The sequence below is a fragment of the Rutidosis leptorrhynchoides genome, chromosome 7, assembly GCF_046630445.1.
Source record: "Rutidosis leptorrhynchoides isolate AG116_Rl617_1_P2 chromosome 7, CSIRO_AGI_Rlap_v1, whole genome shotgun sequence".
NCBI classification, from domain to species: domain Eukaryota; kingdom Viridiplantae; phylum Streptophyta; class Magnoliopsida; order Asterales; family Asteraceae; genus Rutidosis; species Rutidosis leptorrhynchoides.
The window spans coordinates 200,594,328-200,666,416 of record NC_092339.1 but is presented as its reverse complement, the minus strand read 5'-3'; positions in this window follow the sequence as shown (position 1 = coordinate 200,666,416).

Sequence of the window (72,089 nt, the reverse complement as noted above, 5' to 3'; positions counted from 1 at the left end):
CATGTGGGAACCATTATTTGGCAACTAGCATGAAATATCTCATAAAATTACAAAAATATGAGTAATCATTCATGACTTATTTACATGAAAACAAAATTACATATCCTTTATATCTAATCCATACACCAACGACCAAAAACACCTACAAACACTTTCATTCTTCAATTTTCTTCATCTAATTGATCTCTCTCAAGTTCTATCTTCAAGTTCTAAGTGTTCTTCATATATTCTACAAGTTCTAGTTACATAAAATCAAGAATACTTTCAAGTTTATTAGCTCACTTCCAATCTTGTAAGGTGATCATCCAACCTCAAGAAATCTTTATTTCTTATAGTAGGTTATCATTCTAATACAAGGTAATAATCATATTCAAACTTTGGTTCAATTTCTATAACTATAACAATCTTATTTCAAGTGATGATCTTACTTGAACTTGTTTTCGTGTCATGATTCTGCTTCAAGAACTTCGAGCCATCCAAGAATCCGTTGAAGCTAGATCCATTTTTCTCTTTTCCAGTAGGTTTATCCAAGGAACTTAAGGTAGTAATGATGTTCATAACATCATTCGATTCATATATATAAAGCTATCTTATTCGAAGGTTTAAACTTGTAATCACTAGAACATAGTTTAGTTAATTCTAAACTTGTTCGCAAACAAAAGTTAATCCTTCTAACTTGACTTTTAAAATCAACTAAACACATGTTCTATATCTATATAATATGCTAACTTAATGATTTAAAACCTGGAAACACGAAAAACACCGTAAAATCGGATTTACGCCGTCGTAGTAACACCGCGGGCTGTTTTGGGTTAGTTAATTAAAAACTATGATAAACTTTGATTCAAAAGTTGTTATTCTGAGAAAATTATTTTTATTATGAACATGAAACTATATCCAAAAATTATGGTTAAACTCAAAGTGGAAGTATGTTTTCTAAAATGGTCATCTAGACGTCGTTCTTTCGACTGAAATGACTACCTTTACAAAAACGACTTGTAACTTATTTTTCCGACTATAAACCTATACTTTTTCTGTTTAGATTCATAAAATAGAGTTCAATATGAAACCGTAGCAATTTGATTCACTCAAAACGGATTTAAAATGAAGAAGTTATGGGTAAAACAAGATTGGATAATTTTTCTCATTTTAGCTACGTAAAAATTGGTAACAAATCTATTCCAACCATAACTTAATCAACTTGTATTGTATATTATGTAATCTTGAGATACCATAGACACGTATACAATGTTTCGACCTATCATGTCGACACATCTATATATATTTCGGAACAACCATAGACACTCTATATGTGAATGTTGGAGTTAGCTATACAAGGTTGAGGTTGATTCCAAAATATATATAGTTTGAGTTGTGATCAATACTGAGATACGTATACACTGGGTCGTGGATTGATTCAAGATAATATTTATCGATTTATTTCTGTACATCTAACTGTGGACAACTAGTTGTTGGTTACTAACGAGGACAGCTGACTTAATAAACTTAAAACATCAAAATATATTAAAAGTGTTGTAAATATATTTTGAATATACTTTGATATATATGTATATATTGTTATAGGTTAGTGAATCAACCAGTGGCCACGTCTTACTTCCCGACGAAGTAAAAATCTGTGAAAGTGAGTTATAGTCCCACTTTTAAAATCTAATATTTTTGGGATGAGAATACATGCAGGTTTTATAAATGATTTACAAAATAGACACAAGTACGTGAAACTACATTCTATGGTTGAATTATCGAAATCGAATATGCCCCTTTTTATTAAGTCTGGTAATTTAAGAATTAGGGAACAGACACCCTAATTGACGCGAATCCTAAAGATAGATCTATTGGGCCTAACAAACCCCATCCAAAAGTACCGGATGCTTTAGTACTTCGAAATTTATATCATATCCGAAGGGTGTCCCGGAATGATGGGGATTTTCTTATATATGCATCTTGTTAATGTCGGTTACCAGGTGTTCACCATATGAATGATTTTTATCTCTATGTATGGGATATGTATTGAAATATGAAATCTTGTGGTCTATTATTATGATTTGATATATATAGGTTAAACCTATAACTCACCAACATTTTTGTTGACGTTTTAAGCATGTTTATTCTCAGGTGATTATTAAGAGCTTTCGCTGTCGCATACTTAAATAAGGACGAGATTTGGAGTCCATTCTTGTATGATATTGTGTAAAAACTGCATTCAAGAAACTTATTTTGTTGTAACATATTTGTATTGTAAACCATTATGTAATGGTCGTGTGTAAACAGGATATTTTAGATTATCATTATTTGATAATCTACGTAAAGCTTTTTAAACCTTTATTGATGAAATAAAGGTTATGGTTTGTTTTAAAATGAATGCAGTCTTTGAAAAATGTCTCATATAGAGGTCAAAACCTCGCAACGAAATCAATTAATATGGAACGTTTTTAATCAATAAGAACGGGACATTTCAATATCGACACATCTATATATATTATTTGGAATCACCATAGACACTCTACATGCTATAATGCTATAGTTCGCTCTACAGGGTTGAGGTTGGTTCTATAATAATATATATACTTTATGTTGTGATCGAGTCTGAGACATGTACACGGGTCACGATACGTATTAATTAATTCGAATATTATATATTAAACTATATATGAATTATTGGATTACTAACTGTGGACTACCAACATTGGACAATTAAAATGAATTAAAATATTGATTATAACATATGAAACTAAACAATTCTTCAAGTTTGCCACTTGATTTTATCTTAAACCTCATTTATATCTTGACGATTCCAATCTGCGTTCAAACCTTTCATAATTCTTGAAAACACCTCAATCGAGAGATGAACCAACCGCACTTCATCTACGGAAGGAAAGATTTATGCATATAGTTATGCACCTGAAAAACTCTCAGCAACTGAGTAAACGTTTAACACGTATCTGTTCTAATTCCTTTAACGTTATTATTACCGAAAATAACTTTTCAACTCCTGTTCGAGATAGCCAGTTTTGTCACAGCTCCAGCAAGACAACTTTGACTTTTCGTTCGAATCAACCTTATTATAACTTTGATATATACGTTTGCCATCGTTATTGTTACCAGGAAACCTTTTATATTCTACAATATTACCAACAGACGTACTAGCAACCTCATTGCTCCTTGGCTTAAATCTCTCCGACAAATCACTATATTTATCTATTGAAGTCTTATCATGAACTCATCGACATCTTGTAACGATAATTACCATACCAAATACCGGGAGGCATCAATCGATAATCTCGAATTTGTTAGCGATTCTACGACAAAAATTATATATATATATATATATATATATATATATATATATATATATATATATATATATATATATATATATATATATATATATATATATATATATATATAACTTCTATCTCCTGGATTTACGAACTTCAATTCTGAATTTCTGAAAAGCGCTTTAGCCTATGAATCAGTTTTCTGAGTTTTGAAAAAGCTGATGAAATCTTTAGCGAATACCTTACTCCTTACTCTAAATCCTTGCGGACGAATTTCTTCATCATCTTCTGATCTTAAATATTTTAAATTCTAAGATATCATCGTATCTTTCATTATAAATATCTTAGATATTTCTGAAGATACCTTCATAAATATCTTTGTTCGAAATTATCTATCTCTTCATGATATCCGTGTTACGTCATAAAGGAAACTATTTTAGTTTCTAAATTTCTTTAAAAATTCGAGTTTGAATTATGAATGGTTTCTGGAGAAGTGTTGGGAATTGAAGCATGAGTTAGTATAATATAATGACGTCAGGCCAACGTGGTTATATTACAGTAAGTCATGCTGAATTTCTAATGGAATGTGATGATGGTTCACAGATCTTACCCTCATCATGTGCCATGTTACATAACTCTTTCATTCTACTTAACCTCTAAACATATCAAGAGATTATTTTCTTGATAGTTCTATCCTTACTGTGATTCCAACAGTTTGCTAATTAATCATGATATTACATTTTCTTTCTGATTAGAAGATTTCCTTAAATTCCTTGAATTTCGGAAATCCACTATGACTACGTCAAAAGTTAAGACGAAACTTTTCACTCTTTTGTGATAGCTTCACTCGTACGCTTCACATGATCGAATCATTTTATCTATATTAATCAATAATGATAAAACTCTAACTCATATTCGTCATGAAAACACTTTTATTGTTAGCCACGACGACCTCAATCAAATTTCGGGACGAAATTTCTTTAACGGGTAGGTACTGTAGTGACCCAGAAAATTTCGACTAATTTTGAACCAAACTCTCGATATGATTTAATATCTTTTGACAAATGATTGAGTCTCACAAATTTTGAACTGTTTCATATATTCATTTGACCTTCGACTACCCTCGACGATTCACGAACAGTAGTTTATAATTAAATGTGATTATATATATATATAATAACTTGCAAAAACATTAACAAAGTATTATTATCAAGTCTTATTACAATTATAATCATCATTAACATTAATATTATTATTATTAATATTAAAAGTATTATTACTATTAATATAATTATATTTATTAATTATTAATATTAATATAAATTATAACATCAGATATTTAGGATCCGTTAAACATCTCTATCAAACTGTCTCTTCCCTTATTCATTCTCGTGATTTAATGTGGCACCATGAATCATTGAAACTGCTTATTTTTTTTTTCTTTCATCAAACACATGTTTAAAACTTATTATTATTAATATACCTATATTTGTTTATAGTTAATATTAGATATAATATAATATATAAGAATAGATAATTATGTGTATAAGTTGTTAAACATTTCCATCAACTTTTCCGATCAATACTATTTTGCTTGTGATATAATGTCGACCATATCTCTCGATTAAACTAACCGTATTATTACGAACACATAATAATTCAATCTTTTCTTGTTTTGAGTCATCATTCACAACCACACTTGTCTCAATTTTTACCAAATAAAACACGTATCAATTACTATATTTGTTTTTTTCTTTTGTCAAAAGCTAATCAATAATTCTAGTCACAATAATTGTGGACAAAAGAGGTGGCCTCCAACTGGAAATTTGACTTATATAAAATTATTATTATTATCTTATTATTATTTTTATCTTTATATTATTAATATATATTTATATATATATCGATCACCATGTGATCATGCTTCTTTTTCTTCATGAACCCAACTGAACATCCTTTGTTACTCTTGTTTCAGCCCGAAACATCATCAACTCAAACCACTGAAGTATCATCAATCATCTATCTCTCTAGTGTAAACATATACATACTTACATAATGAATCCATCAATCTCCCTACCCGTTTCTGTTTAATAACCGAGGACACCTTCATGATCTATATCGAACACCACCATCATCATTGGATACTTCAGTCAAGCATTCATAACCACCATTAGAACTACCACCTAACAAAGCACCACCTCCTTCGAATCACCTTATTCTTATTCCTGCTTCGTAGATACTACTATAACGTCCATTTAATCATGAAAACACTATCCAAACAAACTACAATTGTTAGTGTTGTACCATTACAGCTGCTCAGCCCCAAACCGCCACCACTGAGACCTATTTAGGCTGCTACTTCGTGACTGTTCCTGTCGATGAGCTAAAACTAAAACCAAACCCCTTTAAACCTGCTACCTATGCAAACTATTTTTTTGTTGTTTTCGTTTAGTCACCCTCAACGACCATTACCTGATCAAAAATGATATCCGGAATTCAAATGCAAAAGACGATGCAAAATTAATAATTAAAAACTAAACCTCATGGACGTGCAGGTTCCTTTTTCTTTATTCTGTGGATTTTTGCTTTCTCTAGTAAGTTCAACAATTAGTTATTATAATATATAATTCAAGTTTTGATACCTGCTCAATGATGATTCATTTTGCTTTGACCACAGAGAAGCAGATTCATTGTACAGAAACCTTCAAGAACAACAAGCACCAAATATTCATAAATTCGAATTTGATGAGATTGAACTCCAAAACGGTTTCATAATCATACAAATGTAACGATTAATCTGTTTGTGAAGTATCATCAATCAAATAACAACAGACTTATCAAATTTAATATGAACAGTGACGGACTTCATTTTAGGAACTTCAAAATTAAAACTCAATTTCAAAGTGTTTTCAAACCTCGAATTCTTCATATAATATGTTACAAATCCCTGGAATAACCTTCGTTGATCATTGATTGCACTAGAAAACACTTACATCAATCCAATTGAAAATCTCACTTTTCGATCATAAACTCTAGATCCAAAAAAATTCATGAAATATTCGATGTTTTAAAACTGTTTGAAGCTTCAAATAATTGAAACAAACATTAATGAATATGAATTTACAAGAGAATTAACTTGCAATTTATGGATCGAACTAGAGATTGCTGCTAATTACCTCTGCTTGAACCGTAGCTTCGTGCTGCTTCTGCTCACTACCCTAAAACCATATACCTTTTAACTTGCAATTGCTAAATGGATAATTTAGTGGATAAATGATATTGGTTTGCTAGTGGATTGGATCACTTATATAAAATGGATTTAATTGCAAATTTGGGCCTTCTTGTTATTGGACTTCACTTCAACATATATTTACTTGTGAAAGGTATAATTACTATTATTATTTTTATTGTTATTATTCTATTAATACTAATATTAAAATTATGATTGTTAGTATTATTAACATTAGTATTATCATTAAGAATATTACTAGTATTATCATTATTAAAAAATTATTATTAAAAATATTATTAGTTATTAGTATAACTATTATTATTATCATTATCGCTATTATTATTTTTACCCATTATTATTATTATTATTATTATTATTATTATTATTATTATTATTATTATTATTATTATTATTATTATTATTATTATTATTATTGTTATTATTATTATTTTTATTATCAATATCAATATTATCATTATAACTATCATTATTATTATTAGTCTTACCCTTATTATAATTATTATCATTATTAAAAAAATTATCATTTTTATCAAAATTATTATTATTACTATTATTATTATTAATATTATTATTATTATTATTATTATTATTATTATTATTATTATTATTATTATTATTATTATTATTATTATTATTATTATTATTATTATTATTATTATTATTATTGTTATTATTATAATTATTGTTATTATTATCATCCTAAGTATTATTAATGACACAATTAGTATTAGAATAGGTATTATTAGTATTACGACTAAGATTATTGATATTAGTAATATTATTAGTATCATTATTTTAAGAATTAACACTTTTATTAAAACTATCATTTTATATAAAATTATCATTTCTAATAATATTATTATTATTATTACTAGTATAAAAGTTATCATTTTATCATTAATATTAAAAGTATCATTTTTAACTCTATTATCATTATTATTATTTTAATCATTTCTAATATTATTTTAATTTTAACAAAACAAAAGATATATATACATATACATACAAAAATGTATTAAATACATATAACATAACAAAACCCGGTAGCTACCTTTATAGACACTCTAAGAATTAGGGAACATCACTAATTTTGAGAATTAGTGCACGCCTAATTGACGCGAATCCTAAAGGTAGCTACCGGGTTTAACACCCCCACCCAGAATGTTTACTAGACGGAAGGGCTAGTGGGCATGGTGTTTAGTACTTCGAAGTTTATATGATTATTATACAGACGAGATGTTCTGTTTTGGGGATATTATTATGCGCATTATATGTTAAGGTCGGTTACCAAGCCAAGCTATGAAAGCAATGAAAAGTGAATGTTATGTATCGAGAGAATGATTTTATACACAGGTTATGTGTATGTTATTTTTGTGCACAAGATATGTGTACGGTTACTAAGATTTATGAAAGATGATTTCGTACACGAGAAAGGTGTACTGTATTTAAAAGATATCGCATGTACATTACAGGTGGGTATAGGATTCGGGCCCATTTGTACCATGCACATTTAAATCTTGTAGTCTATCAAAATTACAGAATTTTATTATTTTATGACAAACTTATGAACTCACCAACCTTTTGGTTGACACTTTAAAGCATGTTTATTCTCAGGTATGAAAGAAATCTTCCACTGTGCATTTGTTCATATTACATGGAGTCGTTCATGCCATATAGAGGTCAGAACCTCGCAATGGGACCAACTGTTGAAGAATTCATCCAGATGTATTAGGACGGGTCACTACAGAAAATTTCTTTCTTATCATCCTTAAAGTCTAGACACGTCTTGCTACCTCTATTGCATAGATAGTGTATAGATAAATTTGTATCTTAGCGTATCTGTTACGATAAACTTTGCCTGACAGCTTCCGAAAATTTCCTCCGTAATCTACGAGATCTTCTGTACTATATTTAGGTATTCTATGTAATTAGAATATCATCCGATATCCAAAAAATCATTTCATATCGAAAACTCTTTATCTAACCATACAAGACGGAACTCGCAAATAGTTCAAATTCCTTAGATTCCGACAGCTATTCCGATATGGATTTCCACTCCAGCTCCGAAAGCAGTGTAACCAGAATGGACCAACTAATCAGCCATCATCAATTCTGGATGAATTGGGGATGGGTTCTTAGTCGACTTAATCAATGGAGATGAGAAGAAGGTAATCCTTTCCATCAACCAAATTCACCTCTTGGCGAAGAACCTGAAGTACTTACCAGCGAACCAGTCCGAAACATCATTTTCACTCTCATTTCCAGGATATCCCTCAACGATTATATTCTATCTAAAATTCTACACCTTATTCATCCGCTCGTTCCGACCGACAATTATCCCGGAATAATAGAAGAAGTCAACGAACTTTGCGCTTGAATAATCAATTTGGAGAATATGGTGCAAACCTTACCAACTTCAGCAGCATCACCAGCACCAACAGTACCACCAACATCAACAACAGTACCATCAACAACCCAAGTTTTAACATCACATGCCTCAACATCTCATGCTGTACCTCGAGTATAATCTTTGTTCTACGAATCGTTCTACATCATTTATCTTCATTCGACATGGCGATTATGTAATCTCTAATGTTTTAGAGATTATATATTCTTATTCTAACGGTAAATCAAATGAGTTTAATATTATATTGACTCATTAAATCCATGATTACATCTGAAGACAATATATATGTATATATATTTTCATAAAGATTGTAATTAAAAGTTCTTTTGTACAAACCGTTAATGGTGAAAATATTTTAACGGGTAGGTAATACCCGAGGAATATTTAGATTTCACATTGATAAATTACACTGTATATTCTTCGAATCTGATTCAACTGTCATTTACTATCCTACTTACATCCACAAATATACGAATCCGTTCTCCACAGAATAACTATTTTCATTCAATTTCATATTTGGATTTTGACTTATCAAAATCCAACAAGTGGCATAATGAAGAAAACATTGGACAAAATAAAATTTGTTAGAAACAAACAAATTAACTATGAGAAATTTGGTTAAGAATCCACGCTAACAAAATCCTAGCTAACTGTTGATTCCATATTACATTTATTTATCGCAATTTATTATCGCAATTTGAATTCTCGCAATTTTATTTATCGTCATTTAATTTCTGTATTTATTTTACGCACTTTAAATATCGGGACACGTATACAAGGTTTTGACATATCATATCGACGCATCTATATATATTATTTGGAATAACCATAGACACTCTATATGCAGTAATGTTCGAGTTAGCTATACAGCGTTGAGGTTGATTCTACAATAATATATATACTTTGAGTTGTGATCGAGTCTGAGACATGTATACAATGGGTCACGATACATATTAATTAATTCGAATATTATATATTAAACTATATATGAATTATTGAATTGCTAACTGTGGACTACTAACTGTGGACTGCCAACATTGGACAATTAAAATGAATTAAAATATTGATTATAACATATGAAAGTAAACAATTCTTCAAGTTTGCCACTTGATTTCATCTTAAACCTCATTTATATCTTGACGATTACAATCTGCGTTCAAACCTTTCATGATTCTTGAAAACACCTCAATCGAGGGAATGAACCAACCACACGTCATCTACGGAAGAAAAGATTGATGCATATAGTTATGCACCAGAAAACACTTGGAACCTAAGTAAACGTTTAACACGTATCTGTGCTAGCTCCTTTGACGTTGTTATTACCGAAAATAACTTTGCAATCTCTTTCCAAAGTAGCCAAATTTGTCACAGCTTCAGCAAATCAATTTCGACTTTTCATTCGAATAAACTATATTATAACCTTGATATATAAGTTTCCTTTCGTCATCGTTACCAGGGAACTGTTTATATCCCACCACATTAGCAGTACACTTACCAGCAACTTCATTACTCATTGGCTTAAGTCTCTTCAAAAAACCAACATATTCATTGAAAGCCTATCAAATACTCATCCACATCTTATAACGAGAATTTCCATACGAATTACCGGGAAGTAGCAATCAGTATTTTGAATCTCGCAATGTTTGTACATCAACAGTTATATGAATACATATAACACTTATCTCTTAGAATTATGATCTTCCATTCTGAAATTCTGAAAAGCACCCAATCTATGAATCAGTACTCCAAATTTTGAAAAAGCTGAATGGAGCAGCAGAAACTGTAGACAACCTTAACTGTCAAAAGTTAGATGATAGTATGTTGGCAAAGCTCAGAAAAGTTGGAACTGGAAAATGAATTGAGCAAACTATGAAGGAGACTGTGGACAAATCACAAAGACCAAACATGCCTTCAAAGAATCCAAATGATTCAGTAGCTACTGAAGTCATTAACGAATACCTTGCTCCTGACTCTAAACCTTTACGAATAAATCTCTTTATCATCCATTGATATTAGAAATTCTAAAAATATCATCGTATCTTTCATTATAAATATCCTCGATATTTCTGAAGATACTTTCATAATTATACTTATCTGAAATCATTTATCTTTTCGCAATATCAGTGTTACATCAGAAAAGAAACTATTTTAGTTTCTAAATTCTGAAAAATTCGAATTAAAAATATGAATGTTTTTGAAGTAGTGTTGGGAACCGATGCATGAGTTAGTATAATATAATGACACTTGATCAACGTGATTATATTACAGTAAGTCATGCTGAGTTTCTAATGGAACGTGATGATTCACAGATCATAACGCCATCATGTGCCATGTTACATGACTCTTAGATTCTATCTAATCTGTAAACATATCAAGAACATATCTTCTTGATAGTTATATTTTCCGGATATTCTGGTAATTTGACAAATCAAATCGTGCGATTACGTTCTTTCTTGTTTAGAACATTAAGTTCATTCGAAACTCCATACTTACGAATTTTGGACAGTTACTCGCTTTACTAGAGGTCGAGAAGAGAATAAAAAGGCAAAGAGCTCCAAAATATAAGAGAAAATATTGTAGTGACCCAGAAATTTCCGACCAAATTTAAACTTAATCTTTATATAAGTTCGACACGATAAGCAAAGTCTATTATCTTGATTCTCAAAAATTTTGAACTACTTTCAAACATTTATTAAACCCTTGACTATTCTTGACGCTTCACGAACCTATAAACGCGAATAGAAATGTACATGTAATTAACTATACATATACAAAATTAGATATTGTAAAATTAATATAATAGAGAACTAATATGTGATTCTAGTCAATAAGAAATATAAATAACTAAAACTGTTATTAATTGATTTCAACCATAATTTGTCAAACGATTAACAAAGTATAAATTGTATAATGTCATACTTTGAATTTAAATTGTGTTGATATATGTAATTGATACATCTACCTAAGTAATGAATCTGGATATGTACAACATAATTATAGTAATTTGAATATACATATTACATATAAATATAATTATTACTATATGTATATTGATAAAATATATAAATGATATATATATTCAAATATGTGATTATACAAGATAAGTAATACATAATTAATAAATTGTAATATTAATACATTAAAAGTAATTACAAGTTAAAATATAGTTATTATATTATTATTACTTTCATCGTCATTATTAATACTAATATTAATATTAATATCAGTATTAGTAATATTATTATAATATAAAGATACAAAGTTTGATACATGTAAATTGTTGCATTGTGATTATTATCAATACTTTTATAATTATTATTACAATTATCATTAAAAATCATTATTATCATTATCTTAACTACTTTCATCATTATTCTTATTATTAGTATTATTGATAATATTACCATTATTACCATTATTATTATTATTATGACTATTATTAGTGTTTTAATTATTATTAATATGATTATAATTATTGATTCGTTATATATTAATATTATGTATACTTATATAAAAACCGTATAGATAGGGTTGAAGAGATCAGAATTTTGTTACATGTTATTATCACACTGTGTTAAATTGAAGATTCTTGTTCCCAAACCGTTACAAATCATAATCGTTGGTACAAATCAGATAATAATTGAATTCGTTTATTTTTGTTTTATTGTATTAAACTTTATGATCTAATTAGTTTGATTAGTAAATTGAGTACCCCACTATCTATATCATTGATCAAATCAGATAATGTGTAAATCCTTCAACTTACTACAACAACTATGAACACCCATTTTATGTTTATATTTCGAATTAGCAACCAACCTCATCGAAGGTCTACTGCAAGATACTTATATCTACTTCTGTCTACACCTGGTTACTTCGGTCAACACCCATTTATACCACCACTTCCGGTTACCACTATCAAAAGCAACCCACATCGAGCCACCTTCGAACCTACCTCACCATGTATATCACCAACTTCGTACACCACCACCATCAACCGGAACAACACCACCATCTCATCTCTCTCACTCTATATCTCTCTCCCTTTCCTTTTTCTGTTACACCACCGTAAATCATCACTGCAATCACCACTACCGTCACCATACACCACCATCTCTCTCCCTATCTAGCACTCTCTCTTCTCCTATTCAGTTATTATACGAAGATTTCCCAAATAAGAACTAAAATCCATCCAGTAAAACCCTAATCAACTTTCGAAGACCACCACATGTTTCTATTTGATCAACCATCAAACCCATTTAAATTTTCTGTTTCATTCGAACCAAAACTTCATCATAAAAGCTGCTGCAACCGTTGTTCTTTATCCTGTCGACCTGCAAAACAAACCAAACACTATTAAAATCGCTACTACGCTGCTAATAAGTATTACCACTTCTATATTGTTTTCGTTTTCAAATCATCATTAAAACCCTCCGAAAACCGTTGCAACACTTGCAAACCATTAACTGTTATGTTGCTATTCTCCATCTTCTTCTTATTTATTTATTTATTTATTTATTTATTTATTTATTTTTCTTTCTTCTCGAACACCATAAACCACTAGAAAACAGCCACGTTTAATGATTGTATGTTTCTGCTACTGTGTCTAATATAAACCAAAATCATCACCATGCTCAGCAGTTACTGTTGCACTTCCTGTTGCAGCCATCATCATGAGTCGTTTCTGTTCCTGCTACTCGTTATCCCTTCTGTTTTGCTACAACAGTTGCTGCTACATTGTTTATATATTTTTTTTACAAGATGATGGTGATATTTGAGGAAAGATAATGATGGCCGACAATAATGACATGGGGTAACATGTTGGGAATTTTTTTAAACAAACCGAGAGCTTTTCTTGTTATTGTTTTTGGATCGGGCTTCTTTTATTTAACTAATGGGATATAGATATTTTTTTGCACCGTTGTACATGTTGTTATGATTGGGCCGCGAACTATAAAATTCGGTTGGGCTTATGAGGTTGTTGTTGGGCCAAAGTAATTTGGACTATGGTTTGGATATGATGATGATACGGGTTATAATACTATGATTTGGTATTAAAACAGAAAAACTGAGAGGGACAAATGGTTTAGGTGTGTTGGGGTGTGACTAAGAGGTCTTGGGTTCGAGCCTAATGTAAGGCAAATGTTTTTTAGAAGCCCTTTTTCTTGAGGTAGTAACTTTTTATTATTATTATTATTATTATTATTATTATTATTATTATTATTATTATTATTATTATTATTATTATTAATTATTATTATTATTATTATTATTATTATTATTATTATTATTATTATTATTATTATTATTATTATTATTATTATTATTATTATTATTATTATTATGATTATTATTATTATTTTCATTATTAGTATTATTTTTATATAACAAATTATTGATTTACAATATAATGCTAGCTATATATATATATATATATATATATATATATATATATATATATATATATATATATATATATATATATATATATATATATATATATATATATATATATATTATAACTATATGTACAAATATTAATATACAAATTAAATATATATAAACGTTAAAATAACAAATATATTACTAAAGTAAATAAATAATATATATAAACTAGTTTGATGATTATTACATGTTCATTATATGTGTTAATTTATATAAATGATATAGGTTCGTGAATCCGAGGCCAACCCTGCATTGTTCAATACAGTCATATGTATTTTTACTACAAAATACATTAGGTGAGTTTCATTATTCCCTTTTTATATATATTTTTGGGCTGAGAATACATGCAATTTTTTAATAACTATTTTACAATATTTATATGAGTGAGTTTCATTTGACTCCCTTTTTACTCTTTACATTTTTGGGACTGAGAATACATGCGCTTTTATAAATGTTTGATGTAATAGACATAAGTACCTTAACTTCATTCTATGATAGAATTATCTGGGATTGGGGTTGATTATTATGACACGCATTAGCCCCCGGTTTCTGTTAGAGCGTAGGAGCTCCCGAGCCGGGTGGATGGTTTATTATTTACGACATTTTGGCACCGGTTGTCCTATATTTTATAAACATGTGTTCAGCCGTGGGGTGTAAAGACCGGCACAGAGGTTCTATATTTTGGAGGCACATGTATTTAGCCGTGGGGTGAAAGACCGGCACAGATGGTTACTATTATATTTTGAATCCTCACCAGGTGTTCTTCATATGAAAGATATTTTCTTTGTGCAGTTGGAATGGGACTTCTGCACGTTTTATAATATTTAAAATCTTGTGGTCTATTAAAATGATGAAAATGAAATGATTACTATAAACTAATGAACTCACCAACCTTTTGGTTGACACTTGAAAGCATGTTTATTCTCAGGTCTCAAGAACAATTGTTGACTTTTTTTAAACTAAACTTTGACTTCAAAATTCAAGATCGATATAAAGATTTGAGAGTTGAGATTTTGCAGATAGATTCAAAGAAAGATTTCTAACCTTTCTGCATTTTTAGATTTTGAAACTTTATTCGAAATTGAATTAAGAGAAAAAAAAAATTGGAGCGTGCAGAGAAGAAAAAAAAAATCGCTGTGCTCTTTAATCCCATTGGATTTCCTTTTTATTTGATTTGCAATTATACATAATCATGTTGTAATAATAGAGATCGGTTGATAAAAAATGGAGAAAATGTCAACACAGGTTCACGAGTTGGGAGCAGGAAAGAAACAAAAAAAATAATAATAATAGAGATAAAGGATACAGAGGTCACGCGTATAATATAGATCCCTACTATTTTTTTTAATTAATAATAATAATATATAATAACAATACTATTAATATCTAATAATATTAATAAAATTAATAATAATGATAAATATAATATTAATGATAATAATAATTGTAAAAATGATAATAATAATAATAATAATAATAATAATACCATACTAATTATGATAATATTAATATTTTATCGATAATAATAATATTAGTAATAATAATCTAATTTATACATCCAATTTCATCTTTATATGATATAAAGTGATATTATGAATACAAATATTGATATTTGACGATACAAATAACATTACTACAACAACTATATTTGTATTTAAATTTAATTTATTAATATCATCTATTATTATGTAATATTTAATAATTATGTAATATGTATTGTAACATATACTGAATATTATATATTTATGCATTTTAATATAAATATATTATAATATTTATTTACATACTAATTATATTATACTTATGTATGTAATTATGAAAAATATAAATGTTTTATATATGTAAGTATTATATATATTTATTAAAATAGTACATTATTTCATCATAGATATATTATAAATTTCTACATATACATAATATAATAATTATGTATAAAATCATATATATATATATATATAGTTATATTTATGTATATATGTATACTACCATATATATAAAATCATGTTTTAAATGTTGAGTAGATGATTAATTATGTATATTAAACAATTAACTACAAAGTATAACATTGTACATTTAATATTTTGATAACGTTGGTAAAATATGTTTGAATCATTTATATACAATATACTATATATATTCAAAATGAAAATCTTTAGTTATTAAATGTTATCTTTTATAATAACAAAATTACTTAATAGTTCATTATTACTAATATAATTAGTTTTATATATAATTATTTATATTTACATTCTTAGTTACAATAAAAGGTTCGTGAATCGTCGGAAATAGTTAAAGGTCAAATGTTATCATGAAATAGTTCAAACATAATGAGACTCGGTTTAATAGACTTTGCTTATCGAGTCGAATCATATAAGATTATGTTTAAATTTGGTCGGAAATTCCCGGGTCATCACACTTTGTTCCTATCAAACTGAGTAATTTCTTCTTGCATTGAACCAACCCAGCTAGGATCTTGAAGTGCTTCCTCAGGACACGTGGGCTCAATGGTAGACACAAAATTAACATGCATACAAAAGTCGATGGTTGCATGCCTCCGTATTTTAACACCACTCGCAAGATTACCAATAATCTGCTCAATCGGATGCTCCCTTGTCCATTTGGTGTTATGAACAGGTGAGCTGGTTGTAGAACACACAGCATCTTGATCATCAGCTGGTTCAGATGAGTGAGCAGCAACAGAAGGTTGCTGATCAATATCAGTAGAATCAGTACCAGCTTGTGATCTCTCAGAACCAGCAGACCTAGGCTCAAGTTGTAGCACTTCAGTAGAGCCAGTAGGTCCACTTGGTTTAGACACAGATGGAACAGAATGTTCCATTTCATCATCAGAGAACCCAGCAGCATAGATTGGTGAGGGTTGTGCTGCTGGCTCTTCATCATCAAGAGCTTGCTGAGTAGGCTCTTCAAACAGTAACACTTCATCTTCACGATCAGTAGACAAAGCAGAGGCAGTTTCATCGAATGTAACATTAATGGATTCTTCAAAACAACCCCTTCTTTTGTTGTAGACCCTATATGCCTTTGACATGTTGGAATATCCAAGGAATATACCTTCATCAGCTTTAGCATCGAATTTGCCCAGCTGGTCCCTATTATTTAGAATGTAACAGGGAGTGCCAAATACATGAAGAAATGAAATTGAGGGTCTTCTTCCTTTGAGAACTTCATAAGCAGTTTTCTGATGTCTTTTCACAATAAGAGATCTATTCTGGGTAAAACAGGCAGTATTCACAGATTCTGCCCAGTAGGAATTCTTCAACCCAGACTCAGCCAACATAGATCTTGCTGCTTCAATGAGAGTTCTGTTTCTTCTTTCTGCAACACCATTTTGCTGAGGTGTTCTTACAGCAGAGAAATTTTGGGAAATACCTTTGTCAGCACAAAATTCTTCTAATGTAGCATTTCTGAATTCTGTACCATGATCACTTCTTAGTTGCTTCACCAGTTGCCCATTCAAAAGCTCCATTCTTTTGATAAAATTGATGATTTCATCAGCAGCTTCACTCTTTTGCCTCAAAAAGAACACCCAAGTGTATCTCGAGTATTCATCAACAATAACCAGTGTATACTTCTTCCCACTACAGCTGGCCACATTCACTGGACCAAATAGATCCATATGAAGTAAGTGAAATGGTTTCTCAACAGATGAGATTTGCTTTGATTTGAACGAGGCATGGTGATGTTTCCCCTTTTCACAACCAGGACACAATCTGTCCTTCACATAAGATATTGTAGGTAGCCCAGACACCAAACTTCTACTGGATAATTTGTGCATATCTTTGAAGTTGAGATGTGAGAGTCTCTTGTGCCATAACCACTTCAGGTTGTCTGCTGCCTTCGAATAGAAACAAGTATCAGTTGTTCTGACTGCTGTGTTCATGTCAATTTGATACATGTTTTCATGACGTTTTGCAGTCAGCAGTGGCTTCCCTGTCTTATCAAAAATAGTACCAATTTTCTTTCTGAATTGGACTATCTTATTCTTGCTTGTCAGTTGGCTTATGCTGAGTAAGTTATGTTTAAGCCCAACTACATATGCAACATTTGAGAACGTGACATTCCCATTTGTCAAAGTACCAAAACCCTTTGTGTAACCCAACGAATTATCTACATACGAAACAACTGGACCATCCTTTTCCTGATAGTCCATCAGCAGGGACTTACTTCCGGTCATATGTCTCGAACAACCACTATCGAGATACCAGATTTGCTTGTTTTGAATGCCCTGCACAATAGCTTAGAGATTAGTTCTTTTTGGGAACCCATCCAAGGATGGGTTCTGAAGGAGTCACCTTTGATGACTTCTTCTTTTCTACTGGCTTGCTAGAAGAAGCAGCAGATGAGGTTTGGGTTTGAGTACACTGGTTAGCCAAGTGAGCTTTGCTGCCACATTTGTAGCATTTTCTCACTTTTGGCTTTTGTGGATGGTCATGCACAGATCTAATAGGGGCAGTAAGATCGGGTCAACTTTTGGTTACTGCCTCAATTAGCTGGTCAAGCTTGACTGTCATTATCTCAGTGATAGACAGCTCATCAGTCGAGTCAATTTTTGCTTTTCCCTTATGGGCAGCTTTCCTTTTGGAACCAGTACCATGACCATGGCGAACTGTCTTTCCTTTATCATTTGACAAGTTAGCGTGGGAAGTTGCTAGCTTGTCTTCTGATGCTGATGAACCAGTAGGTATCTTAACTGCTGCCTTAGATTTGCCAGTATTTCATTTCACTGGCTTGTCTGCAGCTACTGGGTGACCAGTAGATTGGTCATCAGCTGGCTTAGCACTGGTAGAACTCGAACACGAAGGGGAATCAGTTGGTTTAACTTTTCTCAAATTGTTTTCAGTGATTTCCCTTTTAATACGTCTTTCTTTCGGAGTCATGTAGTAGATGCTTCAGGGGTCAGTAGTCTCATCAATTGAGTTACTGGCTTCTCTTGCTCTAACTTCATCCTCCAAAATTTCTTTCATGGCAGGTGGTGGGGACACAGTAGGTCTAACAAATTTGTTTGTCACAACCTTTTTACCTTCAACTATCTTGGCAAAAGTATTTGGCAAGATAGCTTCAGGATCAGTTTCAAGAATCGGGTCCATGAAAGTAACTTCTGCAATAGCAGCAGCATCATAGTCATCAGCAAAGAAGGCTTCAACTTGGGCAGGCACCTGCTCGTTAACACATTTAGCTGTGCGTTGAGCAGATGTGCACCATGAAGCAACAACTCTTTTAAGATTTTCCAGCTGGGTCTTGACTTCTGCTGCCTCAACGTGAAGAGTTTCTAAAGCAAAGTTTTGTTTTTCAAGTTTGGAAATTGTATCTTTTAAGATCTTAATTTCATCATTTTTGCCTTTGAGTTTTTCATTTAAAGATTTGTTACTAGATTTCAAACTCTCTTCACGTTTGCAGCTTCTGCATAAGTCAATTCTTAGGTAGTCAAACATTTCAGCTTTTTCATCAGTATAAGTTCGAAAATTATCAACCTTATACATCATTTCAGTTTTCCATTGAGGAGAATCTCTGTTTTGATCAGCTTCCCTCATATCAGCCAAAAACGTACTACCACCATCATCCTCATCAGACTCCTCGACCTCTTTGGCCATCAAACACAGCTTTTTACCAGTAGCGTAACCAGCACCATCATTATCAGTATCACTATCAGAAGATGAAGACGTGCTGGCTTCATCCCAGTCATGATGTTCAGCAACTAGAACCTTTTCTGGCTGTTTACCCTTCTTGTCAGTCTTTGCACTTTCCTTCATCTGAGCTTTCATAGCTTTGTACTTGTTTTTGTACTTATCAGCTTTTGAGAAAGAGTTAGCATGTGACGTGGAAGGTTTCTTGGACATGCATTCAGCAGCAAAATGTCCAACCTTCCCACAATTAAAGCACTCAGATTTAGGACCCTTGACTGACTTGCTGTTGTACCTAGCACTTGGCTTTTTGCTCCCTTTGTATGACTTGCTGGTTCTACTACGATTGAACCTTTTGAACTGCCTAGCCAGCAGAGCCATACCTTCAGCAAACCCTTCTACATCACTTTCATCAGTACTGCTTTCTTCAGACCCAGTACCACTTTCCTCAACACTATCAGCTGACTCTTGTTCTGCCAGTAACTTTTGAACCAGTAAAGCTTTTTGAGCTTTCTTCCATTTAGCAGCAGCAATAAGAGCAGTATCATCATTTTTAGATGATTTTGAAGTGGTGGGGGCAGACCTAAAGTTTTCTTTCATGTTAAGTTCAAACTTGGCTTCTGCCTTCTCATGATTCCAAAGGGAACTGTAGAGAGAAGACAGGTTAAAGTTCTTTAGGGTCTGTGTGGTTCTTAATGGGTCAGTAATAGGTCTCCATTTACATGGCAGTGCATCAATGAATTTGTTCACTTGTTCAAATTCAGTGTAGGTCACATTTAAAGTGATCAGGTCTGCTATCAAAGAGTTAAACCTAATGAAGGTTTGCTTAAGGGTTTCATTCTTATAGGCAAAGAACATTTCATATTCTCTTTTAAGAGCAATCATCCTGTTCTGCCTAACTTCTCCCATACCCTCATAGGTGACATCTAGGTAGTCAAGCATAAGCTTAGCATTTTCTTTTCCCTTGATCAGTTTGAACAGTGGGTTAGGCAAAGTTATGGCTAACAGGGTTCTGATTTTAGGGTCAAGACCAACTCGACGTTTATCCTCATCATCCCATCTAGAGGGAGTGAGAATAACCTCTCTGCCAGGGATGGCAAGAGTGTCAGCTGTTGCTGGTGCACTACCAACTGTCTCAGTGGGAATAAAAGGGCCATCTTTGGCAATTCCAGGCATGAGTGGATCCACAGACTCAAGATGGAGAATGAACCTTGCCTTCCAGGTTTCATACTCATCTTCATCAAACTTAGGTGGTCTGTTAGACGAGCCATTCTCAAGGTAAGCTTAGTTTGAATACGAAGCCATAAGAGAATTCAGATCCAAGATATTAATTATCAAGACTGAAGCTCTGATACCAGTTGTTGGTCCCTAAATAACAACAGGAGTATTGTAGAGGGGGGGGGGGGTGAATACAATTCTTTTCTTAATTAACTAGTCAGTTAAACACGTTTAGTATTCTGTAGTAAATAAGATAGAGTCACAGGTAATTTTCAACGGTTATTCTTTATTGATTAAATCAGAAAGAATCACAACTATCCTTGGCGGAAATGATAGTTGGTTGATACAGATTACCTAGATTATAGCTAAGAGATAAACTAAAGCTATTACACGGTTTGGACTCTAACAGATAAACCCACACCCCTAGTTTTTACAATAGTGGATACAACAATATATATAGTAGTTCTATTAACCGTGTAATTGATCTATTGTCCACTGGTACATAGGATGTCTGTACTTGAGGGGACAATTGTGTAAGGAGGCGTGCTCCCTTTCTTTCCTCTTTAGTAGCTATTTGCAGGAACACCCCAATTCGGTTTGGCACCACTATTTGATTAAACAAATAGAATGTTGTGTTCCCTAGGTGTTGACAACGGTTAACTTATGTCTGCACATAAGTTAAACTTCTGCATTCCTATGCGGTCTTGTAAGGTCACTTGTCAGCCGCCGACGCGTGTCCTTCTCTGTTCAACTTTGTCTTCGACTTCTGTTGAATAGTACATTTGATGTAGACCACTCAGGGAAACTTATCATGCTTGTAATGGAGCATGGATGTCTTGTGTTGTATGCTGATATCCAGACTTACTGGTCCTTCATATGCTGAGTCACTTGATATTCTTGATTTGCTGGGTGCACATCCTGTGCTGATTCGAAGAATACATTTCTACCTTGTGCTGATAGACTAGGCAACATACTAAACACTCGACACAGCTATATTAGCTGACTATACATAAACAAACTTGTGCTGGCTGCACATAACACTTTAGTGCAAATAAATATTGTTTTGTCATAATTAAATCCTTAATTATTTTACTCAACAAAGCCCAATAACAACACGGAGGTTACAAACCGTGGATATTAATACAAATAGCAATATAAAGACACGGTAGAATTAAGAATAGTATCACCCCAAGGTAATAGTAGAAGTAAACAGATTTTTCTGGTGGAAGATTGAAAAGAAGGATGACATAAATGATAACTAAAAAAATATTAAGGATTAGAACAGGATTAAGCATTTTCACAATCTTTTGGATGTATGAACTAAGAAAGAAAGTATAGGAATGGTGAGAATAATGGAATGGAAGAGTTTAATTTATAATGGAAATATCAGACAGAGTAATCGAGGCAAATCACTGATCATATACATAGCATTGTATATGTATACTTTGTTTGCTACAGGCCAAAAGCAGAATTGCGCGGACTTTAAAGTCAAGATATGCAATATTCGCTGAAAATAAGAATAGAAGCTATATATCCGCACAAATAAAGCACTGCGGTTTAATCCGCTTAGTTTCCACGGACGGTTAGTAAATCCGCAGACCGCGGATATCTCGAATACTATAAATAGAGAGCTTGGCCTCTCATTTATGGGTTGTTGATTCTCTGCCATTTTTCCTAAGCCTTTGTAATTTCCACTTGTGATTTAGCCCAAGGGATTTTGACATTGCGAAAAGGTGAATTAAGCTAATAAACAATCAAGACCGGGTCGGGGTGGTTGATCACTTGATAGTTAAAGTGAAAACGATCATCGGGGCCCAAAATAATCATCAAACATTCCATCCTCCATTACAATCTTATTGCACTCAATCCGTAATTAAGTAACATCGCTAATTAAGGATTGATCAATTGGCGCCATCCGTGGGACACGTTTTACAAATTAAACTGAAAAAAAATTTGTTTTACGCCGTTAAGCAATTAATTCGACGGTTTAATTTCAATCGTGTTTTTGTTATGATGATTTGCAGGTGCTTTTGGAATAAGCAATTAGTCAATCTGTTAGTCAATCACGATGACAAATACAAAGCAAACTGGCATTTCTGCGAATGCTGATGCACTGCCTGGTGATTCGCAGAATGTTATAATATTTCCGTTGCAAACAAATGCTAATATAACCGCGGGAAAATCGGTTCAAGAGCCGATCGTTAAAACATCTGCTGAAAACAATGTTAATGACTCGAAGCCAGAAGTTGCTGCTGAAAAAATAACTGCGCGAAGAAATTTGCTGCGAAATCGCAGTGAAATAATCGCTGATGGGAAGCGACCAAAAGCTTTGGCTGGAAAATCTAGTTTGCGAACTGGCAAAATTGTCAGCACTGCAATCGAGCAAGCTAAGCGAGATGCTAAGCGTAATTGCGAATCTCGCATACCGCGCACTTACTTATGGCCATTAAATGATTCAGGATCACAAGTTGATCGTCTAGTTATCGAGCATAATGATAGCGATAGCGATAACGAAGAAGATCGCATTCATTTGAACTCTGCATATAAATCAAAAATGGCAAAAGCGCCAAGAGAAGAGTGCGAATTTTCTGATGATTCGGATAGTGTAGAAGAGTTTGTTAAAAATCCACAAATTAAGCGAAAGCTACCTCCAACACCTTTCCCTCGCTATGGGGAAGAGGGCGACATATCTGACGATGCTCGCAGAGAAAATGCGCAGAATTTTTTGGCAGATGCTTTCAGAAGCATTGCGCCAAAGTCAATGCAACATAAGTTTGATCAGCCAAACTTTTTGCAAGACATGCTTACGAAGTTTTGTGTGGAGAATGCAGATACTCGCACAAAAAAGGCAACAGAAATCACTACTGCTGCAGACAAGTTTGCCCAGCATATTTCTGACTATCCAATTGTTTCTCCGCCGATCGTGCCGGCAACTCTGGGAGTCTATTCTGGTCTAACCGATCCTTTGGATTTTCTACAATGCTTCGAAGGCGTAGTAAGCACTTATAACTGGGATGAACCAGTCGCCTGTAGAGTATTCCCCATGGCCTTGCAAGGGTCAGCAAGGGAATGGTTTCATAGTTTGCAATCTCACAGTATCGTTGGCTTTGTAGACTTGCGCAAAATTTTTTTGCTACAGTTTCAAAATCTGTTACCGCAGAAAAAGACGCACATAGAATGTCACGATATTAAGCAAGGCAACAAAGAGACTTTGAACGCATTACTTACGCTGTACATCTATGAATGTCAAAAGATTCCAAGCCTGCATGAGGATCAAAAAATCTCAGGATTTTTGCATGCTATTAATCCGCAGAGACATCCAACTCTGGTGCGAAGACTGCGAAGAGATGTCCCGCACACTTTTGCTAAAGTTCAACAGGAAACATATGATTACCTCCGTGGGGGAGAGGATAGCACTATAACCCCTGCGTGTGGGTGGGGTAGAGACAAAAGTTGGAGAGATGTTAATGACTCTTTTCGTGATGATAACAGTGATAATTACCGCGGGTCAGGTTTTCCGCGAAGAAATGGCGGCGGTGGATACCCGCGAAATGACAGGTTTCAAAGCCAAAATGATAACCATGGATACGGCTGCCGTGATCGCTATTCTACGCGAAAGTGGAGCAATGAATCATTCAACATCATTCAGATGCTAACAAAAACGCCCAAGGAAATTTTGTTGCAAGAAAGAGTTGCTAAGTCTTTTCCTGATCCGCAGCCTTTGGGAGAAAATAGCAGGCGCGATAGATCAAAATTTTGTGTTTTCCATGATGATTACGGTCATGACACCAATCGTTGCAGAGATTTGGCGGAATTCATTGTAGAAGCGTACGAGTAAGGTAAGCTGGACCATTTAATCTCACAACACACCATGAATGCGGTTATAATGCCTACAGAAGCCAATACCTCGAATGCGTCAGGCGCGGTTGAGCGAAAGGCTCCCACAGTAAAAAATCTGGGAGTAAAAATGGTGAGCAAAAAAGAAAATCAGCGTGGAATTCAGGTGATCAACGTGGTAGAAGTGCAGGGCGAAACGTCAGTAATGCAAATTTCAGAACAGATTGTCAGTTGGAAATGTCCTTCTATCTCGTTTTTTCCTGCTAGTTTGACCGCTGATGTTGATAAACCTGTAGTGGTTTCATGTCGCGTTGCAAATACTGGAATAATAATAATGAAGGTTCATGTGGACACTGGTAGCAGTGTCGACGTCATGTATGAATAATGCTTTAGCAAGTTGCCTGCGAATATTCAAGCTTTGATGAAACCTACTACGGTTTCACTTGCCGGGTTCTCAGGAGAGTCATCCTGGCCTGTTGGACTGTTGGAGTTACAAATGGAGTTAGTTGATGACAGCGATGAGTCGCTAAGGCACCAAGCTTTATTGAATCTGTACATAATGCAAAATCAATCGCGATTCAATATGATACTTGGGCGCACAGCTTTGAGCATGTTTGGCGCTATACCATCTACCATACATGGTATGCTAAAATTTTCTGCCAACAAGGGCATTGGTACGCTAATTTCTGCGGAAGATTAGCCATTCCACGTTACGATTATGGCAAATACAAATTTGAGTATTGAAGGACGTTCAGTTAATCCTGTGTAGTGCGAAAATTTAAAAAGTTGTAATAAGATGCTAAGGCAATATTCATAAATGCATGATATTGATATGCGAATTTGATAGTTGTGTTTATGTTTCGAATGCGAAATATTACTGAATAAAACAAAGTTAATTTCAGTGTTAGTAATTGTTTCTTTACAAAGCAAAAACACTGCGTGTGGCCACGCGTAGTGCTTATTTCGCAGAATGCAATTACTTGTCTATTACAAACACTAAGTTAATGTTTGTTCTGCGGATAATTTAAGTAAGGTGGCATGATTTTCGCAAAACATAGCCTACTTAAATGTTATAATAATGCAGGAATGCATTGCGAAATAATTTGTTAAAAACAAAGTGATGAAATTGCCCACTTGTGTTAATTTGAAAATAATTGCGAAAGGATAACACTTCCTAAGTATTTGATCTTGCCAATACTTAGATGCTTCGCAATGCTAAATTTGCCTAAGGATCGTTACGGCGGACTTAGAAGATTCATAACGTATAAGTATATACGTATACAGATTGTTTCGCTAAAGTACACATTTATTATGTGCACAATAATAAAAGTTGGAAATTGCAAAGGACAAGTTCGTGTTATGAATATTGATAATAAAGCACTATAAAAATAAAAGAAGTTGCAACTGCGAACTGTGAAAAAAGTTGTTAATATTAAACGCGTACGCAACGCGGATTTTTACAATAATCGCAATTCATAATTGCGAAAATACATTCAAAAGCAAATTAGTTAAGGCAAAGCTAAAGTTCTAAAGCTTTGATATCTGCAAATGTAATGCCTTCTCGCTGACTGAGCTCTTCAAGAGCAGGTATGCTAATCTTCTCAATCTCCTTTTTCGCACTCTCCAATATTTCGCGAGCATCATCGGTGGCGCATATTTCTTTTGCCATATCAGAAGGAAGAGGTTGCGAAAGATCGCCAAGTTTGCATAATAAATCATGCCACTCGCAGCGAGTGGCGAGCCTTGATGCTTGAGAATATGTTTGAAATTTTTCAGTGACTGGCTCGGAGTCCATCACTTTATCTGCGAATGTTGGAAGATACTTAACTAGCTGGGCGAACTCATATTCTGCGACTTCTGCCCTTCTTTTAAGTCTGGCGTTCTCTTCCATCACCTTTTCAAGACGCGATTCAGCCTTTCGCGCCCTTCTTTCTTGTGCGATGGCAGCCTTCGTTGCTTTCTCATACTCGTCTGACATCTCAGTAAAACGCTCCATGCTGTCGACTGTCAGATAAATTGCATTGTAGCAATTATGCAGTCGTTGCCTGGCCACCTTGGGATAAGACAGTTTGCGGTATTGCTCCCTTGTTTCTTCAGGAACAAATTTATAAAGCCTTTGGTACAGCTTAAGCGCCCGATCTGCTGCGGCAGTTTCTTCCGCAGTGGCTTCTCCTTCCTCTTCCTGGTTGGACGCTTCCGTGTCAGATGGAAGTGATAGATCTTCATTCCCGAGTTTATTAAGAACATCTGTAGGGATTCTCCCTCTGATGTTGTAAAGAGGTGTAGCTTCAGCGGATGACCCTGGAAGAATAGCTATAAACAGATAAGCAAATATAACATTTTTATGCTAAAACAGACAATGCGTAATCAAATAAATACTGCGAAATAGCATTTGCTTACTTGCTTCTTGTTCAGAATGAGTGCGCAGACGTTTCTTGCGTGGAGTGGGGGTAGTTTCTGCAACCTTACGCTTATCGCGGTCCTCGCCTCCAGCGATGTAGCATGTATTGATGATCGGTTCATCAATAAGAATAATGTCACCGTCGCCATTCTTTAGGCGACGGGCAGGGCTAATCCTGCTTATATCAGCGGACCTCATGACAAGGTCAAGTGCAACCGCTGAAAAAATAAAAACGCATAGAGTTATGCAAAGCAAAATTATTGCGAAAAATGTAAGTACGTTAATACACTGCGATAAATTTAAGCGGCAAACCATTTTTTGATTGATCAACCAAAAGTGCATCATGGTCGCTCCACGGCCATTGAATCGACACTCTACCAATGTACAGTGGTACATTCGAGTAAGGTCGCAGAAATATGCCCGCGTTCTTTAGTGTCTTGAGAGTGTCATTCTCAAGATCATCGAGTACAGGCCTCTCATTGAGGTCGGGATTAAGCTCTGTACACCACATTTTTGGTATGTTGCTGTTCACATACGCGGTATCGTTAATATAAAAGAAGGAACTGCGCCAATTCCCAATTGAATCTTTTGGTGAAGTCATTACGCCAAGTTTACTGTTGAAAGAAAACCACCCCACATCATATATCACCAGGCTATTGCACATACGAAAAACGTTCAGCAACAGTGGTTGGTTGGTGGCATTGCAATACATCTCGAATAGCACAATTTTGTTAATCGCGTTGGGATGCAACTGTGCCATAGCGATATTATAGTATTCGCAAACGCTGCGAAAAAAGCGGGTAAGTGGAAATCGAAGGTTGCCTTGAGAAATGGCAACCTCGTAAACAGAAATCATCCCTTTAGGGGGAGTATCGGCTCGCTGTTCTGCCGCAGGCGCGGTAGGAACAAATTGGGTAAGTGGCGGATACCATTCTTGCAGGGTATGAAGTTTTGCTTCCGTCATATAGGAAACATAGCCTCCGGGGGTATGCATAGATGAAGACGACGCCATTTGCAATAAGGAAAATAAATTAGATGATAAGAAAAGCTAAATCGGAGGTTGAATTGATGAAATTGAAAGTTCGATTGGCTAATTGCAAAGTACGATTGTGATTCAACGAATTTGATTGCAGATGAAATTGAAAGCGAAAGAGTAAAGTTTTTATGCGGATTATTGTGTTATTTATAATCGAGATTAGGGCGAGCAAGTTGAAAAGATAATCATTGCATTTAAATGGCTGAAATTACCGCAACGTGGTAAAACGTGTAAACCGTAATTTTTTAGCCGTTACAGCGTGTTGATTTGACAGATTGGCGAAAGTTACCGTTGTAATTACGCGTTGAGCTTAATTAAAACAACGGTAATAAATGGGAGGTAAGAAATATTAAAATATTGTTTGCAAAATATTTTAAGAAAGACTTCTTTATTTTTAGAGTTTATCATGATGAATTGGCTTCGCGAAAATGTATCATAATAAACTGGGGGGACTTGATCATATACATAGCATTGTATATGTATATTTTGTTTGCTACAGGCCAAAAGCAGAATTGCGCGGACTTTAAAGTCAAGATATGCAATATTCACTGAAAATAAGAATAGCAGCTATATATCCGCACAAATAAAGGACTGCGGTTTAATCCGCTGAGTTTCCGCGGATAGTTAGTAAATCCGCAGACCGCGGATATCTTGAATACTATAAATAGAGAGCTTGACCTCTCATTTATGGGTTGTTAATTCTCTGCCATTTTGCCTAAGCCTTTGTAATTTCCACTTGTGATTTAGCCCAAGGGATTTTAACATTGCGAAAAGGTGAATTAAGCTAATTAACAATCAGGACCGGGTCGGGGTGGTTGATCACTTGATAGTTAAAGTAAAAGACGATCATCGGGGCCCAAAATAATCATCAAACATTCCATCCTCCATTACAATCTTATTGCACTCAATCCGTAATTAAGTAACATCGCTAATTAAGGATTGATCAATCACCGAATTTAATTATAGAGATCTTAATTTCCTTACTCGCCGAAGAATCAAATCTTTTAGATTTCGAAAATTTTCTTTAAATCCCTTGAATTCCGGAATTCAACCAAGACAACGTCAAAAGTTAAGACGCACCTTATTTTATAAATTCAACCATGACTACGTCATCGATTAAGACGAATATGCAATTACTCATTTCACTCATTTGTGATAACTTCACTCATACACTTCGAATAATCAAATTATTTATCCATATTACTCAATGATGATAAAACTCTATTTATCAACTCATATTCGTCAAGAAAACATTCTTATTGTTAACCATGATGATCCCTCTCAAATTTCGGGACGAAATTTCTTTAACGGGTAGGTACTGTGACGACCCGAAAATTTCCAACCAAATTTAAACTTAATCTTTATATGATTTTGACACGATAAGCAAAGTCTGTAATGACGAGTCTCAACAAATTTTGAACTGTTTCATATATATTCAATTGACCTTTGACTGTGTCCGACGATTCATGAACAACAATTTGTAAATAGATATGTGTGTGTGTGTGTGTGTGTGTGTGTATATATATATATATATATATATATATATATATAATAATTGGAAATATAATTTGAAATATTATATGTTGTTGTTATTAAATGAAATTATATGATATTATGAAAATTATGATTATATAAATAAAGTATATTAAATATATATATTTTGTGAATTCGAACCTATTTAGTAAATGACAGTAACACTCAAATGTCATTCGATTGATATTAAGAAAGTTCAAATTCAAACTTATATGATTTTAAAATAAACGGTGATTCAAAAATGAGTTCTATAAACTTTAGGCTTACTAAAAATGTATTTAGGACCTTGTTTAACTTTTTATATTTTACTTGGGGTTGGAAGTGAATAATTAATGTAATTTTTATTTAATAGTTAATGACTGAATTTTTTACTATAATGACTGAAATAAATAAATATAATTATTATAAAAATTTCAGATTTTTCTGTAGACTTTTATCCGTCACTAATTAACAACGGAGCACGAGGTCTAGTCCGTGATATAATAGTTGAAGGTGGCTAAGAATTGTGAACGTTTTAAATTATTGTTTGATTATTAATAATATTATTTGGATTTTACTGTTTCAGTTTTGTTTTTACTTTCATTATCTGAATTATATATAATCATATGTATACAAGTAATATAGGGATATATCCCACTATTTCATCAATCACTTCTTTCCTCCAATTGCTAGAACCACCACACGCCATCCCAAACCTCCATAGCAACCTACCTCCTGCCGCCACCATCACCCTCTTCTTCATGAAGTCATCCCCACCATGAACAACCTTTCTTATTCGAACCATTCACTTCACCTTCGAAAAACACTACAAACCATCACCACCAAATAGGTCCCTTTCTTTTTTATATTATGATCAAGGAAAGACCACTTAAAAGCCCGCTATTGCTATTTCATTCTTTGTTCGAACCACAATCTATCATCAATCAAACACTATGCAAACCACCACTGCTATTGTTCGATCATTTTCTTTTTTACCATCCTTCACTCCATCCACCCATCAACCACCGTAGCAAAAGCACCACCAAGAACCCAAAACACACACGAAAACCACCAGGGTTTACTGCTAATTACGCTGCTACTATTACAGATCGTTGAAACCGTCTATCTTTCTATTTTCTTGATTAAAGATCTTGTTCCTCTTTTGCAAATAAAACCGTCTATTGACAGCTAATGTTGCTGTTTAAAATTGACAACCAACACAAGCGATTTGGACTGCTTTAATATCCCTGTTAGAATTAAAACGTGATTAGTTAAGCATGTTGGTGATAATGAAAAATGATGTACGATGATGTTGAAGATGATGATGAACATGGATCGTGATAATGGTGAAAGATGATGACAAAGATGATGAGTGAAGGTGATATTGTTACAACGATGATAATTATTGATCAACCTAACCTATCCGGGTGTGTGTGTGCGTCCTATATAAAAAAAAAGAAACCAATGATCCATCGATCAATGTTGCTGTACAGATTGCAACTTGGGCTCTTTTTGTAGTAAACCATATACCACTAGTTTATTAATGGGGCGATGAGTTAGGATTATTTTAGGCCAAGAATAATGGTGATAAGGATTAGTGAATGAGTATGTGATTAGGATTATGAAAACAATAAACGAAGATGAACGATGAATAATGATTCGAAAAGGTGATGATCTCGTGATTAGTTGATGAAGATAAATGATTGTTATGATATTAGAACTGTGATGGTTATGAAGGATAAGATAGATAATGATGATTGTGATTAAAGTCTTGATGATTAAGAAGAAGACAGGAAAAATGAAATGGAGCAGTTGGTTTATGTGTGTGTCGTATTATCAAGAGGTCGCGAGTTCGAGCCTGGGCTCAGGCATTTTTTTTTAGAAAAAGAAGAAAAAGGATACAGAAGTAAAGGTTAAAAACAATTCAAGTTGGGTGTTATTTCAGAATTTAAACACATAGCGTAATAGTTAAGGATGTTATCGGGTTAGCGGGACGTTGCGACTTCAAACCCAGATTTGGACATTTTTTTAAGGAATACTTCTTTGAGGTAGTTTACTTATTATTATTATTATTATTATTATTATTATTATTATTATTATTATTATTATTATTATTATTATTATTATTATTATTATTATTATTATTATTATTATTATTATTATTATTATTATTATTATTATTAATATTATTATTGTTATTATTATTATTGTTATTGTTATTACTAAATATTATCATTAAGTATTAAGAGTATTATTAATATTATTATTATTAACATAGGTATTATGATCATTATTATGATTATGATTATTATTATTATTTTGAAAACAATACAAATTATTATTATTTTCATTAACATTAGTATTAGTATCATTTTTATTATTATTAGTATTATTATTATTATTACTATTAACATAAGTATCATTATTAACAATATCATTTTTATTATTATTTTTATCATTATTAATAAAGTTATTATTATTATTATTATTATTATTATTATTATTATTATTATTATTATTATTATTATTATTAGTAAATCATTTTTTTCAAAACTATCATTTTAACAAATAAATATTTTGTATATAAAAATATACTTATTACATATACTATAACTATATTAATATTACATATACATTATATTAAACATAATAACATTGTTTACATAAATATTTACATATAACAAAATTTTGATTTAACAATATAATAATAATTATATAGATATATATGTATTAGTACAACCATATGTAAAAATATTAATATACAATATATATATATATATATATATATATATATATATATATATATATATATATATATATATATATATATATATATATATATATATAACCTTTGAAATAAAAAAAATATTACTAAATTAAATAACTAATATACATAAACTAGTTGATTATTATTACATGTTAATTTTATATGTTAATATATATACCTGATATAGTTTCGTGAATCCGAGGCCAACCTTGCATTGTTCAGTTCCGTCGTATGAATATTTTTACTACAAAATATTGGATAGTGAGTTTCATTTGCTCCCCTTTTAAATGCTTTTGCAATATATATTTTTGGGACTAAGAATACATGCGCTGATTTTATAAATATTTTACAAAATAGACACAAGTAATCGAAACTACATTCTATGGTTGAATTATTAAACCGAATATGCCCCTTTTTAGTCTGGTAATCTAAGAATTAGGTAACAGACACCCTAATTGACGCAAATCCTAAAGATAGATCTATTGGGCCCAACAAGCCCCATCCAAAGTACCGGATGCTTTAGTAATTCGAATTTATCATGTCCGAAGGGAGTCCCGGAATGATGGAGATATTCTATATGCATCTTGTTACGGTCGGTTACCAGGTGTTCACCATATGAATGATTTTTATCTCTATGCAGTTTGCGAAATGCCTAATATGAGATGATGTTTATGAGAAACGAAATGAAAATCTTGTGGTCTATTAAATTAATGGAAATGATTGTTTATGATAAACTAATGAAATCACCAACCTTTTGGTTGACACTTGAAAGCATGTTTATTCTCAGGTATTAAAGAAATCTACCGCTGTGCATTTGCTCATTTTAGAGATATTACTTGGAGTCATTCATGATATATTTCAAAAGATGTTGCATTCGAGTTGTTGAATTCATCAAGATTATTATTAAGTCAATTATAGTGAATATATTACGAAATGGTATGCATGCCGTCAACTTTCGATGTAATGAAAGTTTGTCTTTTGAAAACGAATGCAATGTTTGTAAAATGTATCATATAGAGGTCAAGTACGTCACGATGTAACTAAATGTAATGTATTCGTCCAGATGGATTAGGACGGGTCTTTACACAATGAGATGTTTGATGATTGTTTTGGGTCCTGATGATCGTCTTTCACTTTATCAAACAAGTAATCAACTACCCCTACCCGGTCTTGATCATTGATTAGCATAATTCACCTTAACACAATGTAAAAGTTCCTTGGGCAAAGTCACAAGTGAAAATTACAAAGGCTAGAGCAAATTAGAGGCCAAACTCCCTATTTATAGTTTTCAGAATATTCGCGGTGTGCGGATTATCTTATCATCCGCAATGACTTAGCGGAAAGAATCCGCAATCTTTATTAATGCGCAATCTGATCCGCTAACTTAACTTTCAGCGGTTCTCCCAAATCCTTTAAGCATACATCGTGTAAATTCTGTTTTCAGTCTTTAGCACTTAAAATATGCATATACAACACTATTTATATGATCAATTTCCACACAATAAGACCAAATCACACACACTTAATGCATGTAGTACTTATATAGGATATTGGGTTTCTTTTGCAGGTGCTAGATGAGGTAAAGATTCCAAAATGTAGTGTTTAAAGCTGAGTTAAATGGCTATATAACGGATACATATTTTAGACTGGGGCACGCACGATCGAACCATGGTCGACCGTGCCTGTGACCGTGTGACAACTGCTAGTTTTTGAATCCCACTATAAATAGCAAGCATTAGAGAGCGTTTGACGCTGACCCTCTTGAACATTCAAAAGGCTTATTTTTAAAGATCACAAGGGCTTTAATTACTACTCAAATGTGATCAAGCAAGAGAAGATTCTATGATCTTATATATATAGAATTTGGTTGTTGTAAAATTACTAATCAAAATTGTTTATCTTGTGAGTATACTTAGTATGATGTATGTCCTGGAATTATCTTAGGATCATCATTACTAAGGAAGTAGATTAATCTTATTTGGAGATTAATACTTGTCCAAGTTGAAGACAAGTTGAGCTAAGTTGGAGTTGGTCTTTCAAAAGGATAGAAAGATTAGGTTTGTTGTCTACCAAAGAAGTTAAAGACTTGTAAATCGGATCTCTACCGGGTTTGGAGAAAAGTGCTTAGTGAAGAAAGAAATCCTGATTAGTGTAATCAGGGAGTGGATTAAGGTGGATTTGTTAATATCCACCCGAACCACTATAAATCCTTGTATCTATGTTCTCTACATTACTTTACTTATCATTTTGAACATAAATACCACACACATCAAGTTTGAGTTGAATTGGTTGATCATAGTTAATCACATTTGGCGATCAATCGAAAAATTGTTAAAAACGTATTAAGTAACTATTCACATCCATAGTTACTTACAATGATGTTTTTGTGTTTCCTAAGTGGGAATTTTGGACGTTGAGTGTATGAGATACTGTTGATTGAGGTGATGCACGCTAGTGATTATTAGCGTGTGGTGAAATGTTCGGAGTAATAGAAGATAATCTGGATGTCGAGCTTGGTTGTGTTTCGTAGGATCGTAGGGCGTGGTTCCTAGTGTATGTAAGGGTCAATGCATTGAAGTACTTTCCTCTTGGTAAATGATAAGGATCACAGGGACGTGATCCATTATAAGTGTGAGAGAGTTGTAAGAGCTTGAATTTTATAGATAAGAAAGTGCTACCAGAAAGTGTCACCAGAGAGTGTTCTTAGAAAGTTTCAGGAAAAGTCTACTTATACTTATGTATTTTCAGAATTTACATCAGGATCAGAATCAGACAACTTCAGTCCCTGAAGAAGCTGCTATTCTAGATTTACACTATAAGGCACGTCGTCCCTCTATGGGGCAGCGCCGCGGTTCCTGCCAGGTGGAAGTTCGTTGTTTTTATTTTAAATGATGGGCATTTTGGTCAATTCACATGGGGAAGGGATAAAGAGTGGGGAGCAGATTCTTATCCTCATTTTATCTCCTTTCTCATCCACAAAACTCTCTCATCCTATCCTAGTGAGAGAAACCCATTTTTAGAGAGAGAGAGCTCAATCGAGGAAGAAGAAGCTCGAATCGGGTGATAGCGCAAGAATTAAAGTTGTTCCTCTTGCTCTTAGCTACATTTGGGTAGTGGTGGTAAGTCTTAACTCCGATTTTATTTACTTTAATTTTGATTTGGGGTTAGGGTTTGAGTTAGTGTTGGGTTTAGGGGTGGTCAGTATTTGGTTTGAAACCGTGGAACCCAAAAACCAAACCGAAACGAAACCGGAAAAAAACCAAACCGAATTTGAAAAACGGTTTTCGGATCGAGTCAAACTGAAACCGAATTTGAAGTTGGTTTTCGGTTCAGTTTTTGGTTTTGAAAATTCTGAATTCGGTTTAACCAAAAACCGAATTCAAAACCGAATTCAAATTTTTTAAATATTTAATTTGTATATTTATGTTTTAATGTCATTATAATTTGGGATCCAATCAATAAAATATGTTCTCATCCATATGACGATTTGGTATCTCACATTATAATTATGTTACTCAAATTATTAAGTTCTTCTTCTTAATAACAGAAGCAGTAAACGTTATAATTCAGCTGTAAATATTAATAAATCATCGAATTCTTTATAATTTAATAGTATGCCATTGTTTTAGAGTACAAATAATCAAGACATCAGTAACGCCACAAAATAAACTAACATCGTTCTCAGTTTTTTCATAATATTCGGTTTTAACCAAAAACCGAACCGAATCCGAATTCGAATTCGGTTTTCGGTTCGGTTTTAACTTTGAATTCGGTTTTCGGTTCGGTTTTTAGTTTTGCCCAAAAAAATTTCAAAACCGAATACACCAAACTGAATAAACCGAACAAATCAAAAACCGAACCGATGAACACCTCTAGTTGGGTTATAAACCCCATTTCCCATGAAATTAAGGGTTTTGTTGTATGTATTGTGTAAGTAGACCCGATTATTGTCGGTTTAGGGTTTGATGATGAATTTGGAAGTATTTTTCATAGTTTGGGTGCTAAATCACTAGGTTGTAAGTGTGTTAGTGTTTTTATGTTCTTAGGAACAAGTATTGGTCAAAATGGGTGTTGACTTTGATTTAGCGTCAAACTAAGTTTTGAGTCAAGTTTTGGTAAATCAAGTATGTAAATACTTGGTTTAGGTGTTAATTGATGTTTTGGAAATATAATCACTAGCCGTTAGTGATTATGGGCGTTTTTGTGACTTGTGTCAAAATGGGTAAATTGAATTGGGTCAAATTTAATGATGACACTAGTTTTGGTCAATGGATGTTTAAACACTTGTGTTAAGTGTTAAATGGAGTTTTAGGTAGTAATCGCACATGAGAGGTGATTTTGAGTCAAAGTGATGTTTTAATAAGTCAAACGTGGTCAAACACAAGATGGGTCAATATTGCACGTGTGTGGTTTTGGTGTAAATGACGGTTTGAAATGATCACTACCTAAGTTGTAATCTAGTGTCGGGACCTAGGTTGGTCAATTAATGTCAAGAATAATTTGGGTTAAATTGTACTTTGTAGAGTGGGTTTGAATTACCACCCAAAGTGGTAATTGGTTTGTGTCCATTAGGTGTTAAATGGGCGGGTTTTTAGCGAGCAAGGTATGATCCCTCAGCTAAGGGATGATTGTGTCGGATTCTCTTTTAGAGAATGTATATTTATGTGTATTTTGTGCCTATTGAAGTGACCCGTCCTAATCTATAAGGACGAATACAATAACATATGATTTCATTGCGAGGTATTTGACCTCTAAATGATACATTTTACAAACATTGCAATCGTTTTTAAAATACAAACTTTCATTTCATCGAAAGTTGACAGGCATGCATACCATTTCATAATATATCAAAACTATAAATGACTTAATAATAATCATATTGAATTCAACGACTCGAATGCAACGTCTTTTGAAATATGCCATGAATGACACCCAGTAATATCTCTAAAATGAGCAAATGCACAGCGATAGATTTCATTTATACCTGAGAATAAACATGCTTTCAAGTGTCAACTAAAAGGTTGGTGAGTTCATAGGTTTATCATAACAATCATTTTAATAATTTTGATAGACCACAAGATTTATTTTTCATAGTTAACTGCAGGAACACTCATCTACAAAAATCATCATACAAGAACACTCATCAGTATAAAATCTATTCATATGGTGAACACCTGATAACCGACATTAACAAAATGCATGTAGAATATCCCCAAACCTGGATGGGATTTGTTAGGCCAATAGATCTATCTTCAGGATTCGCGTCAATTTGGGGGTCTGTTCCCAAATTCTTAGGCTACCTAGCTAAAAGGGGTAATATTCGATTTTGATAATCCAACCATAGAATGTAATTTTCGAGTACTTGTGTCTATTTTATCAAACATTTATAAAAGCAGTGCATGTATTCTCAGTCCCAAAAATATATATTGCAAAAGCATTTAAAAGGGGAGCAAATGAAACTCACGCAAAATCAGTTTTAGTATTTGTATTCATTTCATAAAACAGTTATAAAACAGCGCATGTATTCTCAGCCCAAAAATCTAAATTGCAAAGCAATTAAAGAGGGAGCAAATGAAAATCACAATACTGTATTTCGTAGCAATAATGCAAATGACGGCACTGAAAAAGTGCAGGGTTGGCCTCGGATTCACGAACCTATATTAGTTATATATATAATATATGTTGGTCAAAATCTGTCTAACAATTTAGGTCAGGTCATAGTGTATCACAATCCTAATGCTCGATATTATCATGCAGAAATTAACAAAAGTCTTTTAATCCAAAAATGACTTCCAAAATCTATACATGTTTAATATATAACTTAAATATAGTCATTTTATAAGTTTAAATATATTTATCAAATTTTATTAGAGTAAATAATATAAGTCATTTATTAATAAAAATGTATATTAAACTTTATATATGATAAAAATATACTTTTATATATTTCAAATAATAAAATTTATATAGTTCACTTAATATCATAAAAATATAGTGGTATGTATTATTAATGTAATTATGTTATGTGTGGTAAAAATATCTTTGTATCACGTATTTATTTGATAAAATAATATTTTTAATAATAATAAGTAAAAGTTGTATTATTTTGTAAAAATTATAATAGTTATTATTATTCTACTAATAATAACAATAACAATATTTATATTTACTAATAATGATATTAATTATAATAAAATGATTATTCTAATCATGATAATTTTAATAATAATGATACTTTTTATTATTAACTACAATAATAATAATATTTTATAAAAATAATAATTATATTCAAAATGATAATTTTTCATAATAATAATAATACTAAAATGATAATAATAATGATATTTTATAATAACAATGATGTTTCTATTAAAATCATAATTTTAATAAAAATTATAGTTTTAATATTAATGATACTTTTAATAATAATAATAACGATAAAAATAATAAAATGATAGTTTTGATAAAAAAAATTAATTATTTTAATAATAATAATAATAATAATAATAATAATAATAATAATAATAATAATAATAATAATAATAATAATAATAATAATATTGATAATATTAATAATAACCTTAATAATAATAATGATAATAATAACAATAACAATAACAATTTTTAATGATAATACTTATATTAATAACGATAATGATAATAATAATATTAATTATTAGATAATAATAATAATAATGACGATAATAACGTCGATAACGATAACGATAACGATAACGATAACGATAACGATAACGATAACGACAACGACAACAATAACGACGATAACAATAACGATAACGACGATTGTAATAATAATAATAATCATTTTAATAATAATACTAAAATTAATGATAATTCAGTTGACTATATCTTTTAATCCGTTCATCGAAACCATACGCTTTTTAAATGAAAAGTTATTAATTTTTCGCCAGCTTTCCAACGACATGCATATCATACACCTTATCTCAGTAACATATGTACTAAATTCATGATTTATCATAAACTATTTAACGACGAAACTAAGCATACAAGCATGCATAATCATATATATTCGAGCACTAGTCAGGGATACACTATTAATATATAAAAGATAAGACATGAATGCTCACCTATCAATATTATGATTCAATATTGCAGGAAAGTAAGTAGACGCGACGGAGATGATAAACACTAGATTAACCTCACGAGCATGCCCCCGAACATTACCCATAACTTCCATAGCTATAACCCATAATTTCCTTAGCTTTATCCCGCTCGAAAAACCCGTTTGGAAATAACTCGAACATACCCTCATCGTAATATTTTATGTATATGGATAATACTAATAATAATATAACTTAATAATAATACTAATCTTAATAATAATAATAATAATAATAATAATAATAATAATAATAATAATAATAATAATAATAATAATAATAATAATAATAATAATTATTATTATTATTATTATTATTATTATTATTATTATTATTATTATTATTATTATTATTATTATTATTATTATTATTATTATTATTATTTATACATAGAGAGATAGAGTCGAGAGATTGAATGCATCACACTGGAACCAAATCAATCAATTTATAGAACCTGAGCTCTCCCACCCTGCCATGCGGTCGCATGGATCAGAGGTGCAATGGCCATGCGATCGCATGGCCTAGCTGGACTGCACTCAATCGCTTAACTTTTAGTTGTCTACGGTTTTTATTAATATTTATATATAATATATTTAATTTATATAATTATTTATATATTATATAATATTTACATGCATAGATAATTTGTAATTTTTGTTCCGATGACTCGTACGTTGTCACTTGACTTATGTTCCAGTTCCGGTTTCTCGAACGTTGTTTCGTACGCTTAGAAAACTAGTACTTTTCGTTTCGCGACGCGTACTCTTAACAATAATTAGACTTATATCCCAATAATTTATATTATAAGAAATATAATCTATACCTTTGAGTATTATGATCATTTGCTTCTATGAATCGACGCCTCATTATATATACATGTGATAATATTAATTTAAATCCAAAAGGTTTTGTATCTAGTTAAAATTATAATTAATCACTTTGTAATATATATATATATATATATATATATATATATATATATATATATATATATATATATATATATATATATATATATATATATATATATATATATATATATATATATATTTCTCAATATAAATTTGTACATATAGAATTGAAATATTTTAATAATGTTATATTTTAGTTTTTCAAAAGTAATTATATTTCAAAGTTCATTTATAATCGTGTAAATAATAGAAAAATATTATGTCGTAGCATGTTTACATTTTTGAAACACTATATATATACTTGTAATTTATAATATAAGCTGTAATTAAATCCATCAAAATTCATAAAAAAATTATCTTATAAAACGTTTTAATAATAAAGTTCTTTTTAAACTGAAAACGTTTTAGTACGTTTGAAACAAAATCAAATAAATATTATAATTTTTTTTTCAAAGCTAAATATATTTAGGAATCATTTTGTTTAAAGGTTAAACTAAAGGTTAAATTCATAACAGGTTTTCAAGTTTTTAAATTACCGGTTGCTGATGAAGCGTAAGGTGTAACGACCCGACAAAATCGTCATTGTCGGCGCCGTTAACTTAGGTCCCGTTACGTGGTCATAGTCCCTAAATGAGACACTTTTGACCAAAATTATGTCGCATTCATTTGAAACGTGAAGACTTGAAAAGTTTAAGTTACCAAACGGTTCGACAACAAGTTTAAGTTCACAAAACTTGTAAAGTATAAATGAAATAACTTGCGACATAATAAGTTGAAAAAATTCATGGTTGCTATAAATAGCGTAAGTATGTAAACATTATGTTTGAATCCAAATGTGCTATCACTAGCGTATGCATGTATGCTTGACCCCAAGCAAGTAAACAAAGTGTGCAGAAGCATGTATCAAGTAGCCAAGTGTGAACCTGAGAAACATATAGAAAACTGTCAACGAAAAACGTTGGTGAAATCATAGGTGTATTTGTAAACGTTGTTTTTGAACCACAAGACTTAGTATAAATCAATTATCAAACGTATACATCTCAAAAGATGTTGTTTGTATCACGAGCACCCAATTACCAAAGCTTAACTGAATCTTACCTCTTCATAATAGTGTTAGAACCTACACTATATCCCGAAAATATGTTTCATTCATCCAAATGAGGGTTCGTCAAACCCGTATGGCCACACAACATAAGTTCTCGCTTACACCCTATAAGTGTAACTAATGATAATTGGACTTGAGGATTTTTGATCTAACTCGTATGTATCTTTGGTTTCGTATATGTGTTCAAAGTATAAATGTATGAAAGTATAAAATGTATACAATGTATATGTTTCTCAGCCCACGGTTTAAAAGTATAGAAGTTACCGAAAAGGTGGGACTATGATCTCACCTCGGGTGCACAAGTATAAATGTACTTCACAAAGTAAACGTGTTCATTAAAGTTGCTTAGTCTTAACCTAAACAAGTAAGTTGTATCAATTAACCGGTTACGACACAAGGTCGGGCAAAACATGTTCAATTAGTCCTATGGCTCGTTACGACTCGATTAAATAGAATGTGAGTCACGTTGTTAAGTTTCATGCAAGAATCAAGTATAAAAGAAGATTAGAACGATTGCATAAGTATTTGTTAAGTTTGAATAAAAGTCAACTTTGGTCAAAGTCAACGAAAAAGTTAACGGGGTTGGATCGGGTATCCGACAATTTTTATATGAAAGATAAGCATATATAAGTATGTTGGCCAAGTTTCATGTTGATCGGGGGTGCGTAGCATAGTTAGCATTAAACAAAAATGTGCATTTTTGGACAGCCGGTGCCCGGAGCGGCGCTCAAAATGTCTGTTCAGCAAGTCTGGGCAGTTTTTGAACATTCAAGCACGAATCCAACTTCAAACAACCATAACTAATGAACCGTAAACATTCAAAACACGTATCTTATATCGTTGGAAAGGTATTTTGACGAGGAATATAACTAAACACATTTCATTTACCAAAAACATCATTTACAAAAATCAAAATCCTCGTCGAATGATATTTATATAACGTTTCAAGCTCAAAAATGCAAACGGTGATTCGGGAATCCAATTTACGCATACGATATGCCGTTTCAAAGGTAATTAAACATACAATACAACTAAACACTTATAAATAACATCTCATAGCATTCAATTCATCAAAATTTGATTTTAAGTCTATCAAACCCTAACCAAAATTCACGAAATCAACAATCATGTTAATGAAGTTTTTCTAAATCAACCTACGTACCAAAACGAAGCTAATGATGCTAGTAAAATATTTAATACATGAACTTTAACATTTAAACAACATTTAATCATCCAAAATCAAAGATTAAACTAACCCATTTCAAGTGTTCATGCTAGTTACTCCAAAACAACAAATCGAGCAAATAAATCACATATTCATGTTAGACTTGAGTCATAGACACTAACTAACACCATTTCAAGTTCATAAATCGAATTAGAGAAATCTAGAGTTTTTAGAAACTTTACCCTAAGTAGTGAAATTGGTACCAAAACATAGAGGATGAAGAGAGGATTCCAAAAGTACGATTCGTTTTGTTGTAAACTTCCTTGAAATGATTTAGATGATGATTTTGTGATGAAGTTAAAAAGAATGCAAGTTTGGAAGAGATAATAGAAAGAAAATGAAAAAGAAAAGGAAATGAGGAAAATGGTGGGAGGTGGGTGACTCTTTGTCCAAGTTTGGTCAAGTGACGAGATTAGTCCCTCAAGTTTGTAGTCAGGTGCGAGAATTAACCAAACGAATCATTTAAAAAAAACGCAAATTAACGAGAGATGTTATAATCAAATAACGGAAATATTAAGAACGTTAGTTAACGAAAGATACGAATTTTGGTAACGAAAGATATTATCAAAAAAAAAGACGGCGTTAAAATAAATTTAACGGAAAAAATGCGGGATGTTACATTACCCACACCTTAAAATAAATTTCGTCCCGAAATTTAGTTGGAAGTAGTAGTCATTGTTTCTCCCTCGAATTATTGCGTTACCAATTCTACGATTAAGTGAGGGTACTTCCTTGGGCATTTCAACGAACTTTGACAGTCAGGATTTTACGTTGTTTTAAAGTTTGGTTTCACGATTCAATACTTCAACCGGTTCTCCCAGGAAGGGAAGTTTATCATCGATAGTATGTTCATCAAAAGGAATAACAAGTTCTTGTTCGGAAAGACACTTCTTTAATTTTGATACATGGTACGTAGAATGAACGGAAATTGACCGAGTTGGAAGTTCGAAACGGTAAGCAACGGGTCCAACACACCCCAAGATTTCAAAAGGATTAATGTATCGCGGATTTATCTTTCTGCATTTCCCGAAATGGATTACACCTTTCCAAGGTGCGACTTTTAATGTTACGCGGTTATCCATTTGGAATTCGAAAGGTTTACGTCTAACATCGGCATAGCTCCTTTGGCAATACGGGCCGTCTTGAGCCTTTCCTGGATTTGAACGATCTTAACGGTTATTTCATGAATGAGTTCGGGTACGGTGGTTTGCTTGTCACCTACTTTGGTTCAACAATTAAGAAAACGACAATTGCGGCTATATGAGTTTTCAAAAGGTGTGGCGTCAATACTCGTGTGATAACGATCATTGTAAGAGAATTCGGTTAAAGGCAAAGACTTTCCCCAAGTAAATTTGAAATTCGATAACACAAATTCATTTTATGGCTTCTGAGGTTTGAATCGTACATTTACTTGGTCCGTTGGTTTGTGGTAGATATGCCGTACTCATGTCTAAACGTGGTTCCGAGGCTTTTTGTAAGTCTAGAAGTGAAACGAGCATCTCGATCCGAAACAAGGTACATTCCTTCAAGATATATTTGAACAAGTTTTCGTTTCTCAAGAATTCGCGCCGCGGAAGATTTATCGGTTTCTAAAAACGTTTGTTAGAGCAAGTTTCTTATCGGGTTCTGAAAACGTTCGTTAGGACTATTCACCCTCGTGGTGAATACTAGTATAACGTGAAGAGTCTCTCTCTCCATTGAGAATTTAGATAAAAGATTTCCTTAAACGGAAGTACGAGTGTAATGCGAGAGAAGTTTCCGCTTCGATGTGAGCGTAACAAGCATATGTGTAGTTCGTCGATAAAACTATGCGAAAATGAGATAGTATACACGTGTAACATATGTTTGAAGTTGAAAGAATTGGTCGTTCATTTGGAAGCGTAAATATGATTCTGCAATAATCGAAGGTGTGTCCCTGGTATGGTTGTTATCGATACTCTCGGAGTTTTCGAATATCCAACAAGAAAAATGAAGTCATGTACATGGCACATGGTGGTGATTAGGTTGATCGAGTCCAACCACCATCACGTGTCATTAGAACTTTGGTATGACTTACTGTAATATAACCGCGTTGATCGAGTGTCGTTATATTACGCTAACTCATACTTTCATTTCTACATCACTCCATAGATTCAAGTTCGTGTAATCATGAAGATTTAGATTGAACAAAGTATAGCGACATCACTAACGTGACTCGTATTTAATCAAAAGAATTTGTGCAATTCTGAAGAAGCGTTTCCTGAGGAAAGTGTATTAAATGATTGTTCACGTCAATACGGTTCAAATCAAACAATAATGTCTTTAGGCACGAAAAGAGTAACGAATTATGATAATGAGTAGTACACAACCATAGTGATAAGTAATGATGACGATACTCACCTAGAGTAGTGGTGGTAGTAACAGGAAGTAGTAGATAGTGAGGAATGTTGGTGTAACATCGGTAGTGGTTAGTGATTGCCATAGTGGTGGAAACTGTATAGTACCTGTGGATAGTAAGCTGAGACGGTGGTGAATAACAACGTGGGAGACAGAGTTCCCAAACTAGTATAACTAATGAATTCATCGTCCTCCTTACGCGTATGAATCTTGAATTCACGTGTGTTACCAGAAAGTGGCAGAATACGGGTTCGTCTGATGAAAGCTTGGTACCAGTAAGAAGTTTGTCTAAGAATGATTCAAGTATAATGCACAAGTAGTCAAGTAAGTGCTATCTATAGCAAATGTATGTCAGAATACAATGGCTAACTATACGGTTGTAGGTTAGATTCACTAATGCGTCCAAATGACTCTGTCAGACATACTAATGCACATCCTAGATCCCTACAACCAACGCTCTGATACCATCTGTAACAACCCGACAAAATTGTCATTGTCGGCGCCGTTAACTTAGGTCCCGTTACATGATCATAGTCCCTAAATAGACACGTTTGACCAAAATTATGTCGCATTCATTTGAAACGTGAAGACTTGCAAAGTTTAAGTTACCAAACGGTTCGACAGCAAGTTTAAGTTCACAAAAGTTGTAAAGTATAAATGAAATAACTTGCGATATAATAAGTTGAAAAAAATCATGGTTGCTATAAATAGTGTAAGTATGTAAACATTATGTGTGAATCCAAATGTGCTATCACTAGCGTATGCATGTATGCTTGACCCCAAGCAAGTAATCAAAGTGTGCGGAAGCATGTATCAAGTAGCCAAGTATGAACCTGAGAAACATATAGAAAACTGTCAACGAAAAACGTTTGTGAAATCATAGGTGTATTTGTAAACGTCGTTTTTGAACCACAAGGCTTAGTATAAATCGATTATCAAGCTTATACATCTCAAAAGATGTTATTTGTATCACGAGCACCCAATTACCAAAGATTAACTGAATCTTACCTCTGCATAATAGTGTTAGAACCTACATTATATCCCGAAAATACGTTTCATTCATCCGAATGAGGGTTCGTCAAACCCGTATGGCCACACAACATAAGTTCTCGCTTACACCCTACAAGTGTAACTAATGATAATTGGACTTGAGGATTTTTATTCTAACTCGTATGTATCTTTGCTTTCGTATTTGTGTCGAAAGTATAAAAGTATGAAAGTATAAAATGTATACAATGTATATGTTTCTCAGCCCACGGTTTAAAAGTGTAGAAGTTATCGAAAAGGTGCGACTATGATCTCACCTCGGGTGCACGAGTATAAATGTACTTCACAAAGTAAACGTGTTCATGAAAGTTGCTTAGTCTTGACCTAAACAAGTAAGTTGTATCAATTAACCGGTTACGACACAAGGTCGGGAGAAATGTGTTCAATTAGTCCTATGGCTCGTTACGACTCGATTAAATAGCATGTGAGTCACGTTGTCAAGTTTCATGCAAGAATTAAGTATAAAAGAAGATTAGAACGATTGCATAAGTATTTGTTAAGTTTGAATAAAAGTCAAATTTGGTCAAAGTCAACGAAAAGTCAACGGGGTCGGGTCAGGTATCCAACAATTTTTCTATGAAAGATAAGCATATATAAGTATGTTGGCCAAGTTTCATGTTGATCGGGGGTGCGTAGTATAGTTAGAATTAAACGTAAATGTGTATTTTTGGACAGCCGGGGCCCGGAGCGATGCTCCAAGACCCTGAATGGCGCTCAGAATGTCTTTTCAGCAAGTCTGGGCAGTTTTTGAACACTCAAGCACGAATCCAACTTCAAACAACCATAACTAATGAACCGTAAATATTCAAAACACGTATCTTATATTGTTGGAAAGGTATTTTGACGAGGAATACAACTAAGTACATTTCATTTACCAAAAACATCATTTACAAAAATAAAAATCCTCGTCGAATGATCGTTATTTAACGTTTCAAGCTCAAAAATGCAAACGATGATTCGGGAATCCAATTTACGCATACGATATGCCGTTTCGATGGTAATTAAACATACAATACAACTAAACACTTACAAATAACATCTCATAGCATTCAATTCATCAAAAGTTCGTTTTAAGTCTATCAAACCCTAACCAAAAATCATAAAATCAACAATCATGTTAATGAAGTTTTTCTAAATCAACCTACATACCAAAATGAAGCTAATGATGCTAGTAACATATTTAATACATGAACTTTAATATTTAAACAACATTTAATCATCCAAAATCAAAGATTAAACTAACTCATTTCAAGTGTTCATGCTAGTTACTTCAAAACAACAAATCGAGCAAACAAATCACATATTCATGTTAGACTTGAGCCATAGACACTAACTAACACCATTTCAAGTTCATAAATCGAATTAGAGAAATCTATAGTTTTTAGAAACTTTACCCCAAGTAGTGAAATTGGTACCAAAACGTAGAGGATGAAGAGAGGATTCCAAAAGTACGATTCGTTTTGTTGTAAACTTCTTTGAAATGATTTAGATGATGATTTTGTGATGAAGTTGAAAAGAATGCAAGTTTGGAAGAGATAAAAGAAAGAAAATGAAAAAGAAAAGGAAATGAGGAAAATGGTGGGAGGTGGGTGACTAGTTGTCCAAGTTTGGTCAAGTGACGAGATTAGTCCCTCAAGTTTATAGTCGGGTGCGGGAATTAACCAAACAAATCATTTTAAAAAAAACGCAAATTAACGAGAGATGTTATAATCGAATAACGGAAATATTAAGAACATTAATTAACGAAAGATACGAATTTAGATAACGAAAGATATTATCAGAAAAAAAGACTGCGTTAAAATAAATTTAACGAAAAAAATGAGGGATGTTACATAAAGTAAGGTCCGAAGATTAGATAAACGTATGAAATTATTTTAATGAAAAATGTCATTTTTCTTAACTTGTTGATATCCATTTTCTAAGTTATATATATTCCCAATATTTCAATTTCACCCTAAATAATATGAAAGTTAACTAGTTAATACCTATATAGAAATCGAACAAGAAACTCTACTAACCCTTGTCTAGTTCCCGTTAATTGACACTTTTGTTCTTATTTGTAAGTCACCTTACCAATTATTCTGAATACCGTTAAAAAGGAAAGGTTTCCTAAATTAAAGTGGACCTCTCAATAGAGACTCGTAATCATATCATAATGTATCTGATAAATCAATCATTTGATATTATCTTCTAATTCATCGATAAACATATTGAAACAAATACATTCATGTAAAGTATTATACATTTAATACTTTGTTAATATTTTCATATTATAATATATATATACATATATACATATAATCATATTCATTTATATAATGGTTCGTGAATCGTCAGAATTTGGTCGAGGTTGAATGAATGTATGAACAAAGTTTAAAATTTTTAAAATTCAACTTAACAAACTTTGCTTATCGTGTCGGAATATTATAAAGATAAAGTTTAAATTTGGTTGGAAATTTCCGGGTTGTCACACCTATGTGTGCTATAGGTGGTTACTTGCTCGGATTTGAGGATGGAGATCATGTTATACATGACTTGTGCAGGCATTCCAAGGTGAGTAGAATAATTATATGTGTATGTATATGGTGTATTTACTTGTGTGAAGTGCGATGTGGGTTAAAGTTTACGTGTTCGATACCACATCGTATTGGCATGTGGTATGGGTTTAAAGTTCACGTGTTCGACACCATATCATTATGTGTACGTGGGCGTGAAGTGTGGGTTTAAAGTTCGAGTGTACGATTCCACATTTCACGTGACGAGTGGGTTTAAAGTTCGCGTGTACGATACCACTCGGGGGTAAGTGATATATGTCATTGTACACTAATGGTTGTTGTGAACACCGATGGTCATTCATGAGTACCATTCCCTTGTACTTATGGTTAACCATGGTTATGTGTTTAATTATTACTAGCATATTATATTGTATTGGGTATATGCTATTGAACATGCTAGCTTGTGGTATTGGAGACTTTAGCTTGATACTTTGTGATGGTATGCTAATTAGATTGCTAGCATGTATGCGGTATTTGTGTAAGTGTTTGTGAGTAAGTAGATTATATATGTATATGTATAATTATTGCATTTACTAAGCTTTATGCTTACCCCTCTCGTTGTTACCTTTTTATTGGTATCGTTCATACGGAGTTACCTAGTTGCTAGACTAGGGTTGATAGACGTTTCTTAAGCTTGGAGGATTAGCTTTTGGATATTTGGACGTGGATTGGGAATTTGGTATTCCCCAGAATTATGCTCGTGGTATCGGGTTGGGTTGTTGAGTATTAACCCGTATTTTGTATAATGGGTCATTCGTGTACCAAGGGTTGCGAATAAATGTTTAATGTGTTGATATGACATTGCGTATTTAAGTAAAGCTTGTATTGTTTAAAGTTGGGATTTTAATTTAACTTTAAGTCAGCATCAGGTCAGGTTATAAGCCGCACCGCGGCAAGTAGGGCCACGCCGCGCATCATATTATATTTTGGAAACATAAGTTTAACTCTTGTTGACCATCTGTTTCAGTTGTGGGCCGCGCCGAGCATGTCTGGCCGCACCACGCCTTATACCTGAAACAATGATCAGGCCTTTAAAAGAAATGCGTCGATTTTGGTTAAATGGTTTTTGGGACATTACATTGTACTAGAAACTTAAACACTAAAGTGCGTAAATGCAAGTTCAAAACCAGCATCTTTCATACTATGTAGCTCGTAATCTTATCAGTGTAGAGACATTGTTTCAACAAAACAATAAGACCACTTGAAAAAGTAAGCTCATAAGAATCAATATCTTCAACAGAAGCTCGATCTCCATTGCCAACTCGCAAATCCATTGTTTCTTTTTTAAGTTAATACTTCTTCTCATTCCCTACATATTGTTATAGATGTGATGGCCACAACTAGTAACAAAAGTACATGAATTACTAGAAGGAAATATATAACTGTATATAAAATATACTTTATTTTTAGTCTCGCATGCTTCGCCATTTTTTATCTTGGATTGGTAGATAGGATGATTCCTTCTCCAATGGCTAACTTTTCCACAATGGAAACATTCAGTGTCTTTTGATTGGTTTTTCTTCTAAGTAGGTGGAATATTCTTCCTAGCAAATTATTTGTCATTTTCTTTCCACAAAGTATTTGGCTTATTCTTTTTCACCCTACCACCCTTCTTCCTCTTCTCATTGAACAACATCTGATAAAGCACTTTGCTGAATAACAACAATTGTCTCAGGAAGAGGATCAGGTAAGGGTACTTTAACTTCGTTCAGCTTCCCTTCATATTTGAGAAGAGTTCTCTGGTTGCGGTGCCAGTCCAGGAAGTTCGAACAACTGAGTTTTTCCTTCTCCAACTAAGAAGGAAGTGTATATTGGTTTACGTTTTGATTGTTTGACATCAACAACATAAATAAGATTCAATTTAGTATTTTTGATATTTAGATTTAATAAATTAACTACTCAAGTTTTTATATATTTTTCTAAAAACAATTAATTTACGAAAGCCTAAGATCCACATAGAGGTTCCATAGCCACATCTGTTGATCAACTAGCAGTTATGGAGTCTATTGGTAGGTAGCGGGTACCAATTGCATTACAAGTGCAACTCTTAGATCTTTATGGGACCTAGAGATATATGCACTCCAACAAACCGCTATTATCTACTGGCATGTTTTTGTCCATCCTTGCCTCGAAATCAGGTCTCACCGTGAACACGATTAAGTCGTCCAATTTGGAAACAGTGAAAATTCACGCTAGTCTCACTATATTAGAAAATCCACCTCGTGGCTCTAATTCGATTAGGCCTCACCATAAACAAAAAATAACGACGAGTGTTTGCAAGTTTATTGGATGGTATGACTTAAAATTGACAGGTATTTTTTAAAAAAGGTTATGTCAACGAATAATGCATGCACACAAGATTCGTGACACTATTTGTTGAAAATTATTTTAACCAATTATATATGTCGATTGTGTTTGGTTTGTAACTTTATTTTATATATAAGAATAACAAATACAAAAATGTGTATCGTTTTAAAACAATTTTAAAAGATTCCAGTCATATATAATTTGAGTTTCGAAATCATTTAACTCTAAACTCGTTAGATTTTAACTTTTTAAAATCATCAATTTTAATTTTTGAGCCTCGTTTATAGTTTTATTTAATGTTTTCATCAAAAACATATATAATTTGAGTCTAAAAAATAGTTTACTTTAAACTCGTTAGAGTTTAACTTTTTTAAAATTATCAATTTTAATATTTGAAACTTGTTACTGGTTTTATTTAATGTTTCAATAAAAAAACATTTAGCATATACTATAATCAACAATTATATATAAATGCGAAAAATAAAACACAACCATGCATCACACACATACATAGTCTAGCTCAAAATCCTATGCTTGATCCCATGAGCCGACATGGGATTAAGAGGTCAAACTAAGGGCAATCCATAGCTCCCACATGATCCAAGAACCAAGTAAAACTTTTCGAACACCTTCGTTGTTAACTTGATCCAATCGCCATCTTCTAAACCAAATTACGCGTTGCATCTTTATCTTCAATCTTCATCTTGTTACATTTATTTAAAATTAGAAAAATCCAATTAATCTAATTCATTTATAAATTGAAATAAACCTAAATACAATACTATGAAATTGAAAATAAATAAAATACAATTTTGGCTTCTATGACTTCCATATAAATCAAAAACCAACATGGCATAAAATTGCCGTAATCAACAATCACACATGGTGCGGGGCATTATGAGCTAAGTATGCAATCATAATTTAATAACAACATTATTAAACCTACATATGGCTTGCCCATGGTTACAATTCATATGTATAACCATGTAAGAAAATAAATATTAAGTAACCAGCAGTTATGCAAGCCATAACTATAAATTCAAAATTTAAACAGTGAATTTCTTCAGATCTTATTTGTGTGTCATGAGGTAATCAACAAAGTTGACTTTCAAAATCATAAAGGTTTTGACTTTTACCAATTCACCTTAAAGCTAGATCTAAGAAAATCACGCCATAATTAAGATGGTGTAAAGCGGCTCTGATACCATTGATGGAAAATCGTGTGCACTTTTAATTTTTATAAACGCAGCGGACAGTTAAAATAATAATCTTTTATTACTTGATATAACATTCTTAAGATTAATAATTCTTATATTTAATAAAACATTCACACGATTAAAAATCCCATTAGATCCAGTTACACGACTAATAATTGTCAAAATATAAATTTACAAATTTAGTTAGTAATATATACCTTTGCGACTTGATGTCCACGAGAAGGTTGAAATGATACGCCTTGTAGAAGAGAAACCTAACAACCAAAAGTATGATCGTCTCTTTGCATATTCCACAACACTTTCAAACAATGCCATAGGATGCTATTTCAACCCAAGTAACAAATTAATCAATCTTTAATTAATTTATTAATGTAACATCCTGAAAATTTATGCACCTGAAAGCACCGCAAAAAGGTCTACCAACACTTATGCATTTTCAAATTTTGCATCAAAAAATGGTTTTGTGAAGGAGCTGTGCCATGGGGCATTAAGTCGCGCCACGACTAACGCCTGATACTGAAGGGTGAATGATTAAATTGTGATGACCGGGAAATTTTTGATCAAATTTAAACTTTATCTTTAATTAATTTCGACACGATAAGCAAAGTCTGTAATGTTGAGTCTCAAAAATTTTGAAATATTTCTTATATTCATTTGACCTTTGACTATTTCCGACGATTCATGAACAATTGTTTGCAAATAAATATGCATAACTATTATTAATAGAATTAAATATGTAAAATGAATATATATAAATATGATATTATTATGAATATATATGTACATATATGATTCTTATTAATAACTATTATTACATTGTAATAAATATAATATATAAGCATTCAATAATCAATAAATGTTATCATATGATATATAGTATAATTATTAAATATTACATAAATAATAAATTGTAATACTAAAATATTAAGAATAATTACAAGTTGAAAATATATTTGTTATAATAATATTATTATTACTTTTATTACTACTATTAATATTAATATCAATATCAGTATTATTAATATCATTATATGAAAATGAAAACATGTAACTTATTATATCTTCATTATTACTAGCATTATTAGTAAAAATCATTATTTTAACTATGAATTAATATTATTATAAAAATAATGTAAATTATTATTATTCTTAATAATATCATATTTTTTATATTTCTATTAATATTTATTATTATCATTGTTGTTAATATTATTATTAATTATTATCATCATTTATATAATTATTATGATTATGATTAGTAGCATTATTATTATTATTATTATACTTATTTATTTATTAATACTAGAATCCAATATTTTGTTATACATTACCATCAAGTTAAAAATCCTATCTGTAAACTTGTAATGGGCGAATCTAAATCCACAGACACAAACAAAAATTCAATTGAGAGTCATACTCAACTTTTACTGTTTCTTTATTCTTATTTATCTATTCCTGATTTTTACCTGATCGATCCATCCACAGAAACAAAAAAAAATTCATTGAAATCAATGACAGATAATTGGTACGAATCAGTTTCATGTATCTATCATACTGTGTTCTTCTTGTCTCTAAAATCGAACAAATCAGAATTTAATAATAAGAATCAAACAAATAGTATTGAAGATGTAATTTACTTTTCAATTTTTCTTCTGACAGAAGATATGTTGTCGAATGAATCAACCTTTACTGAGTCTGATTCCTGACTAATTTGTTGAATATCTCTACCATATATTGTACAATTCTGTTTTCAATCCCCATCTTCTTTTAAATTCTTGTTTTCTTCTTCCTGGTTTGATTCTTCTGTCGACTCAATCAAAGCTACAATACAAACTATAATCGAACCTTGTGCTGTATATATCGTACGAATCTGTTTCCAATCCCTATCTGCTTTTGTAATTTTTTTTGTTTCTTCTTCCTGGCTCGAATATCATCTGTCAACCCAATCTTAACTATAAAACAAATTACGATCAAATCTTAATGATGTAGTAATTGTTAATTAACATATTATATATATACATTGTTGCAATTGATAATGTAAAAACGGAAATATTAAGATACACATACATATATTACTTACACATATATAAACACCTACATCGGGTACCACCACACACCACTTCTAGCATCCATCACCACCGTGCCACTTATGATCTTCTATTTTTATTTGAGTAGCCTAGAAGTACCAAGAACAACCACCACCTTTCGTTCTTTAAAAACTACCAATACAACACTAATATCTTTCTTGATCATCTTCACTATACCCCTTGAAACCACCATCATCACCTTAAGAAACGTCACCCATATCAAACCAACAGGTTAGTTGTTTCTGTTTCAATCCACAACTACTTTTCTCTTTGTTTCTATTTATCATAACCCGTCCTCATCCCCCTGGACGAAATCATCAACATCTGGTCCCATCGCGGTGATCGACTCCAAGTAATGTCCTTAACATGAGCAAATGCACAGCGGAAGACTTAATTCGTACCTGAGAATAAACATGCTTAAAAGTGTCAACCAAAAGGTTGGTGAGTTCATAGGTTTATCATAATAATCATTTCAATATATTAATAGACCACAAGATTCCCGTTTATAAATATATGTACACTCGCAAGTGTATAAAAGTATTCTATAAGTTGTAGGCACCCGGTAACAAGCCTTAACGTTCATGTTTTACCCTCTGAAGTACACCAGATCAGGTGTGTTTAAAATAACCTCGAAGTACTAAAGCATCCCATAGTCAGGACGGGGTTTGTCAGGCCCAATAGATCTATCTTTAGGATTCGCGCTTACCGTACATAGACAAGTAGTTTAATGTTACCAAGCTAAGGGTATATTTCTGGTTTAAACCCACGTAGAATTAGTTTTAGTACTTGTGCCTATTTCGTAAAACATTTATAAAAATAGCGCATGTATTCTCAGTCCCAAAAATATATATAAAAGGGAGCAAATGAAACTCACCTATTGTATTTTGTAGTAAAAATACATATAACGACATTGAACAAGTATAGGGTTGGCCTCAGATTCACGAACCTATATCAAGTATATATATATTAACACATATGATTAACATATAATATTAATTAAACTAGTTTATTTATTACTTATTTAATTTAGTAATATATTTGTTATCTCAAAGTTTATATAATTATTTTGTATATTAATATTTATACATATAATTATACTAACACATATATATATATATATATATATATATATATATATATATATATATATATATATATATATATATATATAATTAGTATTATATAGTTAAATCAAAATTTGTTATATGTAGATTTTTATGTAAATAATGTTATTATGTTTGTAGGAAGAATAATACTAATAAGAATGGTATTAATGGTAATAATAAGGGTAATATTTATATTGATAATTTTACTAAAAATGCTTTTGTTAATAATAATAATTTTAAAAATGGTAGTTTTAATCATAATAATAATGATAATAATAATAATAATAATAATAATAATAATAATAATAATAATAATAATAATAATAATAATAATAATAATAATAATAACTACCTCTCAAGAAGAAAATGTTTCAAAAATAAATGCTTGTGCCCGGGCTCGAACCTGAGACCTCTCGTTAACTAACATAACTCAACCATGTGTGCTGCTATTACTTTTCTGTTTTTATACGCAACTTAAAATATATACCCGATGTATTTATGTTTCCTTTTTCTTCTTGACTTACAAACCCATTTCCTCCTCACAATCTAACCCGATTAATTAGGTATCATCGGCCCCACAAAAAAAATATCTCGGCCCATGTATGAAATAAGCTAAGCCCAACTTGAAATTTCCAAATTATAAAAGAAACAATACGGCCCAAAGCCTAAACAAGTGATCCCATTAATAGTCGACTGAGAAAGAGAAAAAAAATAAAAATAAGCAGCTGCTGTAGCATCATCATATTGTTTTAACCATAATTGTCATCATCTTCATTCGACTATGTCACCCTACTATCATCAAAATCATTATCGCCATAAACACAGTCCATAATCATCGAATTGTTATTATCATAATCATCACCGTACTACGTATCATTATCATCACCCCATTGGAAATAGAAAAACGAGAGGTAGCATCATCAATAACTGAACGATTAGAAGTAGTAGCAATGAACAGTATCATCAAAAAAAATCACGAGTCACGTGTTCCATACACGAATCGCGTATTTTTCCTCCAAAGATTACTGTTTATCTGGGTGTCGGTAAAAAAGAAGAAAAAGAAATTAGAGTAAACAGTAATAGTTTACAACGGTTCATGGTGATCGAAGCAAAAGTAGAATTAGCTAAATGGCGAGTAACGGTTGTAAATGGATTTTGTTTTTGGTTGTTCTATGGTCGCAACAAGACAGTAACATGAAGATGATGGTGTTCAAACTTGTTGATGGTGACGGTTTGCAGAATAATGGTTGCAGCCGGTGTGGGTTCGGTAGTGGTTGTCACCGAGAACTCAAGTAAGAGAGAAAAAAAAATAGTGGTTGACGGTTATTACAAAGAAGGAGGAGGGTGGCGTACTAGGGTGGTGAACCGGAGAGATGGTTTGTTGGTGTTGTTGATAAAAATAGAAAACTAGTAGCGGTAATGGAGCTCGTCTTATGGTGGTGCTTGTTTTAAAGGTAGTGATGTCCGTGATTAAGAAGAGAGAAGAAAATTACGTGGGTTTATTCATGAATGGTGAAACAAACAAAAAGAAGTGTTTATATGTATTAGGTAGTAGATATTTAGATAGTGGTAGGGAGAAAGACATACAGTAACAAGCAGGCATATCAAATGATTTATAATGGTGTATGGGTTAATTGTTAGTGATGGAGTCGTTTACTAACAAGCATGTGTGTATAGGCATATACTATCTATCTTATTATATATTCATATATTGTGAATTGATGGAAGTGGATATGTACTGGCATAAAGCACCAAATCAGTAAAACCCAAATATCATAAATAGTGTAGCAGTCACTTCTTTTAATTTCTTGTGCTGACACTATTTTCACCAAGTGGTATATCGTGTCCATTGCTAAACAGTTAATATATAAAAGTGCTCCTAAAAATCCCGAATTTTTAGCTTAATTATATTTTATTATTTCACTCATTAACTGTTTGAAACCTGATAAAAAAGGTTCGATATTTATTTATTTTCTGTTCCAATTTATATGTACGAAGTACTAATATTTAAACTTTAAATGGTAAAAATATTTTTAACAAATCTAAAATCTTCATAATCAATTTACAGACTAACTTTTATTCCAACTTTTCATAAACTCATATTAGATCTATATGAATACTAACGAGATGCCAACCGAGTGTTACCGACGATTACTAATTAGATCCGAAATCACAAAATATATAATTAATATTCTTTATTTAAATATATAGATATGTTTTAAATAATAATTATCATAGTATCACAATTACATTTAATAAGAACAATATATAATATTTCAATTATATATATATATATATATATATATATATATATATATATATATATATATATATATATATATATATATATATATATATATATATATATACACAAACACACATATCTATCCACAATTAAAGGTTCGTGAATCGTCGGGAATAGTCGAAGGTCAACTGAATATATAAAATAGTTCAAAATTTTTGAGACTCAACCTAACAGACTTTGCTTATGGAGTCAAAGATATAATATCGTATCGAGAATTTGGTTTAAAATTAGTCGAAATTTTCCGGGTCGTGACAGTACCCACCCGTTAAAGAAATTTCGTCCCCGAAATTTGATAGAGATCGTCATGGTTGACAATAAGTATGTTTTCATGATGAATATGAATTGATATAATAGAATTTTATCATCGTTGGTTATTATTGATAAGTTAATTCGATCATGCAAAGAGTACGAATGAAGCTATCACAAAAGAGTGAAATGAGAAATAAAAATTCGTCTTGACTTTTGACGTTGTCACGGTTGATTTCCGAAATTCAAGGAATTTAAGGAAATCTTTTATTCAGAAAGAAAATGAAATAGCACGATTTATTAGCAAACTGTTGGAATTACGGAAGAACAGAAATATCAAGGAAATATTTCCGTGATATGCTTAGAGATTAAGTAGAATGAAAGAGTCATGTAACATGGTACATGATGAGAATAAGGTCTGTGAATCATCATCACGTTACATTAGAAATTTAGCTTGACTTACTGTAATATAACCACGTTGGCCCGGCGTCATTATATTATACTAACTCATGCTTCAATTCCCTACATTTCACCACAATTCATTCATAATTTATATTTAGATTTTACAGAAGTTTCCACTATAATGGAATACAGAAAACACAAAGAGGTAGATAATTTCGGACAAGAATATTTATGAAAATATCCTCAGAAATATCGAAGATATTTATGACGATATTTTGGAATTTCTAAGTTTGAAAGATTGATGACGAAAAATTTTCCGCAAGATTTTAACGTGGGTACGGAGCAAGATATTCTCTAAAGATTTCATCAGATCCAGAATTACATGGATTCTTTGAATATAGGGTTTAGTCCTTGTATTTATCCTTGGTTTCCTTCATGGTGTGCTTAATTCGATTTTCAGTACCAAATTTTCTATCAAGCGTTCCTAACACTTCCTTCTTTATCATGAACTTTTGGCCATTAAGACCATCTACAACATGCTGCTTCGTCAGCATTTTCAAAGTTAATAGATCTGGGTCATCGGTTATCAAAACGAGGTGGTTTTAGAAAAGTTATGTTTTTAGATGATTAAACGCTGACGATAATATGGTGGAATATAAAAGGTTCTCTAGTAACAATAAAAGAGCATGCATATATATCAAGGTTATAATAAGGTGGTTTCAAATGAAAAGTCAAAGTTGACTTGCTGGAGCTGTGACAATTTTGGCTACTTTGGAAAAGGATTGCAAAGTGATTTTCGGTAGTAACATCACCAAAGGAGCTAGCGCAGATACGTGTTAAACTTTTACTCAAATTCCAAGAGTTTCTCAGGTGCATAACTGTATGCATAGATCTTTTCTTCCGTAGATGAAGTGCGATTGGTTCATCCTCTCGATTGAGGTTTTTCAAGAATCATGAAAGGTTTGAACGCGGATTGTAATCGTCAAAGTACAAATGAGGTTTAAGATGAAATCAAGTGGCAAACTTGAAGAATTGTTTAGTTTCATATGTTATAATCAATATTTTAATTCATTTTAATTGTCCAAAGTTAGTAGTCCAACCGTCCAATTGTTCAATGATTCATATATAGTTTAATATATAATATTCGAATTAATTAATACGTATCGTGACCCGTGTACCGGTCTCAGTATTGATCACAACACAAACCATATATATATTTTGGAATCAACCTCAACCCTATATAGCCAACTCCAACATTCACCTATAGAGTGTCTATGGTTGTTCCGAAATATATATATAGATAGGTCAAAACCTTGTATACGTGTCCCGTTATTTAAAGTGCGTAAAATAAATAAATATGTATCATGACCAGTGTACAACGTATTGTCTCAGAATTAATCCGACGTATTGTGTACATGTGTCCCGATTTAAAATGCGTAAAAGTAAATAACAGAAATTAAATGACGATAAATAAAATTGCGAGAATGTAAATTACGATAATTAAATTGCGATAAATTAAATGTAACCAGTTAGCTAGAAACAGTTAGCTAGGAACAGTTAGCGTGGATTCTTAACAGAATTTCTCATAGTTAATTTGTTTGTTTCTAACAAATTTTATTTTGTCCAATGTTTTCTTCATTATGCCACTTGTTGGATTCTGATAGGACAAAATCCAAATATGAAATTGAATGAAAATGGTTGTTCTGCGGTGAACGGATACGTATCTCTGTGGATGTAAGTAGGATAGTAAATGACGGTTGAATCAGATTTGAAGATTGTACAGTGTAACTTATTAATGTAAAATCTAAATATTCCTCGGGTATTACCTACCCGTTAAAATATTTTCATCATTAATAGTTTGTACGAAAGAATTTTTAATTACAATTTTTATGAAAATATACTTGCATATATATTTTCTGCAGATGTAATCATGGATTTAATGAGTCAATAAGATATTAAACTCATTTGCTTTATCAATAGAACTAGATTACATAATCTCCAAAACTTTAGAAATTACATAATCGTCATGTCGAGCGAAGATAATCGATGTAGAACGATATGTAGAACGAAGATAAAGTAAATAGAATGATACGTAGAACGATGATTATGCTTGAGGTACAGAATGAGATGTTGAGGCATGTGATGTTGAAACTTGGGTTGTTGGTAGTACTGGTGTGGATGTTGGTGGTACTGTTGGTGTCGGTGATGCTGCTGGTGCTGGTAAGCTTTGCACCATATCCTCCAAATCCAATACTTGAGCGCGAAACTCGTTGACTTCTTCTATTACTCCGGGATGATTGTCAGTCGAAACGAGCGGATGAATAAGGTTTAGCACTTTAGATAGAATATAATCGTGGCGAGATATTCGGGAAACGAGGGTGAAAATGGTGTTTCGAACAAGTTCGTCGGTGAGTGCTTCAGGTTCTTCGTCAAGAGATGAATTCGGTTGACGGAAAAGATCGCCTTCTTCGCGTCTCCATTGGTTAAATCGACTACGAACTCATCAGATGAATCGGGGATGACTGATTGATTGATTCATTCTGGTGACGCTGCTTCTGGGGCTGGAGTGGGACTCTATATCGGAATCCGAGGGACTTGATCTAATGGTGAGTTCCATTGCGTACGATTGAATAAAGGATTTTTCGATATGAAATGATTTTCGGATATCGGATGATATTCTAATTATATAGAATACCTATATTTGGTACAGAAGATCGCGTAGATTACGAAGGAAAATAAGGAAACGTGTCAGATAAAGTCTACAGTAACAGATACGCTAAGATATGAATTTATCTGTACACTATCTATCAAATAAGTGCAGGAAGTCGTGTCTAGACTTAGGAATAATAAGCAGGTAATTTTCCACTAGGAATGATAAACAATACTTATAATATGCAGCTAAGGTTGAAGTCCAGACTCGCTAATGCATCCTAACAACTATCAGTTAGACACACTAATGCAAGACCTGGTTCACTAGGACCAACGCTCTGATACCAAATGTCATAACCCGTCCTTATCCCCCTGGACGAAATCATCAACATCTGGTCCCATCGCGGTGATCGACTCCAAGTAATGTCCTTAACATGAGCAAATGCACAGAGGAAGACTTAATTCGTACCTGAGAATAAACATGCTTAAAAGTGTCAACCAAAAGGTTGGTGAGTTCATAGGTTTATCATAATAATCATTTCAATATATTAATAGACCACAAGATTCCCGTTTATAAATATATGTACACTCGCAAATGTATAAAAGTATTCTATAAGTTGTAGGCACCCGGTAACAAGCCTTAACGTTCATATTTTACCCTCTGAAGTATACCAGATCAGGTGTGTTTAAAATAACCTCGAAGTACTAAAGCATCCCATAGTCAGGACGGGGTTTGTCAGGCCCAATAGATCTATCTTTAGGATTCGCGCTTACCGTACATAGACAAGTAGTTTAATGTTACCAAGCTAAGGGTATATTTCTGGTTTAAACCCACGTAGAATTAGCTTTAGTACTTGTGCCTATTTCGTAAAACATTTATAAAAATAGCGCATGTATTCTCAGTCCCAAAAATATATATAAAAGGGAGCAAATGAAACTCACCTATTGTATTTTGTAGTAAAAATACATATGACGACATTGAACAAGTATAGGGTTGTCCTCAGATTCACAAACCTATATCAAGTATATATATATTAACACATATGATTAACATATAATATTAATTAAACTAGTTTATTTATTACTTATTTAATTTAGTAATATATTTGTTATCTCAAAGTTTATATAATTATTTTGTATATTAATATTTATACATATAATTATACTAATACATATATATATATATATATATATATATATATATATATATATATATATATATATATATAATTAGTATTATATAGTTAAATCAAAATTTGTTATATGTAGATTTTTATGTAAATAATGTTATTATGTTTGTAGGAATAATAATACTAATAAGAATGGTATTAATGGTAATAATAAGGGTAATATTTATATTGATAATTTTACTAAAAATGCTTTATTTAATAATAATAATTTTAAAAATGGTAGTTTTAATCATAATAATGATAATAATAATAATAATAATAATAATAATAATAATAATAATAATAATAATAATAATAATAATAATAATAATAATAATAATAATAATAATAATAATAATAATAATAATTACCTCTCAAGAAGAAAATGTTTCAAAAATAAATGCTTGTGCCCGGGCTCGAACCTGAGACCTCTCGTTAACTAACATAACTCAACCATGTGTGCTGCTATTACTTTTCTGTTTTTTATACGCAACTTAAAATATATACCCGATGTATTTATGTTTCCATTTTCTTCTTGACTTACAAACCCATTTCCTCCTCACAATCTTACCCGATTAATTAGGTATCATCGGCCCAACAAAACAAATATCTCGGCCCATGTATGAAATAAGCTAAGCCCAACTTGAAATTTCCAAATTATAAAAGAAACAATACGGCCCAAAGCCTAAACAAGTGATCCCATTAATAGTCGACTGGGAAAGAGAAAAAAAAATAAGCAGCTGCTGTAGCATCATCATATTGTTTTAACCATAATTGTCATCATCTTCATTCGACTATGTCACCCTACTATCATCAAAATCATTATCGCCATAAACACAGTCCATAATCATCGAATTGTTATTATCATAATCATCACTGTACTACGTATCATTATCATCACCCCATTGGAAACAGAAAAATGAGAGGTAGCATCATCAATAACTGAACGATTAGAAGTAGTAGCAATGAACAGTATCATCAAAAAAAAAAATCACGAGTCGCGTGTTCCATACACGAATCGCGTATTTTTCCTCCAAAGATTATTGTTTATCTGGGTGTCGGTAAAAAAGAAGAAAAAGAAATTAGAGTAAACAGTAATAGTTTACAATGGTTCATGGTGATCGAAGCAAAAGTAGAATTAGCTAAATGGCGAGTAACGGTTGTAAATGGATTTTGTTTTTGGTTGTTCTATGGTCGCAACAAGACAGTAACATGAAGATGATGGTGTTCAAACTTGTTGATGGTGACGGTTTGCAGAATAATGGTTGCAGCCGATGTGGCTTCGGTAGTGATTGTCACCGAGAACTCAAGTAAGAGAGAAAAAAAAAATAGTGGTTGACGGTTATTACAAAGAAGGAGGAGGGTGGCGTACTAGGGTGGTGAACCGGAGAGATGGTTTGTTGGTGTTGTTGATCAAAATAGAAAACTAGTAGCGGTAATGGAGCTCGTCTTATGGTGGTGCTTGTTTTAAAGGTGGTGATGTCCGTGATTAAGAAGAGAGAAGAAAATTACGTGGGCTTATTCATGAATGGTGAAACAAACAAAAAGAAGTGTTTATATGTATTAGGTAGTAGATATTTAGATAGTGGTAGGGAGAAAGACATACAGTAACAAGCAGGCATACCAAATGATTTATAATGGTGTATGGGTTAATTGTTAGTGATGGAGTCGTTTACTAACAAGCATGTGTGTATAGGCATATACTATCTATCTTATTATATATTCATATATTGTGAATTAATGGAAGTGGATATGTACTGGCATAAAGCACCAAATCAGTAAAACCCAAATATCATAAATAGTGTAGCAGTCACTTCTTTTAATTTCTTGTGCCGACACTATTTTCACCAAGTGGTATATCGTGTCCATTGCTAAACAGTTAATATATAAAAGTGCTCCTAAAAATCCCGAATTTTTAGCTTAATTATATTTTATTATTTCACTCATTAACTGTTTGAAACCTGATCAAAAAGGTTCGATATTTATTTATTTTCTGTTCCAATTTATATGTACGGAGTACTAATATTTAAACTTTAAATGGTAAAAATATTTTTAACAAATCTAAAATCTTCATAATCAATTTACAGACTAACTTTTATTCCAACTTTTCATAAACTCATATTAGATCTATATGAATACTAACGAGATGCCAACCGAGTGTTACCGACGATTACTAATTAGATCCGAAATCACAAAATATATAATTAATATTCATTATTTAAATATATAGATATGTTTTAAATAATAATTATCATAGTATCACAATTACATTTAATAAGAACAATATACACACACACACACACATATCTATCCACAATTAAAGGTTCGTGAATCGTCGGGAATAGTCGAAGGTCAACTGAATATATAAAATAGTTCAAAATTTTTGAGACTCAACCTAACAGACTTTGCTTATGGAGTCAAAGATATAATATGGTATCGAGAATTTGGTTTAAAATTAGTCAAAATTTTCCGGGTCGTGACACTATTTCTTTAAAACAAACCACCACCTTCCATTTTATTTTGTGATTCCATGAACCACCACCGTAGAACACCACTTTGTAACCTTGACCATCACCCTTTTTAATCATGAGCCACGCCCAACCCTTATTATATTTTTCTTTTATTTTATTTTCACTATTGTGGACAGAGAAATCCACCATTATCACCACCACATTAAACCCGTGAACCACCAATAAAGGCTGCTGCTAATAGCTTCTGTTTTTGCTTCTAGCCGAACCACCAACACATCATCAATTCCAAACATGAACCAAAACCCTTAAACCATCCCAGTCGCTGCATACCTTTCTTTCTGGTTCCATTTCATATTCATCATCAGTATTGTATTCCTACTATTAATATTCAAATTGGTAAATGGTGAGGACAGTGAATAAATATAGTGAAATATTTATAACGATATCATACAAATGATAATGGTAAATGATGGGTGATGATTGGAATTATCTGGCGTGTCTCTTTTCCTTTGGGCCGATACTTACAAAGATTATAACCCCACTTGAAAATTTCATGAGCTACTGCATTCTTAATAGGATTCCACTGATGGAATTAAGTAGATAAATCTTGATTTGCCTTTTGATTTCGGATCATAGCACACCCATAATTTACTCCTTAATTTAAAGACGGGTCCCAAAGTTATTATGCCAAAACCTACACCATGTAGTGACCCGAACTTTTCCATGTTTATATATATTAATTGAGATTGATATTTACATGATTAAATGTTTCCAACATGTTAAGCAATCAAACTTGTTAAGACTTGATTAATTGAAATAGGTTTCATATAGACAATTGACCACCCAAGTTGACCGGTGATTCACGAACGTTAAAACTTGTAAAAAAAAACTATATGATGACATATATATGGTTATATATATAGTTAACATGATATTATGATAAGTAAACATATCATTAATTATATTAACAATGAACTACATATGTAAAAACAAGACTACTAACTTAATGATTTTGAAACGAGACATATATGTAACGTTTATCGTTGTAACGACATTTAATGTATATATATCATATTAAGAGATATTCGTACATCATAATATCATGATAATATAATAATTTAAAATCTCTTTTGATATTATAAACATTGGGTTAACAACATTTAACAAGATCGTTAACCTAAAGGTTTCAAAACAACACTTACATGTAACGACTAACGATGACTTAACGACTCAGTTAAAATGTATATACATGTAGTGTTTTAATATGTATTTATACACTTTTGAAAGACTTCAATACAATTATCAAAATACTTCTACTTAACAAAAATGCTTACAATTACATTCTCGTTCAGTTTCATCAACAATTCTACTCGTATGCACCCGTATTCGTACTCGTACAATACACAGCTTTTAGATGTATGTACTATTGGTATATACACTCCAATGATCAGCTCTTAGCAGCCCATGTGAGTCACCTAACACATTTGGGAACCATCATTTGGCAACTAGCATGAAATATCTCATAAGATTACAAAAATATGAGTAATCATTCATGACTTATTTACATGAAAGCAAAATTACATATCCTTTATATCTAATCCATACACCAACGACCAAAAACACCTACAAACACTTTCATTCTTCAATTTTCTTCATCTAATTGAACTCTCTCAAGTTCTATCTTCAAGTTCTAAGTGTTCTTCATAAATTCCAAAAGTTCTAGTTTCATAAAATCAAGAATACTTTCAAGTTTGCTAGCTCACTTCCAATCTTGTAAGGTGATCATCCAAGCTCAAGAAATCTTTGTTTCTTACAGTAGGTTATCATTCTAATATAAGGTAATAATCATATTCAAACTTTGGTTCAATTTCTATAACTATAACAATCTTATTTCAAGTGATGATCTTACTTGAACTTGTTTTCGTGTCATGATTCTGCTTCAAGAACTTCGAGCCATCCAAGGATCCATTGAAGCTAGATCCATTTTTCTCTTTTCCAGTAGGTTTATCCAAGGAACTTAAGGTAGTAATGATGTTCATAACATCATTCGATTCATACATATAAAGCTATCTTATTCGAAGGTTTAAACTTGTAATCACTAGAACATAGTTTAGTTAATTCTAAACTTGTTCGCAAACAAAAGTTAATCCTTCTAACTTGACTTTTAAAATCAACTAAACACATGTTCTATATCTATATGATATGCTAACTTAATGATTTAAAACCTGGAAACACGAAAAACACCGTAAAACCGGATTTACGCCGTCGTAGTAACACCGCGGGCTGTTTTGGGTTAGTTAATTAAAAACTATGATAAACTTTGATTTAAAAGTTGTTATTCTGAGAAAATGATTTTTATTATGAACATGAAACTATATCCAAAAATTATGGTTAAACTCAAAGTGGAAGTATGTTTTCTAAAATGGTCATCTAGACGTCGTTCTTTCGACTGAAATGACTACCTTTACAAAAACGACTTGTAACTTATTTTTCCGACAATAAACCTATACTTTTTCTGTTTAGATTCATAAAATAGAGTTCAATATGAAACCATAGCAATTTGATTCACTCAAAACGGATTTAAAATGAAGAAGTTATGGGTAAAACAAGATTGGATAATTTTTCTCATTTTAGCTACGTGAAAATTGGTAACAAATCTATTCCAACCATAAATTAATCAACTTGTATTGTATATTATGTAATCTTGAGATACCATAGACACGTATACAATGTTTCGACCTATCATGTCGACACATCTATATATATTTCGGAACAACCATAGACACTCTATATGTGAATGTTGGAGTTAGCTATACAGGGTTGAGGTTGATTCCAAAATATATATAGTTTGAGTTGTGATCAATACTGAGATACGTATACACTGGGTCGTGGATTGATTCAAGATAATATTTATCGATTTATTTCTGTACATCTAACTGTGGACAACTAGTTGTAGGTTACTAACGAGGACAGCTGACTTAATAAACTTAAAACATCAAAATATATTAAAAGTGTTGTAAATATATTTTGAACATACTTTGATATACATGTATATATTGTTATAGGTTCGTGAATCAACCAGTGGCCAAGTCTTACTTCCCGACGAAGTAAAAATCTGTGAAAGTGAGTTATAGTCCCACTTTTAAAATCTAATATTTTTGGGATGAGAATACATGCAGGTTTTATAAATGATTTACAAAATAGACACAAGTACGTGAAACTACATTCTATGGTTGAATTATCGAAATCGAATATGCCCCTTTTTATTAAGTCTGGTAATCTAAGAATTAGGGAACAGACACCCTAATTGACGCGAATCCTAAAGATAGATCTATTGGGCCTAACAAACCCCATCCAAAGTACCGGATGCTTTAGTACTTCGAAATTTATATCATATCCGAAGGGTGTCCCGGAATGATGGGGATATTCTTATATATGCATCTTGTTATTGTCGGTTACCAGGTGTTCACCATATGAATGATTTTTATCTCTATGTATGGGATGTGTATTGAAATATGAAATCTTGTGGTCTATTGTTACGATTTGATATATATAGGTTAAACCTATAACTCACCAACATTTTTGTTGACGTTTTAAGCATGTTTATTCTCAGGTGATTATTAAGAGCTTCCGCTGTCGCATACTTAAATAAGGACAAGATTTGGAGTCCATGCTTGTATGATATTGTGTAAAAACTGCATTCAAGAAACTTATTTTGTTGTAACATATTTGTATTGTAAACCATTATGTAATGGTCGTGTGTAAACAGGATATATTAGATTATCATTATTTGATAATCTACGTAAAGCTTTTTAAACCTTTATTGATGAAATAAAGGTTATGGTTTGTTTAAAAATGAATGCAGTCTTTGAAAAACGTCTCATATAGAGGTCAAAACCTCGCAACGAAATCAATTAATATGGAACGTTTTTAATCAATAAGAACGGGACATTTCAGTTGGTATCCGAGCGTTGGTCTTAGAGAACCAGAAAATTTGCATTAGTGTGTCTTATCGAGTTTGTTAGGATGCATTAGTGAGTCTGGACTTCGACCGTGTTTTCTTTAAAAATGATTGCTTAACATTTTTGTTGGAAACTATATATTTTTAACATATGAATATTATGTGATATATTAATCTCTTAACGTGTTTGATATTATGTGATAGATGTCTACCTCTAGAACAAGTCCCATTGACTCACCTAATAATAATGAAGAGTCAAATGTAAATTGGAATAATTTGTGGACTGATTCACAAGTTCCCGAAGAGGAACCGGAAGAAGAGTCGGAACCGGAAGAAGAATCGGAACCGGATGAAGAAATAGAACCGGTGGGGGAAATAATAAAACGGTTAAGTAAAAGAAAATCCTCAACCAACCGACCAAAGTTAATTATGGTCAATGGTGTTTCCGCCAAGGAAGCAAAATATTGGGAGGATTACCAATTCTCCGATGAATCGGATTCCGACGAGAATTCCGATGATGTTATAGAAATTACCCCAACTGAATTTAAAAAGGCAAAAGAAAATAATAAGAGAAAGGGCATAAAAATAGAGAAATCTAATTCCAACCCCGATGAACTTTATATGTATCGTCAACCCCCGAAGTCCTTAAGTTGTAACAATGACCCGGGAACCTCTAAACCACCAGGTTTTTCTAAACCAATGTGGACAACGACGGTTCGTATTAGGGGAACATCATATATCCCTAGAAACTTGGCAAAACGAACCAAAACCGAAGAAGAAGAAACGAGCGAGTCGGAATAAGATAGTTGTATTCGTGTGGTGTAATATATGGAATATAGTGTTCTTATGCTTTATGATATATGTAAAAATTGCTTGTATTAATAAGTATTTTTTTTTATGAATCTAACTCTTGTCTATTTTACAGTTTAAAAATACAAAATGGATAGACAACCCAATATTTTAAGAGACCTACCCGGAGACATGATTGATGAAATCTTGTCTAGAGTCGGCCAGAATTCTTCGGCACAACTATTTAAGGCGAGATCAGTTTGTAAGACATTCGAAGAACGTTCCAAGAATGTCTTGGTTTATAAGAGACTTTCGTTTGAAAGATGGGGGATATCACATTGGGAAACCCATAAGTTACGATGTGTTTACTTTGACGCATATATTGCGGGGAACCCAAATGCTATTTTACGCAACGGGTTAAGAAATTATTTTGACTCAATATATCCGAATATTGGACTTCGTGATTTAGAAAAAGCGGCTAACATGCAACATAAAGAAGCATGTTATGCTTACGGATTAGTAATGTTCGCTTCTCACCAAAGTGAGAACAAGAACATCGGGCTACAACTATTAAACAAAACGTTTCCACAAGTGACGGAGTCGGTAATTGGGGTAAGAAATGAGGTTTTTAGATTATTACGGGACTGTTGGACATTACGTAACCCTCGTCCCTTTGATGACGTTACAACACGCTGTCTTATCAACGGCCATAACGGTTATGTTGCACAAGACCAAGGATGGGAAGTAGTCCTAGTAAAACCAGAATGCATGACTTGTTTCTGGACGTATGAATTACGTGTATTTATTGCCTTTGCTGAACGACTTGTGTACTAGCTAGAATTGTCTTCACAACTATCTTGTATCAAAGTTATTGTGTGCTATATTTCATGCTTTATGTAAAATAAGCGGTATTGTAAGTTTGTAAAATATTGTATAAAAGTTTGAACGCGAAATATTATTATAATCAGTTTTTCATATAGAATTGTAGTAGTTGAATTGTATATTAGCTACTAAGTATGAACTTAATGGGTAGGTACTACCCGAATTTAAACTTATAAAACGCTAATATGAAGAAAAAGCTTTTATAAATGAGTTCATATTATGCTATGAAATACTATTAACTACTCTTAATATTCTGTATGATTAACTTGTTCCATTTAACTATTTTGAAGGAAATGGCACCGACTACTCGACACACCGTGAATATGAATGAAGAGGAATTCCGTACTTTTCTAGCTTCAAACATAGCCGCAGTACAGGCTGCGCTACATACCAACAATAACCTTGGATCTAGCAGTACAGGAAATCGTGTAGGATGCACCTACAAAGAATTCACTGCCTGCAAACCTTTGGAATTTGATGGAACCGAAGGACCGATCGGATTGAAACGGTGGACCGAGAAGGTTGAATCGGTGTTTGCCATAAGTAAGTGTACTGAAGAGGACAAAGTGAAGTACGCTACACATACCTTCACAGGTTCTGCGTTAACATGGTGGAATACCTATCTAGAGCAAGTGGGACAAGATGATGCGTACGCACTACCGTGGTCAGCATTCAAGCACTTGATGAACGAGAAGTACCGTCCCAGAACCGAGGTCAATAAGCTCAAGACAGAACTTAGAGGGTTACGAACCCAAGGATTTGATATTACCACGTACGAAAGACGATTCACAGAATTGTGCCTATTGTGTCCGGGAGCATTCGAAGATGAGGAAGAGAAGATCGACGCGTTTGTGAAAGGATTACCGGAAAGAATCCAAGAAGATATAAGTTCACACGAGCCCGCCTCCATACAACAGGCATGTAGAATGGCTCACAAACTAGTGAACCAGATTGAAGAAAGAATTAAAGAACAGACTGCTGAAGAGGCCAATGTGAAGCAAGTCAAAAGAAAGTGGGAGGAAAACGGTGATAAGAATCACCAATACAACAACAACAGCAATTACAACAATAATCGCAACAATTATCCCAACAATCGCAACATCAATCGCAACTACAACAAACGGCCCAACAACAACAACAACAACAACAACAACAGCAACTACAACAATCATCCCAACAACAATAATAACCGCAACAACAACAACAATCAGAAGCAACTATGCCAAAGGTGTGAAAAGAATCACTCGGGGTTCTGCACCAAATTTTGCAACAAGTGTAAAAGAAATGGTCATAGCGCGGCGAAGTGTGAGGTCTACGGACCAG